This window comes from Vicia villosa, linkage group LG5 (assembly GCF_029867415.1).
Source record: "Vicia villosa cultivar HV-30 ecotype Madison, WI linkage group LG5, Vvil1.0, whole genome shotgun sequence".
In the NCBI taxonomy this organism is placed as follows: domain Eukaryota; kingdom Viridiplantae; phylum Streptophyta; class Magnoliopsida; order Fabales; family Fabaceae; genus Vicia; species Vicia villosa.
This window is the reverse complement of record NC_081184.1, coordinates 131,046,813-131,118,901: the sequence shown is the minus strand read 5'-3', so window position 1 is coordinate 131,118,901 and position 72,089 is coordinate 131,046,813. Positions and strand designations below refer to the sequence as shown.

At 35.4% G+C, this 72,089-nt stretch overlaps 3 protein-coding genes across 5 annotated transcripts; 2 read left to right on the top strand and 1 right to left on the bottom strand.

Annotated features, from left to right (window-relative positions):
- Window positions 1-27,689: 27,689 nt before the first annotated feature.
- Window positions 27,690-29,592, top strand: LOC131607368 (fucosyltransferase 2-like). The gene is made up of 2 exons (XM_058879383.1): window positions 27,690-27,947; window positions 28,073-29,592. The coding sequence occupies exons 1-2, from the start codon at window positions 27,690-27,692 to the stop codon at window positions 29,525-29,527; spliced, it is 1,713 nt and encodes a 570-aa protein (XP_058735366.1). The 3' UTR covers window positions 29,528-29,592.
- Window positions 29,593-50,411: 20,819 nt separating this feature from the next.
- Window positions 50,412-54,585, top strand: LOC131602510 (LOB domain-containing protein 4-like). The gene is made up of 2 exons (XM_058874643.1): window positions 50,412-50,759; window positions 53,307-54,585. The coding sequence occupies exons 1-2, from the start codon at window positions 50,577-50,579 to the stop codon at window positions 53,643-53,645; spliced, it is 522 nt and encodes a 173-aa protein (XP_058730626.1). The 5' UTR covers window positions 50,412-50,576; the 3' UTR covers window positions 53,646-54,585.
- A 181-nt stretch (window positions 54,586-54,766) lies between these two features.
- Window positions 54,767-60,788, bottom strand: LOC131602509 (cyclin-T1-3-like). Of its 3 annotated transcripts, none has more exons than XM_058874641.1 (7): window positions 60,629-60,788; window positions 59,240-59,538; window positions 58,717-58,798; window positions 57,292-57,426; window positions 56,663-56,838; window positions 56,421-56,572; window positions 54,767-56,136 (listed from the first exon to the last, which is right to left on the bottom strand). In XM_058874641.1, the coding sequence occupies exons 2-7, from the start codon at window positions 59,467-59,469 to the stop codon at window positions 55,061-55,063; spliced, it is 1,851 nt and encodes a 616-aa protein (XP_058730624.1). In that variant the 5' UTR covers window positions 59,470-59,538; window positions 60,629-60,788; the 3' UTR covers window positions 54,767-55,060. The 3 variants fall into 3 exon arrangements, with proteins under 3 accessions (XP_058730624.1, XP_058730623.1, XP_058730625.1); XM_058874640.1 differs by having other exon boundaries at window positions 60,633-60,788; XM_058874642.1 differs by lacking the exons at window positions 58,717-58,798; window positions 60,629-60,788 and having other exon boundaries at window positions 59,240-59,375.
- Between the last annotated feature and the right edge of the window lie 11,301 nt (window positions 60,789-72,089).

The following is a 72,089-nucleotide window of genomic DNA, read 5'->3' as shown; positions in this document are numbered from 1 at the left end:
CTGAGGGTGCTCGACAGAAGTGAAGTGTTGCTTCGTGCCGAGCTTGGCTACAAACTCTTGGAATTTTCTGTCGGTGAACTGGGTGCCATTGTCGGTGATTATGGCCTGAGGGACCCCGAACCGGGCGAGTATATTTCGTTTGTAGAAACGGAGCACGTTTTGAGACGTGATCTTGGCGAGTGCCTCGGCTTCAATCCACTTCGTGAAGTAATCGACGGCAACCACGAGATATTTGTTTTGGTATGAGCCGACCGGGAATGGTCCGAGGAGGTCCATTCCCCAGGTGGAGAAAGGCCAAGGTGACGATAGGGACTTGAGCTCGTTTGGGGGAGCCAAGTGCATGTCGGCGTGACGCTGGCACTTGTCGCATTTACGGACATGTTCTTTGGCATCTTGTTGCATGGTCGGCCAGTAGTAGCCAGCTCTGAGGGCTTTCCTTGCTAGTGATCGGCCGCCGAGGTGATGGCCGTTGATCCCCTCGTGGAGCTCATGGAGTATCTCGGACGCCTGTGATGTGTCAACGCATTTAAGGAGAGGGATGGAGAAACCCCGTCGGTACAGTTTGTTCTCGATGACTGTGTACGAACAGGCTCGTCTTCTGATGATTGAAGCTTCCTTGGCGTCGGCCGGTAATTCGTCCTTGGTGAGGTAGTTGTACACCGGGGTCATCCAGCAATGGTCGTCCCCGATGGCGAGTACCTGTAGGGCTTGGGAATTCTCGCTTATGCTCGGTTTGGGCAAGATTTCTTGGATCACCGACTTGTTTCCGCCCTTCTTTCTCGTACTCGCAAGTTTGGACAGTATGTCGGCACGCGAGTTGTTCTCCCGGGGAATATGCTCGACGTTGACCTTAGAGAATTTTTTCATCTTCTCTCTGACGAGAGTGAGATACTCGGCCAGTGTGTCGTTTTTTGCTTGGTAATCGCCGCTGACTTGGGAGGCGACGAGCTGGGAGTCGGTGTAAATCATGACCTCTCGGGCTCCAACATCCTCGGCCAGACGTAGGCCTGCTAAGAGAGCTTCGTATTCGGCCTGGTTGTTCGACGTGGTAAAAGATAAGACCAAGGATACTTCGATGGTGAGTCCCTCGTCATTTTCCAGGATAATGCCGGCTCCACTTCCTGAGGAGCTCGAAGCGCCGTCCACGTAGATGGTCCATTTGTTTCCAGTTGGGGTTTGGGAGCTGGAAATAGCGGTCATCTCGGCCACGAAATCAGCGAGTGCTTGGGCTTTTAGTGCCTTCCTGCCCTCGTATTGTATGTCGAATTCGGACAGCTCGAGGGACCATCTCAGCATTCTTCCGGCCATGTCTGGTCGGCTGAGTAGTTGCTTGATGGGTTGGTCGGTCCGGACGACGATGGTGTGGGCGAGGAAGTAGTATCTGAGCCTCCTAGCAGCTGTTATTAGGGCCAGGGCGACTTTCTCTATTTGCTGATACCGCACCTCAGGCCCTTGTAGGGCTTTGCTCGTGAAGTACACTGGTTTCTGCCCGTCTTCAGATTCTCGGATCAAGGTCTCGGATCAAGGCCGCGCTGGCCGCTTCGTTCGAGACGGCCAGGTAGAGATACAGAATCTCGTTGGTATCTGGTCGGGAGAGGACGGGTGGCTTGGAGAGCACTTGTTTGAGGTGGGACAGCGCTTGCTCGCATTCCTCGGACCATTCAAAGGTCGCTTCTTTCCGAAGTAACTTAAAGAACGGGAGAGCATGTTGAGCGGATTTTGCGACGAAGCGGGATAGTGCTGTTAGCATTCCGTTTAGTACTTGGATGGATTTTTTATTGACGGGGGTAGGGAGTTCCGAGAATGCTCGGCACTTATCGGGGTTGGCTTCTATTCCTCGCTCGGTCAGGTAGAAGCCGAGGAACTTGCCCGCCCGTACCCCGAAGGTGCATTTCTCAGGGTTGAAATGCATCTTGCAGGATCGAGCTTGTTTGAATACTCGTTTCAGGTGTGCCGTGTGATCGACGTCTTCTCGAGATTTGACGATCATGTCGTCCATGTATACCTCGAGGGTGTCGCCGATTTCTTCTCGGAAAACCTTGTTCATCATTCGCTGGTACGTAGCCCCGGCGTTCTTGAGTCCGAACGGCATTACGTTATAGTAATAGTTGCCTGACTCGGTCATGAATGCCGTGCACTGCTTGTCGCATCTCGCCATGGGAATTTGGTTGTAACCTGAATAAGCATCCATGAACGATAACAATTTGTAACCGGCCGAGTTGTCGACCAGTCTATCGATATTAGGTAAAGGATACGCATCTTTGGGGCATGCCCGGTTAACATCAGTATAATCAACACACATTCTCCATTTTCCATTAGATTTTTTGACTAGTACAACGTTTGAGAGCCAAGTTGAATACTTGGCCTCGGAAATAAAATTTGCCTCTAGGAGGTCTTTTACAGCTTTCTCGGCAGCCTCCGCTTTTTCGGGAGACTGCCGACGCCTACGTTGAACTACTGCTTTTGCGGTCGGATTGATGGAGAGCGTGTGGCAGGCGACCTCGGGGTCGAGTCCGGGCATCTCTGCTGCGCTCCAGGCGAACAAGTCGGCGTTGTTCCTCAGGCAAGCTATGAGCTGCTTCCTCGGTGTATCCGGGATGTTCTTGCCGATCTTCACAGCCTTGTCGGGGTTGTCACCCAGAGGAATGAGCTCGAAATCCCCGTCTGGAATGGGCCGGATAGGGTGAGCTGTCTTCGGCTGTGGCTCTTCGCCACTCTTTAGCTCTTCTTCTGTGAACCGAGCGTCGAGGTCGACTGAGCTGACGTCTGTGGTCGTCTGCCGATCTTCAGGAGGGGATTTATCTTCAGCCCTTGGTTTTTTGTTGGAGCTGGAGGGTGGGGCGATTAGCTCCAGTCCCTTTACCGATGCGTCGAATATCCTCCTAGCAGCTTCGATGTCGGCATTGACAGTGACTACTCGTCCCCTCTTCGTATAGAACTTCATTTTCAGATGAACGGTTGAGGGAACGGCAGTGAGTTCGGCCAAAGTGGGGCGCCCGATGATGCAGTTGTAGAGGGTCTTACAGTTTATCACCAAGAACCGTGTCTTGACTTGCCTGGAAGCTACCCCCTCCCCGAAGGAGACGAGCAGTTCGACGTAACCCCACGGCTTTGTGGCCGTTCCGTTGAATCCTTGGAGGTCGGAACCCACGTAAGGAGTGAGATGCGAGTCGTCCAGCTGTAAGGTTTGGAAGAGGTGGGAATACATGATGTCGACCGAGCTTCCCTCGTCGACCAAGATCCGACGGACGTCGAAGTTCGCCATCCTTGCTCGCACGAGCAGCGGGATTGTGGCGTTCGGGGCTCCGCCGGGCAGTTCCTCCAGGTAGAAAGTGATCGGTTCTGACCTCCCTTTAAACCTCCTGAGGGTTGGGGCCAGGTCCGTGCTGGCGCTGATCAACTCGTCGAACTTCCTTTTCACTGAGCCGATTGTGAGGGAGCCAGGGTCCCCGCCGTTGGATATCAGCATTGCTGTCGGGAACCCTTCCCAGACGCTGAGGGCAGATGTCACTCCGACCGAGGGTATGAAGTCTTCTGGTCGGGTGACAGATAACGCCACCTGCAGCGGCCTGGCATTCGGGGAGTTGCCCTCGTCGGAGCTCCGACGGTCATTCCTTCTGGGAGGGTCTCCTCTCTTTGTGTACTTAGAAAGGTGACCCTCTTTGATCAGTGTCTCGATGGCGTCCTTCAGGTGTATGCACTCATCCGTCAGGTGCCCGTGGCTCTTGTGATACTTGCAGTATTTGGACTTGTCGGTCCCCGGCCGGGAGGGATTCGGCTTCGGGGGCCTGATGTTGGAGTTTCTGAATTCGGCGTTTATGCACTCGGCCAGGATCTTCTCCCGTGAAACTTTCAAGGGGGTATAGTCGTTGAAGCGCCCTGCTGGCCCTCTGCGCTCCTTTGTGTCGCGGGACCTGTCGTCCCTCTTTCTCTCGTTTGCTCGGGGCGCGGCGGACGGGTCTTGGCTCGAGCTTGTTAGAACAAGATTTGTTCTTATCAATTATCTTAGTTTTGATGATAACAATAATATGAATTTTGCTTAAGATAATATGGTACTCTAATCCAATGCAATTTCCCTTTCAGGAAATATATATAAAGAGTACGCATAATTCAGCGCTCAGAAGTTGTGTCTCAAATGGTTCAGCATGCAACATCAGAACATGGTCTGGCAAGACATCAGAAGATGGTCGAAGCAGAATCAGAAGATGGCATCAGAAGAACATGAGATCAGAAGCACTGAAGATCAGAAGATGGTATCACGCAACAGAAGCACTTCAAGATCAGAAGATCAGAAGATGCTATGCACCAAGCTGTTTGACTCTGATGATATTCAAACGTCGTATTCACAAACATCAGATCAGAAGGAAGTACAGGTGGCAGACTACGCTGACTGACAAAAGGAACGTTAAAGCTACTAAAGGCAACGTCAGTAGACACAGCGTGAACAAGGCTCGAGGTAGTTGACAAAAGCGTATAACATTAAATGCAATGCTGTACGGAACACGCAAAGCATTAAATGCACTCAACGGTCATCTTCTCAACGCCTATAAATATGAAGTTCTGATGAGAAGCAAGGTTACCAATTCTTAACAACTCTGAACGAAAATAAACTTGCTGAAACGCTATTCTATCAAAGCTCAGAATCTTCATCAACTCACTACATTGCTGTTGTAATATCTTAGTGAGATTAAGCTTAAACGTTAAGAGAAATATCACAGTTGTGATTATCGCTTTTAAGAAGCATTTGTAATACTCTTAGAATTACATTAAGTTGTAAGGAACTAGAGTGATCGTGTGATCAGTATACTCTAGGAAGTCTTAGCAGTTGGCTGAGCAGTGTGTAACTAGAGTGATCAGGTTGATCAGTAGACTCTAGAAAAGTCTTAGAAGTTGTCTAAGCAGTTGTTCCTGGAGTGATCAAGTTGTGATCAGAATACTCTAGAAGACTTAGTCGTGGACTAAGTGGAAAACCATTGTAATCCGTGCGATTAGTGGATTAAATCCTCAGGTTGAGGTAAATCATCTCTGCGGGGGTGGACTGGAGTAGCTTCGTTAACAGCGAACCAGGATAAAAATAATTGTGCAATTTATTTTTATCGTCCAAGATTTAAAGTCACACTTATTCAATCCCCCCCTTTCTAAGTGTTTTTCTATCCTTCAATTGGCATCAGAGCGCCGGTTCTAAGGTGCAAGCACTTAACCGTGTTTAGAAAAGATTCAGGAAGAGAAAAACGCTTCATTTAAAAGATGGCTGGTGAAACTCCGACAAATCCACCTGCATCTACATCTGGCTCTGCTGAGCAATACAACGGTAACAATGGTTATACAAGACCGCCGGTATTTGAGGGTGAAAACTTTGAATACTGGAAAGATAAACTGGAAAGTTACTTTCTTGGTCTAGATGGTGATCTATGGGATCTTCTGATGGATGGTTACAAACATCCAGTAAATGCCAGTGGCGTAAAGCTGACAAGGCAAGAAATGAATGATGATCAAAAGAAGCATTTCAGGAATCATCATAAATGCAGAACTGTTTTGCTGAATGCTATTTCTCATGTTGAGTATGAGAAAATATCAAACAGGGAAACAACCTATGATATATATGAGTCCTTGAAAATGACTCATGAAGGAAATGCTCAAGTCAAGGAGACAAAAGCTCTTGCCTTAATCCAGAAGTATGAAGCCTTCAAGATGGAGGATGATGAAGACATTGAAAAGATGTTTTCGAGATTTCAAACTCTGACAGCTGGATTGAGAGTTCTTGACAAAGGATACACCAAGGCTGATCATGTGAAGAAGATCATCAGAAGCTTACCCAGAAGATGGGGTCCTATGGTGACTGCATTCAAGATTGCAAAGAATCTGAATGAAGTTTCTCTGGAAGAGCTGATCAGTGCCTTGAGAAGCCATGAGATTGAGCTGGATGCAAATGAGCCTCAAAAGAAAGGTAAATCTATTGCATTAAAATCTAATATCAAGAAATGCACTAACGCTTTTCAGGCCAAAGAAGAAGATCCTGAAGAATCAGAATCTGAAGAAGAAGATGAACTGTCCATGATTTCCAGAAGGGTAAATCAACTCTGGAAGAGCAAGCAAAGGAAGTTCAGAGGCTTCAGAAGTTCAAAGAGATTTGAACATGGAGAATCTTCTGATGAAAGAAGATCTGACAAGAAGAAGGTCATGTGCTATGAATGCAATGAGCCAGGACACTTCAGGAATGAATGTCCAAATCTTCAGAAGGAGAATCCCAAGAAGAAGTTTCATAAGAAGAAAGGTCTTATGGCAACCTGGGATGAGTCAGAAGATGATTCAGAAGATGAGCAGGCTAACTGTGCGCTGATGGCGACAGAAGATGACGGATCAGAATCTACATCAGAATCAGATTCTGAAGAGGTATTTTCTGAACTTACTAGAGATGAGTTAGTTTCCGGATTAACTGAACTTCTGGAATCCAAGTCTCAGATTTGTATTAAATACAAAAAGCTGAAAAAGCTATTTGAATTTGAAACAAAGAGGCTTGAGTTGGAAAATTCTGAATTGAAAGATAAACTTTTAAAATTATCCAATGATGTTGGATCTCCTTCTAATTCAGAAAAATCCACTCCTAGCCTAAACCATATTCTGAAAGAATATGATTTAAGTTTCAGGAAGTTCTTATCTAGAAGTCTAGGCAGAAGTCAGCTAGCTTCTATGATATATGCTGTGTCTGGAAACAAAAGAGTTGGCATTGGTTATGAGGGTGAAACCCCATACAAACTTGAACCTGTTGATGAAATGAAACTCACATACAAGCCATTGTATGATCAGTTCAAGTATGGCCACTCTCATGATATTAGGCACACTTCACATGCACAAAGTTTTCACATAACACACACCAAGAAGCATGTGACACAACCAAGGAAATATCATGAAACTCATATTAAAAATTATCATGCTGTTCCTCCTATTGCTTATAATGTCAAACCCAAGTTCAATCAGAACTTGAGAAAATCTAACAAGAAAGGACCCAAGAAAATGTGGGTACCTAAGGATAAGATTATTCCTATTGCAGATATCCTTGGCTGCAAGAAGGACAAAGCACAACATGTCATGGTACCTGGACTCTGGATGCTCACGACACATGACAGGAAGAAGGTCTATGTTCCAAGACCTGGTGCTTAAGTCTGGAGGAGAAGTCAAGTTTGGAGGAGATCAGAAGGGCAAGATAATTGGCTCTGGAACTATAAAGTCTGGTAACTCTCCTTCCATTTCTAATGTACTTCTTGTAGAAGGATTAACTCATAACCTCTTATCTATCAGTCAATTAAGTGACAATGGTTATGATATAATCTTCAATCAAAAGTCTTGCAAGGCTGTAAATCAGAAGGATGGCTCAATCCTATTTACAGGCAAGAGGAAGAACAACATTTATAAGACAGATCTGCAAGATCTTATGAGTCAGAAGGTGACTTGTCTTATGTCTGTTTCTGAAGAGCAGTGGGTCTGGCACAGGAGATTAGGTCATGCTAGTTTGAGAAAGATCTCTCAGATTAACAAACTGAATCTTGTCAGAGGACTCCCTAATCTGAAATTCAAATCAGATGCTCTTTGTGAAGCATGTCAGAAGGGCAAGTTCTCCAAACCTGCATTCAAGTCTAAGAATGTTGTTTCTACCTCAAGGCCATTAGAACTCTTGCACATTGATCTGTTTGGACCAGTCAAAACAGCATCTGTCAGAGGAAAGAAATATGGATTAGTCATCGTAGATGATTATAGTCGCTGGACGTGGGTAAACTTCTTGAAACACAAGGATGAGACTCATTCAGTGTTCTTTGATTTCTGCATTCAGATTCAATCTGAAAAAGAGTGTAAAATCATAAAGGTCAGAAGTGATCATGGTGGTGAATTTGAGAACGGATCCTTTGAAGAATTCTTCAAAGAGAATGGTATTGCCCATGATTTCTCTTGTCCTAGAACTCCACAACAAAATGGAGTTGTAGAGCGAAAGAATAGGACTCTGCAAGAAATGGCCAGAACCATGATCAATGAAACCAATATGGCTAAGCATTTCTGGGCAGAAGCAATAAACACTGCATGCTATATTCAGAATAGAATCTCTATCAGACCTATTCTAAATAAGACTCCCTATGAATTGTGGAAGAATAAAAGGCCCAACATTTCATATTTCCATCCTTTTGGATGTGTATGTTTTATTCTGAACACTAAAGATCGTCTTGGTAAGTTTGATTCCAAAGCTCAAAAATGTTTTCTTCTTGGATATTCTGAACGCTCAAAAGGCTACAGAGTATACAATACTGAAACATTGATTGTGGAAGAATCAATCAATATCAGGTTTGATGATAAGCTTGGTTCTGAAAAACCAAAGCAGGTTGATAATTTTGCAGGTTATGATATTGACATATCAGAAGTTGTTGAGTCAAGAAGCAATGCATCAGAAGCAGAGCTTCTCAGAAGCAAAGAATCTGAAGATCAAGTATCAGCTTCTCTGGAGGATCTAAGTATTTCTGAAGAACCGTCTGTCAGAAGATCATCCAGACTCATCTCTGGTCATTCAGAAGATGTCATTCTTGGAAAGAAGGATGATCCAATCAGAACAAGAACATTCCTTAGGAACAATGCAGACTGTCAATTAGGTCTTGTATCTTTGATCGAGCCAACTTCTGTTGATCATGCTCTAGAAGATCCAGACTGGATAATTGCTATGCAAGAAGAACTGAATCAGTTCACAAGGAATGATGTTTGGGACCTTGTTCCTAGACCAGATGGATTCAATATAATTGGTACAAAATGGGTCTTCAGAAACAAGCTCAGTGAGAAAGGTGAGGTGGTAAGGAACAAAGCCAGATTGGTGGCTCAGGGTTATAGTCAGCAAGAAGGGATTGACTATACAGAAACCTTTGCACCAGTGGCCAGGTTAGAGTCTATTCGTCTATTAATTTCTTTTGCCACTCAACATAACATCACTCTCTATCAGATGGATGTTAAGAGTGCCTTCTTAAATGGTTATATAGATGAAGAAGTTTATGTCCATCAACCTCCTGGTTTTGAAGACTCTATGTCTCCGAATCATGTGTTTAAACTAAAGAAATCATTATATGGATTGAAGCAAGCTCCCAGAGCTTGGTATGAACGCTTAAGTTCTTTCCTTCTAGATAATGGTTTCACTAGAGGAAAAGTGGACACTACTCTCTTTTGTAAAACCTTTGAAAAGGATATTTTAATCTGTCAAATATATGTAGATGATATTATTTTTGGAACATCTAATGCTACACTTGGAAAGGAGTTTGCTAAGTCTATGCAGGCTGAGTTTGAAATGAGCATGATGGGAGAACTCAAGTATTTCCTTGGAATACAAATAAATCAAACATCAGAAGGAACATATGTTCACCAAACCAAGTATGTGAAGGAACTTCTGAAGAAGTTTAATCTTCTGGACTGCAAAGAAGCCAAAACTCCTATGCATCCAACATGCATCCTAGGTAAGGATGAGGTAAGTAAGAAGGTAGATCAGAAGTTATACAGAGGTATGATTGGATTGTTAGAACAAGATTTGTTCTTATCAATTATCTTAGTTTTGATGATAACAATAATATGAATTTTGCTTAAGATAATATGGTACTCTAATCCAATGCAATTTCCCTTTCAGGAAATATATATAAAGAGTACGCATAATTCAGCGCTCAGAAGATGTGTCTCAAATGGTTCAGCATGCAACATCAGAACATGGTCTGGCAAGACATCAGAAGATGGTCGAAGCAGAATCAGAACATGGGTCTATGGAAGCATCAGAAGAACATGAGATCAGAAGCACTGAAGATCAGAAGATGGTATCACGCTCAGAAGCACTTCAAGGTCAGAAGATCAGAAGATGCTGTGCACCAAGCTGTTTGACTCTGATGATATTCAAACGTCGTATTCACAAACATCAGATCAGAAGGAAGTACACGTGGCAGACTACGCTGACTGACAAAAGGAACGTTAAAGCTACTAAAGGCTACGTCAGTAGACACAGCGTGAACAAGGCTCGAGGTAGTTGACAAAAGCGTATAACATTAAATGCAAAGCTGTACGGAACACGCAAAGCATTAAATGCATTCAACGGTCATCTTCTCAACGCCTATAAATATGAAGTTCTGATGAGAAGCAAGGTTAACGATTTTCGCACCAATACAATTCAAATTCACTTGCTGAAACTCTGTTCAAATCTAAACTCAGAATCTTCATCTTCATCAAAGCTCACTACATTGCTGTTGTAATATCTTAGTGAGATTAAGCTTAAATTGTAAGAGAAATATCACAGTTGTGATTATCGCTTTTAAGAAGCATTTGTAAACTCTTGAATAGATTACATTAAGTTGTAAGGAACTAGAGTGATCAGTTGATCAGTATACTCTAGGAAGTCTTAGCAGTTAGCTGAGCAGGAAGTCTTGGCAGTTGGCTGAGCAGAAAGTCTTAGGAGTGAACTAAGCCTAGAGTGATCGTGTTGATCAGTAGACTCTAGAAAAGTCTTAGGAGTGAACTAAGCAGTTGTTCCTGGAGTGATCAGGTTGTGATCAGAAGACTCTGGAAGACTTAGTTGCGGCTAAGTGGAAAACCATTGTAATCCGTGCGATTAGTGGATTAAATCCTCAGTTGAGGTAAATCATCTCTGCGGGGGTGGACTGGAGTAGCTTCGTTAACAGCGAACCAGGATAAAAATAATTGTGCATTTTATTTTTATCGCTCAAGATTTTAAGTCACACTTATTCAATCCCCCCCTTTCTAAGTGTTTTTCTATCCTTCAATTGGTATCAGAGCGCCGGTTCTAAGGTGCAAGCACTTAACCGTGTTTAGAAAAGATTCAGGAAGAGAAAAACGCTTCATTTAAAAGATGGTTGATGAAAGTGAAAGGACTATACCTACACCTGCATCTACATCTGGCTCTGCTGAGCAATACAACGGTAACAATGGTTATACTAGACCGCCGGTATTTGATGGTGAAAACTTTGAATACTGGAAAGATAAACTGGAGAGTTACTTTCTGGGTCTAGATGGTGATCTATGGGATCTTCTGATGGATGGTTACAAACATCCAGTAAATGCCAGAGGCGTGAAGCTGTCAAGGCAAGAAATGAATGATGACCAAAAGAAGCTTTTCAGGAATCATCATAAATGTAGAACTGTTTTGCTGAATGCTATCTCTCATGCTGAGTATGAGAAGATATCTAACAGGGAAACGGCCTATGACATATATGAGTCCTTGAAAATGACTCATGAAGGAAATGCTCAAGTCAAGGAGACAAAAGCTCTTGCCTTAATCCAGAAGTATGAAGCCTTCAAGATGGAGGATGATGAAGACATTGAAAAGATGTTTTCGAGATTTCAAACTCTGACTGCTGGATTGAGAGTTCTTGACAAAGGATACACCAAGGCTGATCATGTAAAGAAGATCATCAGAAGCTTACCCAGAAGATGGGGTCCGATGGTGACTGCATTCAAGATTGCGAAGAATCTGAATGAAGTTTCTCTGGAAGAGCTTATCAGTGCCTTGAGAAGCCATGAGATTGAGCTGGACGCAAATGAGCCTCAAAAGAAAGGTAAGTCTATTGCATTAAAATCTAATATCAAGAAATGCACTAACGCTTTTCAGGCTAGAGAAGAAGATCCTGAAGAATCAGAATCTGAAGAAGAAGATGAACTGTCCATGATTTCCAGAAGGCTAAATCAACTCTGGAAGACCAAGCAAAGGAAGTTCAGAGGCTTCAGAAGTTCAAGGAAATTTGAACGTGGAGAATCTTCTGATGAAAGAAGATTTGACAAGAAGAAGGTCATGTGCTATGAATGCAATGAGCCTGGACACTACAAGAATGAATGTCCAAATCTTCAGAAGGAAAGTCCCAAGAAAAAGTTTCATAAGAAGAAAGGTCTTATGGCAACCTGGGATGAGTCAGAAGATGATTCAGAAGATGAGCAGGCCAACTGTGCGCTGATGGCGACAGAAGATGACGGATCAGAATCTACATCAGAATCAGATTCTGACGAGGTATTTTCTGAACTTACTAGAGATGAGTTAGTTTCCGGTCTAACTGAACTTCTGGAACTCAAGTCTCAGATCAGTCTCAAATACAAAAAGCTGAAAAAGCAATTTGAATTTGAAACAAAGAAGCTTGAGTTGGAGAATTCTGAATTAAAGGAAAAACTTTTAAAATTATCCAATAATGTTGGATCTCCTTCTGATTCAGAAAAATCCACTCCCAGTCTGAACCATATTCTGAAAGAATATGATTTAAGTTTCAGGAAGTTCCTATCTAGAAGTATTGGCAGAAGTCAGCTAGCCTCTATGATATATGCTGTGTCTGGAAACAAAAGAGTTGGCATTGGTTATGAGGGTGAAACCCCATACAAACTTGAACCTGTTGATGAAATGAAAATTACATACAAGCCATTGTATGATCAGTTCAAGTATGGCCACTCACATGATATTAGGCACACTTCACATGCACAAAGTTTTCACAGTACACACACTAAGAAGCATGTGACACAACCTAGGAAATATCATGAAACTCTCATTAAAAATTATCATGCTGTTCCTCCTATTGCTTACAATGTTAAACCCAAGTTCAATCAGAACTTGAGAAAATCTAACAAGAAAGGACCCAAAAAGATGTGGGTACCTAAGGATAAGATTATTCCTATTGCAGATATCCTTGGCTGCAAGAAGGACAAAGCACAACATGTCATGGTACCTGGACTCTGGATGCTCGCGACACATGACAGGAAGAAGGTCTATGTTCCAAGACCTGGTGCTTAAGTCTGGAGGAGAAGTCAAGTTCGGAGGAGATCAGAAGGGCAAGATAATTGGCTCTGGAACTATAAAATCTGGTAACTCTCCTTCCATCTCTAATGTACTTCTTGTAGAAGGATTATCACATAACCTTTTATCTATCAGTCAATTAAGTGACAATGGTTATGATATAATCTTTAATCAAGAGTCTTGCAAGGCTGTAAATCAGAAGGATGGCTCAATCCTATTTACAGGCAAGAGGAAGAACAACATTTATAAGACAGATCTGCAAGATCTTATGAGTCAGAAGGTGACTTGTCTTATGTCTGTTTCTGAAGAGCAGTGGGTCTGGCACAGGAGATTAGGCCATGCTAGTTTGAGAAAGATCTCTCAAATTAACAAACTGAATCTTGTCAGAGGACTCCCTAATCTGAAATTCCAATCAGATGCTCTTTGTGAAGCATGTCAGAAGGGCAAGTTCTCCAAACCTGCATTCAAGTCTAAGAATGTTGTTTCTACCTCAAGGCCATTAGAACTCTTGCACATTGATCTGTTTGGACCAGTCAAAACAGCATCTGTCAGAGGAAAGAAATATGGATTAGTCATCGTAGATGATTATAGCCGCTGGACATGGGTAAAATTCTTAAAACACAAGGATGAGACTCATTCAGTGTTCTTTGATTTCTGCATTCAGATTCAATCTGAAAAAGAGTGTAAAATCATAAAGGTCAGAAGTGATCATGGTGGTGAATTTGAGAACAAATCCTTTGAAGAATTCTTCAAAGAAAATGGTATTGCCCATGATTTCTCTTGTCCTAGAACTCCACAGCAAAATGGGGTTGTAGAACGAAAGAATAGGACTCTTCAAGAAATGGCCAGAACCATGATCAATGAAACCAATATGGCTAAGCATTTCTGGGCAGAAGCAATAAACACTGCATGTTATATTCAGAATAGAATCTCTATCAGACCTATTCTAAATAAGACTCCCTATGAATTGTGGAAGAATAGAAAGCCCAACATTTCATATTTCCATCCTTTTGGATGTGTATGCTTTATTCTGAACACTAAAGATCATCTTGGTAAGTTTGATTCCAAAGCTCAAAAGTGTTTCCTTCTTGGATATTCTGAACGCTCAAAAGGCTACAGGGTATACAATACTGAAACATTGGTTGTAGAAGAATCAATCAATATCAGGTTTGATGATAAGCTTGGTTCTGAAAAACCAAAGCAGGTTGATAATTTTGCAGGTTATGATATTGACATCTCAGAAGTTGTTGAGCCAAGAAGCAACGCATCAGAAGCAGAGCTCCTCAGAAGCAAGGAATCTGAAGATCAAGTAACAGCTTCTCTGGAGGATCTAAGTATTTCTGAAGAACCATCTGTCAGAAGATCATCCAGACTCATCTCTGGTCATTCAGAAGATGTCATTCTTGGAAAGAAGGATGATCCAATCAGAACAAGAGCATTCCTTAGGAACAATGCAGACTGTCAATTAGGTCTTGTATCTTTGATCGAGCCAACTTCTGTTGATCATGCTCTAGAAGATCCAGACTGGATAATTGCTATGCAAGAAGAACTAAATCAGTTTACAAGGAATGATGTTTGGGATCTTGTTCCCAGACCAGATGGATTCAATATAATCGGTACAAAATGGGTCTTCAGAAACAAGCTTAGTGAGAAAGGTGAAGTGGTAAGGAACAAAGCCAGACTGGTGGCTCAGGGTTATAGTCAGCAAGAAGGGATTGACTACACAGAAACCTTTGCACCAGTGGCCAGGTTAGAGTCTATTCGTCTATTAATTTCTTTTGCCACTCAACATAACATCACTCTCTATCAGATGGATGTTAAGAGTGCCTTCTTAAATGGTTATATAGATGAAGAAGTTTATGTCCATCAACCTCCTGGTTTTGAAGACTCTATGTCTCCTAATCATGTTTTTAAACTTAAGAAATCATTGTATGGATTGAAACAGGCTCCCAGAGCTTGGTATGAACGCTTAAGTTCTTTCCTTCTAGATAATGGTTTCACTAGAGGAAAAGTGGACACTACTCTCTTTTGTAAAACCTTTGAAAAGGATATTTTAATTTGTCAAATATATGTAGATGATATTATTTTTGGAACATCTAATGCTACACTTGGAAAGGAGTTTGCTAAGTCTATGCAGGCTGAGTTTGAAATGAGCATGATGGGAGAACTCAAGTATTTCCTTGGAATACAAATAAACCAAACATCAGAAGGAACGTATGTTCACCAAACCAAGTATGTGAAGGAACTTCTGAAGAAGTTCAACCTTCTAGACTGCAAAGAAGCCAAAACTCCTATGCATCCAACATGCATCCTAGGTAAGGATGAGGTAAGTAAGAAGGTAGATCAGAAGCTATACAGAGGTATGATTGGATCTCTTCTATATCTGACTGCTTCTAGACCTGACATTCTGTTCAGTGTTTGTTTGTGTGCTAGATTCCAATCGGATCCTAGAGAATCTCATTTAACTGCTGTTAAGAGGATTCTAAGGTATCTGAAAGGTACTACTAATGTTGGTTTAGTTTACAGAAAATCTAAAGAATACAACTTAGTAGGATTCTGCGATGCTGATTATGCTGGAGACAGAATTGAAAGAAAAAGTACTTCAGGAAGTTGCCAATTTCTTGGAAGTCACTTAATCTCCTGGTACAGCAAGAAGCAAGCAACCATTGCTCTATCAACCACAGAAGCAGAATATGTTGCAGCTGCTGGTTGTAGTACACAGATGCTCTGGATGAAAAGTCAGTTAGAAGATTATCAGATATTTGAGAGTAACATTCCTATATTCTGTGATAATACTTCTGCTATATGTTTATCTAAGAATCCTATTCTTCATTCAAAAGCTAAACATATTGAGATAAAACATCATTTCATAAGGGACTATGTTCAGAAGGGTGTTATATCTTTAAACTTTGTTGATACAGACCATCAATGGGCTGATATCTTTACAAAACCCCTGGCTGAAGATAGGTTTAAGTTCATTCTGAAGAACATCAGTATGGATTTATGCCCAGAATGAGAAGATGAGAATTTCTCATGTATGAGTATCTTCTGAAATGAATGTGGAATATTTTTTTTAATCAGAAGTTCTGATTGAATTCGTTTAGAAATTATGATTCGGTTATTACTAACGTTTCATTGTCTAAGTTGATTCAGAACATCTTGTAAAGCAAAACAGCTGTTACGCTTTATCTCGGGATGGTAAACCTGTCGTTACTATTCATGGATAAGCGCGCGTGCAGTTGAAGGGACGCCGACCATAGGTAACTGTGCCAATCACTTCATTTGTCTTTATTATCTCTCCTCACGTCACGTAACATTAAATGTTTTTCATCATTCGTTTCATTTTATTTTCTTTTAAATACTCTTCAAAATGGTTTTCGGTTTCCTATCTCTTTGTTTTCCTCTTAAAATTTTTTTTTCTCTCTCTCTCTCGTTTTTCTTTTCTTCTCTCAAAACCTAGCATTCACCTCAAGCCTGTTGAAGCTCCATGACTCAAAGGCGACAGATCTCTGTGCATCTCGGGATGGCTCTTCTAATACCGCTCAAGTCAGATCCTTCTTTGATGTTGTTATCAACTTTCATCCAAAGACAGAAGACTTTCTTGAGTTGTGGGAAGATAGGCTCAACGTCTATGTTGAGGGAAAGCCCCGTTTGCAACATTAGCTCTCTGTCTGTGAACTGTCCCTCACTTCCTCCTTGGTTCTGGGATCTCTCCTACAGTGGAGGTTTCAGTCTGGAAGACAAGAAGTCCTTCGGGATTCTTGATGGGTTGACACAGAGCGTGTCCTGCTAGGGCTCTGTTTTTAATTTTTGTAGTGATTTCCTTTTTGGAAATCCTTTTTTTTGTATTTGCTAGGAATGTTTTTCATCTTGTTAAACATAGGAACCTTTTGTAATATCTTTGATTTATCAATGAAAAAGTTTCCTTGTGTTTTACATTCCAGTAAATGTTTTCTTTTGTCGTTTTATACATCTGAATCTTTTTATATATACTTTTTGATGTTATGACAAAAAGGGGGAGAAAGATAAATGATAAATGATTTGATTAAATCTATCAGTTGCTGGGTAAAGGCTCCCACACATTCACTAACAAGAACTGCAAGTTCTATATGGTTTAAGTGTTTTGCAGGTACAAAGAAGTGAAGTGAATCTTCAAAGCAAACACTAGAAGCAAAACCATTGAAACTGAAGCAAGCTGAGTGCTGTCAAGCTTCAGAGATCAGAAGCAAGAAAGAAGAATGAATCAGAAGCACTGATAATAGAATTTGAATATCATTGTCTATCCTGTTCTGACAAAATTCTATTTGCCCTGATACACATAATGTTATGGCTTTGATACATTATTTGCTCTGATACATGTTTTTAGCCTAAAATGCTCTGATACATTTGGCTCTGATACATATCATGTATTTGAATATACATTTTATGTTCTAACTCGTTCATGCTGACTTTTGTCGTTTAGTTTTTGTTCTGTAACATTTCAGGATGTAGAGATGCTCAGATAATGCTCTGGTACATTCAACAATGTTCTGATACAAATCTAGCATGAAGTGATGTTAGTAGACATTCAAAGTTCTGAAGCTATCCGAGGGAAGCAGAAATCAGAAGATGTGAATGTTCTAAAAGATCCAGAAATTCAAGTTCTGAAGCTGTCCTGAATGGAAGCAGAAGTCAGAAGCTGTGAATGTTCTGAAGATCAAAGAAATTCAAGTTCTGAAGCTGTCCAATGGAAGCAGAAGTCAGAAGCTATGGATTCTCTGAAGACAGAAGCTCATATGATCGTCTCTACCGAAATAATCAGGGAAGTCTTTTATTAAAGTTCTTCGAGTATTTATTTCAGGGGGAGATTATTTATCTCAGGGGGAGATTGGTAATCTCAGGGGGAGACATATTCATATGCTTATGCTATAGCTGTGTAATTTGTCTTTTGCCGTCTACTCTTTCTGATCGCAAATTCATATCATTTATATATGTTTTTGTCATCATCAAAAAGGGGGAGATTGTTAGAACAAGATTTGTTCTTATCAATTATCTTAGTTTTGATGATAACAATAATATGAATTTTGCTTAAGATAATATGGTACTCTAATCCAATGCAATTTCCCTTTCAGGAAATATATATAAAGAGTACGCATAATTCAGCGCTCAGAAGATGTGTCTCAAATGGTTCAGCATGCAACATCAGAACATGGTCTGGCAAGACATCAGAAGATGGTCGAAGCAGAATCAGAACATGGGTCTATGGAAGCATCAGAAGAACATGAGATCAGAAGCACTGAAGATCAGAAGATGGTATCACGCTCAGAAGCACTTCAAGGTCAGAAGATCAGAAGATGCTGTGCACCAAGCTGTTTGACTCTGATGATATTCAAACGTCGTATTCACAAACATCAGATCAGAAGGAAGTACACGTGGCAGACTACGCTGACTGACAAAAGGAACGTTAAAGCTACTAAAGGCTACGTCAGTAGACACAGCGTGAACAAGGCTCGAGGTATTTGACAAAAGCGTATAACATTAAATGCAAAGCTGTACGGAACACGCAAAGCATTAAATGCATTCAACGGTCATCTTCTCAACGCCTATAAATATGAAGTTCTGATGAGAAGCAAGGTTAACGATTTTCGCACCAATACAATTCAAATTCACTTGCTGAAACTCTGTTCAAATCTAAACTCAGAATCTTCATCTTCATCAAAGCTCACTACATTGCTGTTGTAATATCTTAGTGAGATTAAGCTTAAATTGTAAGAGAAATATCACAGTTGTGATTATCGCTTTTAAGAAGCATTTGTAAACTCTTGAATAGATTACATTAAGTTGTAAGGAACTAGAGTGATCAGTTGATCAGTATACTCTAGGAAGTCTTAGCAGTTAGCTGAGCAGGAAGTCTTGGCAGTTGGCTGAGCAGAAAGTCTTAGGAGTGAACTAAGCCTAGAGTGATCGTGTTGATCAGTAGACTCTAGAAAAGTCTTAGGAGTGAACTAAGCAGTTGTTCCTGGAGTGATCAGGTTGTGATCAGAAGACTCTGGAAGACTTAGTTGCGGCTAAGTGGAAAACCATTGTAATCCGTGCGATTAGTGGATTAAATCCTCAGTTGAGGTAAATCATCTCTGCGGGGGTGGACTGGAGTAGCTTCGTTAACAGCGAACCAGGATAAAAATAATTGTGCATTTTATTTTTATCGCTCAAGATTTTAAGTCACACTTATTCAATCCCCCCCTTTCTAAGTGTTTTTCTATCCTTCATGGATCTCTTCTATATTTGACTGCTTCTAGACCTGACATTCTGTTCAGTGTTTGTTTGTGTGCTAGATTCCAATCAGATCCTAGAGAATCTCATTTAACTGCTGTTAAGAGAATTCTAAGGTATCTGAAAGGTACTACTAATGTTGGTTTAGTTTACAGAAAATCTAAAGAATACAACTTAGTAGGATTCTGTGATGCTGATTATGCTGGAGACAGAATTGAAAGAAAAAGTACTTCAGGAAGTTGCCAATTTCTTGGAAGTCATTTGATCTCTTGGTATAGCAAGAAGCAAGCAACTATTGCTCTATCAACAACAGAAGCAGAATATGTCGCTGCTGCTGGCTGTAGTACACAGATGCTCTGGATGAAGAGTCAGTTGGAAGATTATCAGATATTTGAGAGTAACATTCCTATATTCTGTGATAATACTTCTGCTATATGTTTATCTAAGAATCCTATTCTTCATTCAAAAGCTAAACATATTGAGATTAAACATCATTTCACAAGGGACTATGTTCAGAAGGGTGTTATTTCTTTAAACTTTGTGGATACAGACCATCAATGGGCTGATATCTTTACAAAACCCCTGGCTGAAGATAGGTTTAAATTCATTCTGAAGAACATCAGTATGGATCTATGCCCAGAATGAGAAGATGAGAAGTTCTTATATATGAGTATCTTCTGAAATGAAATGTGATTTTCCAATCAGAAGTTCTGATTGAAATCTTTTAGAAATTATGATTCGGTTATTACTAACGTTTCATTGTCTAAGTTGATTCAGAACCTCTTTTAAAGCAAAACAGCTGTTACGTTTTATCTCGGGATGGTAAACCTGTCGTTACTATTCATGGATAAACGCGCGTGCAGTTGAAGGGACGCCGACCATAGGTAACTGTGCTAGTCACCTCATTTGTCTTTATTATCTCTCCTCACGTCACGTAACATTAAATGCTAGTCATCATTCGTTTCATTTTATTTCCTTTTAAATACTCTTCAAAATGGTTTTTGGTTTCCTATCTCTCTGTTTTCCTCTTAAAGTTTTTTCTCTATCTCCTTTTTCTCTCTCTCTCTTCCATATCAAACCCTACTTGTTCATTTTTCTGCAAACCCATCATGAACTCTTCATCAAGCCCAGGAAATAATGAAAATGATCAAAACAACAAAAGAAAAGCTGTTGAAACATCACCTTCCAAACCCAAAAAGATCAAAATCACCTATGATCCTCTCAAGGTGAATCCATTCGAAGCAATGTTGTCTGGAAATTATTCTAGACGAGTGTTTCATCCTCCTGGTGAAAGCCCTCCATCATCTCCATCTTCTTCCTCATCTTTCGACCTTCAAGACTCAGCTTCCTCTTCATCTAACCTTTCCTCTCCCTTAGTCTCTTCTGAAGAAATCTCTTCATCTTCACCTGCTGGGAATGCTGTCTCTGGTAAAGATGGTGGAAGATCTGCATCAGAACCAAGTCTCCCTGACTCCTCGCCTGAAAGCCCGAGAAGCAGTCAATGAAGCGTTTCACTCCTTCATGGCATGCGGGCACAGACGTTGTCTTAGCTAGGGTCCTAGGATTTGGTCTTTGTAGTTTTCTTTTCCTTGTTGCTTCTGCTTGTTAAACATAGGAACCTTTTGTAATATCTTTTGATTATCAATGAAAAGTTTCTTTGTGTTTTACATTCCAGTAAATGTTTTCTTTTGTCGTTTTTTGCATCTGAATCTTTTTAAATATTCTTTTTGATGTTATGACAAAAAGGGGGAGAAGATAAATGATAAATGATTTGATTAAATCTATCAGTTGCTGGGTAAAGGCTCCCACACATTCACTAACAAGAACTGCAAGTTCTATATGGTTTAAGTGTTTTGCAGGTACAGAGAAGTGAAGTGAATCTTCAGAAGCAAAACCATAAGAAGCGTTATTCTGTAAAAGGAATAAGCTCTTGGAAACTGAAGCAAGCTGAGTGCTGTCAAGCTTCAGAGATCAGAAGCAAGAAAGAAGAATGAATCAGAAGCACTGATAATAGAATTTGAATGTCATTGTCTATCCTGTTCTGACAAAATTCTATTTGCTCTGATACATATAATGTTATGGCTCTGATACATTATTTGCTCTGATACATTATTTCAGCCTATATGGCTCTGATACATATAATGTGTTCAAACATACATTTTATGTTCTAACTCGTTCATGCTGACTTTTGTCGTTTAGTTTTTGTTCTGTAACATTTCAGGATGTAGAGATGCTCTGATGATGCTCTGGTACATTCAACAATGTTCTGATACAAATCTAGCATGAAGTGATGTTGGTAGACATTCAAAGTTCTGAAGCTATCCGAGGGAAGCAGAAATCAGAAGATGTGAATGTTCTAAAAGATCCAGAAAACTCAAGTTCTGAAGCTGTCCTGAATGGAAGCAGAAGTCAGAAGCTGTGAATGTTCTGAAGATCAAAGAAATTCAAGTTCTGAAGCTGTCCACGATGGAAGCAGGAATCAGAAGCTGTGAGTGTTCTAAGGATCTAAAGAAATTCAAGTTCTGAAGCTGTCCAATGGAAGCAGAAGTCAGAAGCTATGAATTCTCTGAAGGCAGAAGCTTATATGATCGTCTCTACCGAAATAATCAGGGAAGTCTTTTATTAAAGTTCTTCGAGTATTTATTTCAGGGGGAGATTATTTATCTCAGGGGGAGATTGTTAATCTCAGGGGGAGACATATTCATATGCTTATGCTATAGCTGTGTAATTTGTCTTTTGCCGTCTACTCTTTCTGATCGCAAATTCATATCATTTATATATGTTTTTGTCATCATCAAAAAGGGGGAGATTGTTAGAACAAGATTTGTTCTTATCAATTATCTTAGTTTTGATGATAACAATAATATGAATTTTGCTTAAGATAATATGGTACTCTAATCCAATGCAATTTCCCTTTCAGGAAATATATATAAAGAGTACGCATAATTCAGCGCTCAGAAGTTGTGTCTCAAATGGTTCAGCATGCAACATCAGAACATGGTCTGGCAAGACATCAGAAGATGGTCGAAGCAGAATCAGAAGATGGCATCAGAAGAACATGAGATCAGAAGCACTGAAGATCAGAAGATGGTATCACGCAACAGAAGCACTTCAAGATCAGAAGATCAGAAGATGCTATGCACCAAGCTGTTTGACTCTGATGATATTCAAACGTCGTATTCACAAACATCAGATCAGAAGGAAGTACAGGTGGCAGACTACGCTGACTGACAAAAGGAACGTTAAAGCTACTAAAGGCAACGTCAGTAGACACAGCGTGAACAAGGCTCGAGGTAGTTGACAAAAGCGTATAACATTAAATGCAATGCTGTACGGAACACGCAAAGCATTAAATGCACTCAACGGTCATCTTCTCAACGCCTATAAATATGAAGTTCTGATGAGAAGCAAGGTTACCAATTCTTAACAACTCTGAACGAAAATAAACTTGCTGAAACGCTATTCTATCAAAGCTCAGAATCTTCATCAACTCACTACATTGCTGTTGTAATATCTTAGTGAGATTAAGCTTAAACGTTAAGAGAAATATCACAGTTGTGATTATCGCTTTTAAGAAGCATTTGTAATACTCTTAGAATTACATTAAGTTGTAAGGAACTAGAGTGATCGTGTGATCAGTATACTCTAGGAAGTCTTAGCAGTTGGCTGAGCAGTGTGTAACTAGAGTGATCAGGTTGATCAGTAGACTCTAGAAAAGTCTTAGAAGTTGTCTAAGCAGTTGTTCCTGGAGTGATCAAGTTGTGATCAGAATACTCTAGAAGACTTAGTCGTGGACTAAGTGGAAAACCATTGTAATCCGTGCGATTAGTGGATTAAATCCTCAGGTTGAGGTAAATCATCTCTGCGGGGGTGGACTGGAGTAGCTTCGTTAACAGCGAACCAGGATAAAAATAATTGTGCAATTTATTTTTATCGTCCAAGATTTAAAGTCACACTTATTCAATCCCCCCCTTTCTAAGTGTTTTTCTATCCTTCAGAGCTCCGAGTAACGCCATTTCCCCTTGATGCTTTGACTGCGGCCGCTTCGCCCTCCTCGAAGGAGATGAAAGCCTGCGCCCTTTTCAAGATGGCGTTCATAGATCGCATTTTTTCGATCTTTATCGCTTTCCTGAATTCGCTGCCGGGGAGGAGCCCTCGCTCGAGGAGATACCTTTTCATGTAGTCGGTCGTCTCCACTTGGACGGCCTCCTTGTTGAATTTGTCGAGGTAGTCTCGGAGAGGCTCGTTGGTCCCTTGGACCACAGCTTCGAGGTTTGCCTCTGATTTCGGTTGACGGCGGGAAGCAGTGAAGTGACTCAGAAAGAGTTCCTTGAGCTCGGCCCAAGACGTGATGGAGTTAGGAGGGAGATTCCTGTACCAGGTCATTGCCCCCTTCCGGAGCGTGGTCGGGAAGATCCGGCATTTGATGGAGCCGTGGACGACGTGATACTCCATGACGGCCTCCAGGTTTCTGATGTGATCGTCGGGATCTGTAGTCCCGTCGTACGCATCCAAAGTCGGGGGTTTTTCCATTCCTCGGGGAAGGCGGGCCCTTCTAATGCTTTCGGACAAGGGGCTGCGGAATTCCTCCTCGTCGCTGGCACTCGGAGAGATCGAGCGTGTGTTGCGCCGGGCGGGTTCCTCCTTGCGAGGTTTCCTCCCTTTCCTGGCGAGCCTTCTTTCCTCTCTATCGGGAGAAGGGCTCTCCTCGTCTGCGGGCTCAGGCCTCCGATTTTTCCTGCTCTTTCGCAGAGGGGGGCGCGAGTAGGACCTCTGGCGGCGGGATCTTTTCGGTGGAGATCGAGAGGAGGACGGCGAGCGTCGGCGAGTCCTCCTAGGCGGGGAGCGCGAAGAGGAGGAACGCGATCGACGGTGCCTCCGTGGGGGAGAGCGGTGACGATGCCTCTTCTCCAGTTTCTCAATCCGTTCGCCCTGGAGTCGGATGAGGCGGTTGGTCCGCTGCAGCTCTTTGAGGATGATGAGGGCTGAGGGGTCGGTTTCCCCATGGGCATCTGTAGCATCCCGAGTTTGCCGATGGTGAGTTCTCGGTCTCTCACGGGAACGGGTGGAGGAGGAGGCAGTCTGCCCGTCCCTGTGGTCAGTCTCGTGTTGGACGCGAGTCAGCGGTTGTTCAGGCTGGGTTTGGATCAACTCGGCGTTCCGATCGTTCCGAGCTGTGTCCTCTCCGTTGTTCTGAGGCTGGAGCTGCTCGGCCTCATCATTCTGAGCCTGCTCGACGTGTTGAGGTGGTGGTCTTCTGACGGATTGGGGGGTCTCATGACCTGTCCTCCCGTTCCTTTCAGCAGAGTGTCGTCGACCTCCCCGTCGATGCAGAGCCTGGCTGGATTCCTCGATCATGTCCGTAAGACGGAAAGGATCGGGGGTCGGGACGAGGACAGTGTTGTTGTTGTTACCGGCCATGACGATCGAAGGATGGATTAGCTTTGATCTTCGTTTCTTTAAAGATGGGGAAGCTTGTTTCCCACAGACGGCGCCACTGATCGTACCTGATCAGAAGAATCGTCAAGGCCTGCTCGGATGCTGGTCTTCGTAAAGTGAGAGGGGGGTGTACCTGCAAGGTACTCCGATGCCAAAGTGAGTAGATGAGCAAAGGAGAGCAAGTACTAGCTAAGGTTAGAAGAGAATTGAATACCTGACCCTCTAGTCAAAGAGGGTATATATAGCCCCCAGCGCTGGGCCATGATCTCGTTATTGGGTTGGATTCCCAAGCCCAACTAGGAGACTGCCAGGTTTCCTGAGCGGAAATATCGGAGGTGCGTGTACGCCCTCTGTCCTGGTTAACCGCTCCGAAGTCCAAGGGAAGACGCGGTCTTTTAGGAGCCACGTGGGATCCGAGTTGTTCGGAGGGTTGGATATGAAGGAGCCCCGCGCGGAGCAGGGTCCTCGGCAAGGATGACGTCCCGGGGGAGAGTTAACGCCGAGCAAGGTCGTCCGCTCCGGGTAGGGTGTTAGTGTCGAGCAAGGCGTGTCGGGGAGGCAATGAACTATTCATGGGCCATGGGCCTCTGAGGCTTATTGGGCCGAAAGCGGTGTTGGGCCTAGCCTTGGCCCAGTCCAGAACAGAATATATTGGCTTTACTTTTGTTTTTATTTAAAAAAAGAGGTACATATTCTTTTGTATAAAAAAGGGGTCTTAAGGCTCAAAGAAGACAACAACAAAAAAGAAGACTAACAAAAACATCTAACAAGTCTAGAAATTGAGCGATTTTATCAACTAACATAACTTTCAAATCATTCGTTACGAGATTTGAAAGAGTGAAGAGTTCATTGTTGTTTGATGCAAGACTGTAACTAAATAGCCAATTAACATACCAATTTTCTTTACGTAAAGAATGAACGAACTTGATCTGCCAATTCTTTTAAGTGTATGTTTGATTATGTAGTGACGAGAATTAATTATGAGTGAAATGATTTTGTAGACTTGATATTGATTAAAAGTGAGATGGATGTAAAATAATTTATATAAATGTAAGTTAAACAAGCAAATTTTTATATAAAAATCACATTTAATCTCAAAAGCTATAAATTCTAATTCAAGGATAATCAATTCAGGAAGTAGAATAAATTCTACTATAAAATAAATAAACACCTCAAAAATATTTTAATATCAATTCTACATTTTTAAAATTAATTTTGCCTCTTTCAAAAGTTATACTAACATACACCGAGTCATCTTTCTTATTTTATATACTAGTTGAAAAGTTGCGGTCATAAACTTATGATTGATCATATCTATATTACGATTTGCAATTCTCTCCTATGATTAATATTTATTTATAAGAAATGAAATAGTACTATACTACTAGTTGAAGCAAATTATGAATGAGATTATAATTAATTATTTTCGTTCGGATTAACAATATTTTGTATTTCCTGTCAGCAACGTTGGGGTAAGGTTGATCCAGAACAACGTTTAAGCAACGACATCTAAAGAATAGTTTTCGAGGCAACGAATCTTTAGCTAGTGTAAAAATTTTAATTCAGCTAGTCTTCAAAGTTATACTAATATCTAAGAATTTTATTTTATTATAATTTAACTGTAATACATATTTATCTGAGACTTACTAAATCACAATTTAACTATGATCAAATTTTGAATTTTGTGCAACAGTATTCATCGCTTTAATTTTCAAATGAATATCATATTTAAAATATTTTAAAATGAATTAAATAAATAATAAATTTGTCAAAAACTAAAAAATTTATTATCATTTTCATCAATTTGATTTTTTTCTTCTAAAAATTAGTTAATTTATAAATGTCAACAATTTATTTATAGAAATTGGATTTAGATTAACAACTTACAAATAGACAATATCTCAATGCATCCTATAGATTCTTACACACCGTGTGAAATTCTATTTTTGATCTCTCTTATCGTAGATGCACTTTCAGAAACACTCAATTTTTTTGAAAAATTTAGTTTTTTTTCCGTAGATGCATCTATGGAAGCATTAAAACATAGTAAAATTTGGGATTTTCTCAATTAATTGGAAAAATCCGAATGTTCCGTAGATACACTCTCTTTTCAAACCTTCGTAGATGTAGCTAGAGAAAGTTTTATGAGCTTAATAAATTTGAAATTTTCCCAATTAATTTAGAAATTAATTTGGAATTTTTTCAATTAATTTGTAATTGAATTTGAGATTTTTCCAATTAATTGGGAAAATCCAAATTTCAAACATAGTGAAACTTGGGATTTTTCCAATTCATTAGGAAAATCCCAAAATTAATTAAGTTGATAAAATCTTCCGCTACATTTATGGAAGGGTTTGAAAAGACCGCTACATCTATGGAAGGGTTTGAAAAGAGAGTGTTACGTAGATGTAACTACGGAACAATCTGATTTTCCTAATTAATTGGAAAAATCTCAAATTTCACTATGTTTTAATGTCCGTAAAAAACTAATTTTTTTTGAAAAAATATGTGCTTTCGGAAGTGCATCTACGGAAGCACGAAGACATTTTGGTCAATTCGGTGGTGCATAAGAGACTCATGGGGTGGATTGAGAAATTTTCTAAAAATATCACCAAAACAAATTTTAATATATTAAATTCAAAATAATTTATACAAAAATTGTCTTAAAAAACATTTTATGCAAAAATTACTTTTTTTAGTTACATAAATAATACTACATCACTTTCAAAAAATATATTTCTTTATTTGAGTACTGCACAAATAAAAAATTAATTAGATTGATTTTAATAATAAAATTAAGATAAACACTTAGATATTTTAGAGTTATTTAGATATACTCATAATTCCAGTGTATGTATGGTGTCATATCATCTTTAATATTAATTCGTTTAAAAAATAAATAAAATTTATTTTGAAGTATCAGTATTCAACAAACATTCAAAATAGCTAAAAAATTTCAATAAATAAAAAAATTGTAATGAAAGATAATACTAATAAACTTGTACTAGTATGAAATTGTCCTTTTCTCATAATAAGAAAGAATTGTAGATTAAGTTTACCAAGTAAAATAGTATTGTAGATTAAGAAACAGAACAAAAAACTCTAGTTCACAACTTCCCATGGTTTTTGTTTCATCTATTTCTTAACTTGTAAACTCTCTTCTCTTACATCTTTCCCAATAATTCTTCAAGTCATTAAGGTTAGGATGCTGCAGATTTCCAAGAAATTCACACCATTCTTTATTGTATTCTTCATAGCATTTTCTGTTGTTCTCATCATGCACTCAAAATCAAGTTTCTTTCTCTTTGAGGTGTTTACAAGTGACAAGATGCAATTTGTTGGAGAAAATAAAAATGCTCACAACATTAAAAATGTTACAACCAATGGAGGAACAGTTCAGAACATATCTGTTCACAACTTCAAAGGAGCCTATAACAATGTCGAAAATAACACCGCGTCAAAGGTAAGTAACAATTTTTTAAATCAAGTCACTCAGTTTTATATACTCAACTTTTTTTCTTATGTTTTTTGTGTTAGGCTATGGTCTAAAACTTACTCTATTTCCTTTATGGACTTGGCAAATTTAAGGTGGAAGAAAAGTTTGAAAATGGCTCATTGATAAGTTCCACAAATAACATAGAGAAATTTCTTGATGGACTTCTAGATTCTAGATTTGATGAACCATCATGCATGAGTAGGTATCATTCTCACTTATACCGCAAAGCTTCGTCTCATAAACCTTCTTCATATTTAATATCGAAACTACGAAACTATGAAGAAATTCATAGAAGGTGTGGACCTAATAGTAAAGCTTACCACAGAAGCATGACAAAGATTTTACATTCCAAGAGCATTAAAGATGATGCTGCTATGTGCAAATATCTTATTTGGAAACCAGCTAATGGTTTAGGGAACCAAATGGTTAGCATGGTTGCGACATTTCTATATGCTCTCCTCACAAATCGAGTGATGCTCGTAAGTTTCGGGAAAGACAAACAAGGTCTATTTTGCGAACCGTTTCTGAATTCCACTTGGCTATTACCAGAAAACTCTCCATTTTGGAATGAAAATCATGTTGAAACATATCAAAGCATGATAGAGAAGGAAAAAGCTAACAATAATTCAAATCTGGATTTGCCTTCAGCACTTTTTCTCAATCTACAATACCAAAAAAAAATTCATGAGAAGTTTTTTCATTGTGATGATAGTCAAGCTCTTCTCGTTAGGGTTCCTTTGTTGATTTTGCGATCAGATCAATACTTTGCACCTTCTCTTTTCATAACGCCTTTTTTCAACAACGAACTTGAGAAAATGTTCGTTGAAAAAGACACAGTTTTTCACCATTTGGGACGCTACCTCTTCCACCCTTCAAATTCAGCATGGAGACTAATCACAAATATCTATCAAAAACACTTGGCTAAAGCAGATGAGAAAATAGGCCTTCAGATAAGAGTTTATAAGCCTACCGCAACTCCACAGCAAGTAATTATGAATCTAGTTTTAAATTGCACACTAGAAAATAAGCTTCTTCCAAAAGTACTTGATATAAAAAGTTCATTCTCTTCTATTGGCAAAGACAGAGTGATTAAGAAGGTAGTTCTTGTGGCGTCTTTAAATCCACAATACGGTGAGAATTTAAAGACGATGTATATGAATAAATCAACAACGGTTACAGGTCAAGTAATAGAATTTTTTCAACCAAGTCATGAAGAGCAGCAAAAATTTTATGATAATGAGCATAATATGAAGGCTTGGGTTGATATGTACTTGCTAAGTTTATCTGATATATTGGTTACTACTTCTTTGTCTACTTTTGGATATGTTGCTCAAGGTTTGGGAAACTTGAGGCCTTGGATTCTTTATAAGGTAGTAACCAATAAAACTCATTATCCAGCTTGTGAAAGAGAGTTCTCAATGGAACCTTGTTATCATTCTCCTCCTAAGCATTTTTGTAGTGGTAAGCCTATAATTGAATTTTCTTCTTCTTTTCTCTATATGAGGGAATGTAAGGATTATGGTTTTGGTGTAAAGCTTGTTAATTAATGGTTTTAAATAGTTAGAGATGTTTCATGGCTATGTACTACTCTTTTAGATTTATTATGCAAAATTGAAAGTGCAAAATCCCTTACTGATATTGCAACTATGTGCTTCTTTTTTAGTTAGAATTAGAAACAGAACACAAATCTCTTGTTGACCGTTTTCTAAAAGCCTGGGTAATAGAGCCCATAAAAATATTGAATACTTGAAATTAAAAAAGTGATAATAAAATCCCTAAATTCACTATACACATTATCCAAAGAGAAATTGAAATCATCAAAAATGAAAGAAGAAAAAAACTTACACATGAACGAAGCAATGCTGATAGAATGGAAGAGAGGAGGCGATGATTCAATGCAGTGGCGGTGGTCGGTATGAAGAAGGAAAGCCGCCGGTCGCGAGCCTACAGCGGCAGTGGGCGACGAGCTTTCGTTCGTCGTTCTTGTTTCATCGTTGTTCGTATGCAATGGTGGACGGTGGTACTGGAACGAGAGACAGATAGTGATGAATCTGAGTTTTTAAAAATGGTGTGAAAGTGAAAACGCGAGAAGAATAAAAATGGTGCAAGGTATTGTTATCATAATGATATAGTGTTTTTTACTTATAAAAAAATACAAAAGGGTGTGTTTGGTAAAAAAATAGGAATTTTTCTTCACCCACCTCCTAACCTTCTTGCCAACCCCTGGTGAATTTACCACAATACCCTTTGTTTCGGAAGTTCATTTCCGAAACTGTACTTTTTTTCTTAAAAAAGGTGTTTTCGGAAATGTATCTCCGAAAACGTGTTTTTTTTAATATAAAATATTGATTTCGGAGATGCATCTCCGAAATAAAGTTACTTTTCAGAAAATGTGGTGTTTCGGAAGTTCATCTCCGAACGCACCCCCCTTGGAGAATTCGGAAATGAACCTCCGAAAATATGTCTGGACAGAATAAAATGAAAAACAACAACAATTCGCTTTATTTAATCGGGTGAATATTACAACGATAATATTACATAAAATTAAAGTTACATATATATTGTTGAACACGGGTAGGTGGGGATGAGAGAGTGGTGGGGAGAAAAAAAGGCTTCCAAATTTCAAAAGGTGTACTACAAGTAACAAATGACGGAGGAGGTGTAACCGGGGCCGGAACATATGACGGAGAAGGTGGATGTCCGGAGGAAGAAGAACCGGAGGTACGTCCACCGCGAGACAAAGGAGCCAATCAATGTAAGCTATAATTTATCATTAACATCAGGGGACGTCATTACAAAAAATTGAGAAAAAAATCTTATTATTTATAATCTTGATTTTTTAGAAATGACGTCCCCAGATGATAATGATAAACTATAGCTTACAATGATTGGCTCCTTTGTCTCGCGGTGGACGTACCTCCGGTTCTTCTTCCTCCGAACATCCACCTCCTCCGTCATATGTTCCGACCCCGGTTACACCTCCTCCGTCATTTGTTACTTACAGTAGTACGTATTTTTATTAACATGATAAATCCAATACAAAAACATTGTGCGATACAATCCGAAATCCGAACAAAACAAAACAAAACACGTCAAACAAAACAAAAACATGTTATTCTGCCCGACGAGCGTTACAAAATACACATCAAACAAAATAAAAACACGTTATTCTTCTCGACGAGCGAACTCCTCCGAATGAAGATAATTATACCAATCTTCATCCCATTCAGTATCAGAACCATCAGCGTTGATCACGCCTGAAGGCTGAGCCTGCGCGTCCGAGCCATGGACTCCCAGGGGACGAGAAGCAGAACCAGTCAAAAGCTTCTTCTTCTCCTTCACCTCCTTCACCTCCTTCACCTCCTTCACCTCTTTCACCTCCTTCTTTCCCTTAGCGCCCTCTTTAGAAGACGCAGTCCTGCGTGCTTGTTGGTTGTCTGACATGTTCCTGTAAACAGTTGAAATCGATTAATATGCGAGACAAAATAAAAAACAAAAAAATTTGAACTTCTGATACAATTCGGAAGTTCATTTCCGAAAACTGGGAAGGAGGTGTTTTCGGAAATGAACTTCCGAAACACCCCTGCGATGCACTTTTCTGCAACTTCCATGGCAGACCCCTAAACCAAACTTCAAACCAAATCAAAATGCTTCTAAACAACCTAAATACTACTAACAACCTAACCATATATCATTTATGCAATTAAAACCCTAAATAACATGCATTTCAATAATAGATCTAAAAATTTCAAAACTTACAAAGTGTTAGGATTGAGGGCTTTTGAATGTTGTTTAGCAGTGTGATTGGAGCCTTGATGCAGCTTTGGAATTCTATTTGCACAAATTTTCGTCTTTGCCACTTTTTGTTTTGATTTAGGGTAAATGATTGGGGGAGGGGGAGTGTTTTGATAAATCTGCAGAAATCGCAGTATTTCGGAAGTTCACTTCCAAAATAATGTTTTCGGAAATGAACTTCCGAAATAAGTCAATTTTTTCAAAAAAAAAACGCTTTCGGAAATGAACTTCCGAAGCAGGGGTATTTTGGTATTTTCGCTGGGGGTGACCCCCATAGGGAGGTGGCCAAAGAAATTTTCAAAAATAGTTGTTTAGTTTATAGTTTATGGTTGATGATTGATAGTTTATAGTTAATGGTTGAGATTGATAGCGGATAAATTAATTGAAATGTTTGATAAAATTCACTTTTCAACTAACTTAATCAAGTGGTTGCATGTGGAATTGGAGAGGGAATCAAGGTTAATCAATATCATCTTCATCAAGTTCTTACATGTGTGTGAAGCTTTGAAAACACTGGATTTGAGGAACCATGGTCAAGAATAAAGAACAAAGTTGTAATCATCTCTATTCTCATCAGCAAGTCGGAATTTTCTTTATTTTGAGGTGAGTTTCTAAGTAGAATTCGGGATAGGACTTGGGGCTGTTATCATGACAAAAGGGGTTAGGGTTGAGGGATCATTGTTGAAAATGTATCGTGCTTAAATTATTATTACTAAATATGTTTAAATTGTCATATAAGTTTATAAGCCATAAATTATAAGCTATAAGCTCAAAAATGTATCTAACCAAACACAGACTTTGAGTAAGTTTAGATCGGTGTGGTACGTAGGGGTGGGAATAGGTTAGACCGACTAACAAGAGCCTACGACCTAATCTACACAGGCTCAGGCTAGGTCAGGTTTTTTTAGTAGAAAAGGTCTAGGCTTTTTTATAAGTCTATTTAGTTAAAAATGTTAGGCTACAAGCCATAAAAAAAAAAGCATTTTATGTCTATCAGGCCGGTCTATTTAATTAAATAAGTATAAATTTATTATTATTATTATTATTATTATATTTTATTTGTACTTTGAAATAAAATACAAAAATAAATCTTAGTTATTTTGAAGAACGTATGAAGATAAGATGAAAAAAGCTTATGAGCAATGTCATTAGTTGTTTTCATAAGTTCTCTTAAACAAATAGTATCTCAAAATTTATGTTAATAGATAAACTTAAATAAATAAGTGCAAATAAGCATTTACTCTCATCGATATTTTACTTTGTTATTCGATTTAAGCATTAGTTGAATTGTTCATTTCAAAATGTTCAAATAAAATAGGTTTTTAAGTAAGCTAATAGGCCAAACAAGTCTTTGAAAAGGACAGACTCAAACCTAAAAATAAGTCTATGATAGGCCACAAGTCAGGCTTAGACTTTGTAATTTTTAACAGGTCAGACTCAGACTTGACAAAGCCTAACTCGACTCAGCCTATTTTCACCCCTAGTGGTATAGAATCTAATAGAATGGAATAGAGAGGTAACCAATGAGATTTTATTAAGATTTGTAAAATAATGGATGAAATGGAATATCATGGGATCTATTCCATTTCATTTCATTCAATTCAATTTTGTATTTTTTTTTCATCTAATTTGATGTGTATGTGATTAAATGAGATGTTTTTAATAAAATAACCAATAGAATTAGATATATATATATATATTATGTTTTGTTCCCTTATGTTCGATTCTACTCTGATTATATTCTATCAATCGAAAAATAACCTTAGTTTATTGGTATGCTTGCATAATTTCGACAACATATGTCAAAAGAATTTTAATATAGAGTTTAAAGGTAGTACTGCACGAGTAGTGTAAATTAATATTACAAATGCAACCAATCAAAATCTTTATACTTGTAATGTCATATCAATATTTTAAAATTAAAATGTGTTTTAATTGAATATATATTTTTTTTATTGATTGACAGTGTAAAAATATTTTACAGAGTTTGTACATATTTTTTTTCTCTTTAATATATCATATATATATAAGTATATTTTTAATGATATAGATTATGATTTTGTTTAAATGAATTATAATTATTCTATTTTTTAAATTTAGAATACATAAATTTTTTATGAAAACTTTAGTACTAGATAGAATAAGGATTTTTTTTGGCTTAATACCCTTTTTGGTCTCGTACCTATGTCTGTGCGTCCATTTTAGTCCTCTTCTGTTTAAAAGTTTCAAGTTGGTCACTTACGTTATTAAAATGGTACCACATTTGTCCTGATTGTTAAAAACGTTAAATTATTATTTTATTATTTATAATGTAATTTGTTTTTTTAAATATAAATATGGTGGCGGAGCAGGATACCCAAACCCAATTTAAATTCGTTTTACACGAATTTAGGTTTTAATTAGCCATCTCCATTATGAATCGAGGCGGAAAACAAAAATTATTTAAAAATTGGAGTTTGAATTTGAATTCGGGAGATAAAAATTGTTCCCGATCCACTCCAATACCATGCCTACTAAGGCGTGCAAATAAAATCCACCTTTTATTCTATTAAGGTGTGTTTGGTAAAGAGAAGAAAGTGTAAAGAGAGAAATAAATGAGAAAAAATGTGAAAAGAGAGAAATAGATGAGAAATAGAGTAGATTTAATATATTAATTAGAATCAGAGAAAAGAGAAAGAAATAGAAGAGAAAGAAGTATGTTTAATATTTGAAAAGACTTAAATGTCCTTGTACTAAAAATATGCAATTTTATTATTGTAGTAATTTAATTTGATATATAAATTAGTTTAATTTTTTATTATTTCAATTCATAAATAAAAATATTTCTTTTTACATAAAAAATAAGTTTATGTTTAATAATTGTTAAAATGTTTTAATTTAGCCAAATTAATTCATTATTTAACATAAAACTAATTATATAAGCTTAATTTTATTAATTATATTAATTTTATATAACTAAATTATGACACTGTTTTTAGAAAGCTAATAAATTAATTTAATTAAATTTATAAAACACAGTTATATGTAAGAAAAAGCTTTATATAAAAAAAATGACTTTATATTAATCATTTATTTAAAAGGCTAAATTTGAAAGAAAAAAAAAAACCTAAAATTACATGATCTAGCTCTCCATTTCTTCGCTCACGAGGAGAGAAAGAGTTTTTATGTGGGGATCAACATATTTTAGTCTCTCTATCTATTTCTTTGCTCACCAACATGTTCGATATGACACTTCTCTCTATTTTCTTCCCTCCTAACTTCTCTCCTCTCTTTTTCTTGCCAAACAAATAGACCCTTAAAGCAGTATAAATTTGTGACTTATGTGTTTCTATGACAAAAATAAAAAGAAAAATATAATAAAGATAAATAGAAATAGAAAGTAGCTAAAATGTATATATACATGAGGAGGAATCAAATTACACCTGAAAAATTATATTACAAGTTACACTTGCTACATATATATAATTTAAGAGAAAAAGGAATATGCACTGACAGTGTACAATATTTTTACACTGTCAACAAATCACAACCATGCATCCAATTAAAACACAATTTTAATTTAAAAAAATTAATATGACATGGCAAGTGTAGGGATTTTGATTGGATGTATGTGTAAAGTTTGTTTATATTGTCAGTGCACTACCTTTAAACTCATAATTTAATATGATATTTCATATTTATATAAATAAATTGAAGATTTATAAAAATTTAAATTAAATCGATAGTAATATAAATAAATCAAAAAAAAAATATTAGTGAGCAGAACTCATCTTAATTTATATGAGTATGTGACTAAAGGGTTCAAGAATTTTTACACTTTTGCAATTTCACTTGGTGTATAGCATTCAAATATAATAACTTTATTTAAAACTTTTTCGGACCATACATAGGGTATAAAGGAGAAAATAAACTTAAAATATTTATATATTATTGAGATGCTGGATTTGATCTGTTGACTATTTGATTTAAGAGTTTAATGATAGTGTAAAATTATTTTACATTGTTATCTAATAGAAAATTATTAAAATATGTCATGTCATTAATTTTTTTTCAAAATAAACGAGTGATTTAATTGAATAAATGATTGTGATTGTTTAATAGTATAAAATATTTTACACTTGCATCACCTCTTTTCTTTTGATTTAATAGTTAGTGCAAAAATATATACTGTGATTAAAATCTTCTACTAAAGAGACTTTCAAGATTTATTATCCTTTACCTATTACGTTTCAAATAATTAACTCACCTAAAACTTTTAAATTAGTGCAGTAACCAAATGATTCACTAAATCTATTGAAGTTGGATTCAAAAAGAAGAGATGTTCCACTAAAAAAGAAAAAGAGAAGAAGCACATGCAAATGTTATGTCGTCTCAAAATATGCTCCATTATTTAGTGTAACATAACATTATGAAATATGTGATTGAGATTAAGTGACTGAAAATCTTTAATTAGTCCCACTTTATCAAACTCTATATTTCTAAAACCTTTTTCGAAAACAAGAGAATTAAGACAGAAAATATTATAGTGATCTGCAAATCGTAGCTAAACTGTCAAAAATAATTAATATTGTTAAATTAAACATTAACATTAAAATTCGAACGTTAATCATACAGTTGTATATCTGAGTTTCTAATGATTATCACCTCTTTATCTGCCCATAAAATAACATATAGTGACATGGCCCAAGAATGGATTGCATGGGATCCTTGGGGGACAAGATATATAGATGATGTATAAAGGCAAATGCATGGCTTATGATTGTTTGAGGATATGTTGAGTCACTTCAGTACAGTTTCTTTTTTAGTGACAAAAACACGATAATCTGGTTGGCCATGCTTTGTTTATCCATGAATAGAGCAACATGTCAATAAGGATCATGGGGACCCTCTCATCTAGTGAGGATGTCACTTAGTAATAGTATTACTTTGTAACGTGGGAAGAAATCTATTGGCTAGTGGCCTTGAGCATTTGAGATGTCCCTCTGCTGCCTTTCTAATAAAACATACAATTGTGGTGGTGTTTTTTATTATTATTGGAATCTAGTGAAAGTAACCTTCTACACTTTGCTTCAACAAGTTGAAGATTCTATAGAAGAGAGGACAACAGGGACCTCTTTAGATTAGTAGGCCTACAAACAAATTATTTTTGAAAGAAAAGGACCTCTAGCTAAAAAGCAATAGAAATTTCTCAAAAGTCAAATCCATTATCATGCTATTATATAATTTATATCAAAACCAAATAAATCCTTCATGCCTTGCAACATCTCTAAGATATACCAAATAAATATATTTGGAAAAGTATATAGAGAAAAGTCATGGTTATATGTTTGATACTCAAAATAGTCAATATGCATTTTAAATTTTCTTATCTCATGACAATTGGTGTGAATAATTCGTGTTGGCGATTAATTATTTTCAAGGAATTGAGTTTATATATTATAGTTTTATTAACTCAAACCAAAAAAAAATTATGGATGGCGGGTGTCTCCTCTAACTTGTGGGAGAGTTTGTTAGAGTTGGTCTCTCATTTGTTTGTCACTCGCGACTTAGCTTCGATTGTGTGGTATAGGATTTTTAAGTAACTGGTGGTTCTCCTCATTAAGATTATTTGAGTCTTAATTTTTTCCTCTTTAGGCGATAGGTCTTAATTTTTCTCTCTCTTTAGGCGATAGGACTAAATTTAGAGGCGAGTTTGCTATAATTGGCATTCATCTGTTTGGACTATTTGGACTGTGTGCAATAATATATTTTCTTTGGAAGAAAAGAGAGCCAAAGTGCAAAGAGAAAAGACTACGTAGAAATCAATCTAGGAGTAGAGACTTCAATTCAATCAGCTAATAAAAGAAGAGAAATTTAAGTAGAAACTCACTCATAAGTTATCATTAGGACCTAGATCACACTCCAGTTGGCAAGTACATTTGCACAAATATTCAACTCATTGTAAATTTGACAAACCCACATCTTCCTTTCTATTTTGAGCCATTGTTAAATTTGTTGTACCAATCGCATTCCAATTATATTACCCTATCCAGGATTCAAAATGTTTTAACAACAAAATTCACACATAATGGATGTTATATCCCTTCAACTGACACAATTTTAAAACTAATTTGTATCATTGGATGATAAAATTTTGATTTATGATTTAGGGAATGTACCAGTTTATAAATTTGAATTCGAAAATATTACTAGATTGTCACACGCATCATAACATGACCAAGATTCATCGTCCAACTCAAGAATTAGTTTTAAGTAAAATTTATAAAATGATTCATTTAAAACTAAATAACATAAAATTATAGAAAATGATCAGAGTTGAGAAAGTGTGCTAGAATTAAATTTCATTAATTAATCATCTAAAGTATTATGATCGATTTTATGATTTCAATTTTTCTAAGCATATCTCCATGTATCACTTGACATACATTTTTTTTCTTGACAAACGACGTGAGTATTGTGATACAAGTGTGAGTTAGAAGTTTCACATTGTTTCGAAAAGTGAAGGTTGATTAATATATAAGTGAAAAAGATTTGTAAACTCGATACCTTAAGATTCAGGTGAAGATGTGATGTCTCTCTCACTTATGTGGTTTCTCTTGACCCAATGTGGATATCCCCTCATGACTCATCTAAATAGTGTTCACCCCCCTGCCAAATAAGCGAGATTCGGTTTTCCCCCTTATTAAAAAAAAATTTAGCCTTGGCCCCTTAGAAAACAAGATTCTGTTTCCAGGAACCCCCTATCACCTGTTTGGCTGACTGGGTGTGGTGAGTTGGCGCTGAATCTGTTGAGGTGGCACAGAATCTTCATTGTTTGCTTAGGTGGCGTGGATAGGTTGCAAAAATCCCAATTAATTGATTTGCAAAACCTGGGATTCGAACCCAGGTCTTAAAGCATATGGGGTGAACCTCCAACCATTGAGCCATTCACGTTTTTCATACTTTTACTTACAATTAAAACCTTAAAATTTAGACTTTTTTTATAAACTAACATATTAATGTTTATTAACATTTTAATGTTATATATATATATATATATAAAAAAAATAAAAACGCTTATAATATAATAAAATAAAAATGTTAAAAAACGTTAAAATATTAATAAAAATATATAGATTTAATAAAAAAAGCTGTACATACAAAAACTTTTTAACATTTTATAAATATTTAAAAACGTTAATAAAAATAAATTTATAAAAACGTTAATAAATATTTTTAACATTTTATAAATATTAACTTTTTAACATTTTACAAATATTAATATTATTTTATAATAACTTTAAAAAGCTGTACATATTATTTTAATATTATTTTAAAATAAAAATGTAAATAAAAACGTTAATAAAAATGTTTTATAATTTTTTTAACATTTTAAAAAAACTGGGCAATTAAAATAGATATTAAAATATTTAAATAGTTATTAAAATATTTAAATGTATTTTATATAATTATATTTTTTAAATAATTTTAATTAACATTTTGTTTTTATAATTATATAATTATTAAAAAAAACATTAAAATATTTAAAATACATTTATATAATTATATAAAAAAACGTTAAAATATTTTAAATACATTTAAACATAATTATAAAAAAAGTTAATTAAAAACGTTAATTAAATATTTTATAAAAAAATTTTATTAACGTTTTTATTTACAGCTTTTTTATAATAAAATTTTATAATTATATAATTATTAAATATATTATATAACATTTTATATTATATAATTATTTACAGCTTTTTATAATTATTAAATATATTATATAATTATTAAATATATTATAATAAAAAATTTTATTAACGTTTTTATTTACAGCTTTTTATAATAACATTTTATAATTATATAATTATTAAATATATTATATAACATTTTATATTATATAATTATTTACAGCTTTTTATAATTATTAAATAAATTATACAATTATTTACAGCTTTTTATAATAACATTTTATAAAAACGTTAATATATTATATAATTATTAAATAATACAGTTTTTTTAATAACAGCTTTTTATAATTATATAATTATTAAATAATACAGCTTTTTTAAAAACGTTATTAAATGTATTATTTAATAATTATATTTAAAAAAACGTTTTAATTTACATAAATTTAAATATTTTATAATAATTAAATAATACATTTATATAATTATTTAAATAATACGTTAATTACCTATTTTATAAAAAAAACGTAAATTAAAATACTTTTAAACATTTTATAATTATTTAATTATTAAATAATACAGCTTTTTTAATTTATATATTATTGAAAAAGTTAATCAAAAAACTAATTAATATGTACATCTTTTTTAATTTACATATTGAAAAAGAATGGTGTATTATTATATAGAACTGTTTTGCCATTATAAACAACAAAGTATGCATGGTTTGGTGGTAAGCTTGCAAGTTTGTAACTTTAGTGACCTGGGTTCGAAACCCAGGTTTTGCAAGTTTTATTATTTGTAATTTTGCAAGCTTTCCAAAACCATGCACAGTCAGCAAGATTCCAAGCCCAGTCAGCAAGATTCCCTTCGCCCAGTCAGCCAAACAGGTGATAGGGGGTTCCTGGAAACAGAATCTTGTTTTCTAAGGGGCCAAGGCTAAATTTTTTTTTAATAAGGGGGAAAACCGAATCTCGCTTATTTGGCAGGGGGGTGAACACTATTTAACCCATTAATTAATTCAATAAAATTACGATTTGATAGTGAACGTATGGATTTTATAAATCAAAAGATTAATTTCAAAATTTATTTTTAAAAAAATATTAAGTACGAAAAATAATAATATCTATATACCAAAAATAAATTTTCATCTAAACCAAAAACATTTACAATAAAATCATAATGACTACATCTAATTAAAAACAAAAATTAACTACTCATGATAGTAGCTTTACACAATATTAAAATATTAAAATAAGGTAAGTAGCATCTAAGCTTGAATTTTTAAAGATAATAGACTCCACCTTTATTCCCTCCCTAGTTTTTCTACGTGTTCCCAGATTTGGATTATCGGTTGTTTTTGTCGTCTTATGCTATTAACATGAATGTTGAAAGTTATTTGCAGATTCATCCTTTTTATTTTTAGCGATTTTTAATTTGTATTGCCACAATATACTATATATCAATTAAAATGAATGAATTTTTAATATATATATATATATATATATATATATATATATATATATATATATATATATATATATATATCATAATTAGTAAATAATAATTCACTTTAATTTTAATACAAAGGTAAAAAATTCTAATAGATATATTTTTCATAATTCTACTATAAATATGTATAAATTGTGTTAGTGTAATACCAATGTTTTTTACACAATATTAAATTGTAATTTTATGTAGTTTTACTGTATGTTTTTGTATCATTTTATTTTTATAATATTAAATTTTGTATCATTTTATTTTTATAATATTAAAAATTTTATTGAAATAATTCTTGTGCAACTTTAATAATAAATATTTTTATATATTTAAATTAAATTAAATTAAAGTTATATATATATATATATATATATATATATATATATATATATATATATATATATATATATATATATGATGAATACTTTTGTATCATTTTTATCGTTGGATTATTTATAACCAACTATTATTGAAGTAAAAATAAATTAGATTAATTAAATATTTTTTAAATTCTACATGATAATTTGATCCTACAAAAATAATTTAGAGTCTCTTTGGTAAGACAGATTTTTTAGTTTATTGTTTATAAGCTCAAATGATAATTTAGACTCGTTTAGTAACTTTTTTTCATCGTTAGTTTATTTTTCATATGTTATTTCAAATAGCATTTTAGTTTATAGTTTATAGCTTATTATTTTTTCTTTCTATTTTATCCTTATTATTTTAACAAAACCCCGTTGTTATCCTTTATAATTTATTTTAATTAAAAATGAAATTATTGTTTTAAATATCTTTTTACCTTTACAAGTTATTGAATCGTTAATTTTATTAAACATTTCAATTAGTTTATCAGCTATCAGTTTCAACCATCAGCTGTAAGCTGTAAGTTATTAGTCTTCAGTCATCAACTATAAACTAACTTATCAGTCAACTGTTATTTTTACCAAACTAACCCTTAGTCGATCGAATTTAATTTGTTATAATTCAACCATTAAAGATCTTCTAAGCACTATAGATTTAGTTTTGAGACCATAAAGACGTGCTCTTTTCTTAACAAAGAAATAGGGAGGGTGTACCACTATTCCCACGTAACTTATCTTTGGATTTTTTTTTTTTGTGTGTATTGATTCTATATTATTTATTATTAATAAATTAATCTTTGAATAAAATAGGAGGGTGTATGTATAGTAATAAGTGCTGGTGTAAATAACATTTCACTAATTATGATCAATTGTTAAAAATCATTGGGCGTGTGAGTGAGTGGCTTGATGTTTAAGGAATTCTTTCCCGTAATCCACTAAATAAAAGTGATTAAGGATGTTTTTGTTTATTTTATATATTAACCGACACTAATTATGTGTAATATTTTAGCAATTTTATGATACGATAAGATTTCCCAACATTTTCATGTAGGATAACACATACTTTTCACACGTCACTTCACTGTCTTTTTACATAAAAAAACCAAATCAGTTATTTATTTAAATTCCAATTAAATTTCTATGCATTTACATATTTTGTGGTAAAAGTGATTTTTTTTTCTATTCTTAAAAGTGGGGGATTTGTACGATAGTTAAAAGAAAAACATTTCAATTTGAAAAAACCACATTTGATATCCGTAAATATGTAATATTTGTCGATATTAATTTTTTTTCTTCAATCAATAGGTTCAATACGATGTTGTCTCTCTTAAAATAATATATGTCGTTGTTTTTAAGAGAATTGATTATGTTATCAAAAATCTAATTGGATGTTTCGCTGAAAATTTTGGCAAAATTTTTGCTTTAAATGCAGAGCTCATCGGTGTCATGAGGGCAATTGAAGAAGCTTCTAATAAGAATTGGAACAATTTGTAGGTAGAGACTGACTCTTCACTTGTTATGCAGGACTACAACAATCTAAACATTGTTCCTTCATCCTTAAGGAATAGGTGACTCAATTGTATATATAACACCAATACTATGTCATTTGTTATTTCTCACATATATAGAGAAGGAAACTACTGTGTAGACAAATTAACTTCATTAGGTCTTTCCATTTAAAGTTTTGTTTGGTGGAATAAAGCTCTTGTGTCTATTTTTGACGATTTAGTTCGTAATAAACTTGGTTTTCTTTATTTCCGTTTAGCCTAAACCCTGAGGGTTCCGGTCCATGTCCCCCTCTTTTTTGTAACTTTCTTTCTTCTTTAATATATATTTTGCTTTTTATCAAAAATAAAAATATAGTGATACAGTTTATTATTTGTTTATCTTTTATTTATGTATAATTTGTATTATATTAAAAAAATAAAAAAAGTAATTCAAAAAATTTAAATTGAAAAAATACCTTTATTTTAATGGCTATGTTATGAAATACGAAGAAAGAGAAAAATATTAAAGAAAAAGATATAAAATTTTGTGTTGTCTTATTCTCAAGTATTACCACTTTACAATATAGGATAGATACTATTTATAAGACACGACTAATTTTTAAAGCCGAAGCGGTTAGTGTTTCCGACATTGTTGAGAAGGTTAAGTTGATTTCTTGGCAGTGAAATATGATGGACAACAAATCTATTGCACCTTATAGTTTTTTCTTCTGGAATCAACATCCTTTGGACTTCTTATGACGTTCGGGGATGATTTTAATATAATTCGGGTGAGTATCGCTTATACTCTTTTTTAATGAAAATCTCATGGCCTATCAAAACAAACTAATTTATTTTATTTTGGTGTAGTCCAACAAGAAATTAGGAAATGAAAAAGCATTTGGCATAGAGGTTGGGTTTGGGGGAAGTGGGTCCTTCCTTATGTGCATTGGAGATTTGATATGATATTAAATTGAATCGTGTTTCCAATTCAAGTTTGAAATGTTTGGTTTGCTTTTGTCAAATCTCAATTATCAATCAAATCAACCAACCGAAATAGAGAGTGGCAGTTTTTTCCTCTAACGGTCGATGGACTTATCCAATAAACTGTTTCCATTTTGCTTTGACCATGAAATGAAATGCATCACTTTCTCCTAGACGGCTCGTTTAATCTTTCATTGATTTTGTCCAACCACCTAACTACCTTGAATTCTTTTTTATGGCCTGCAATCATTCTATACTTTCAACCGCACTCTTCAACACTCATGCAACTAGTACTAATTTGTAACTAATAAAAATTCTTGTTATACAAGAAGTAACTAACTACTTATCATATTCCTAGCAAATTCTCTCCTAACATGTAAGTATATTATACAAAGAACACTTAAGTTTATCACAACAAACAAGCAAATCAATCTAATCTAGACAAATTACTTATGTTACACTTCTACATTAGCTTCAAAGGCTTTGTAAAAGTTAATCTTGTGAATTGCAATTAATTAACTCAACAATTTCTTCTCTATCTATGAGGAGGTGATATCTCACATATATGTTTGCACATATAATGCATAATTATTTTTTTTAACAATTCGATGGAGGAGATATTGTCTGAAAAGATCATATAGATCACATGAGTCGTGAATTACTATTCAAGTCGGTCCTAGATGGACTTCGAGTTATCCGGGTCTAAACGAGATTTTTTATTTAAAAAAACTAAAATAAAAACTTCAAAAAATATTTATTACAAAAATTAAATAATTTTAAACATAATACGTTTTTAAATACTATATCATCTCTTATAAATATTATAATATGTTTCTAAATTAAAATATGTCTAAATTGTATAAAATAATATTTCAATATTTAACATAAGAGAAAAACTAGTATAATACGATGAAATAATGTTGATTATATTAATATTTAAAAGAGAAAGATTGAATAGAATAGAGATAAAATTTATTAAGGTGAGAAAAATCAATGTGCTATTTTGGATTAAGACAATATAAATATTAATATTTTTTTAAAATTTTATAATTATGCAGGCCTAATGGGCAGTGGCGGAGCCAGTGTCCGGCCAAGTAGGGCAGCTGCCCAGGCTTCGCTCGGCCACGCTTCATCATCCCGTGTCGGAGATCTGCCATGGCCATCCTCCACCACACCATACCGCAAAAAGACGCACGTCGCGGCTCCATTTTTGTCGTTCAGGTTTCCGTTCTTCTTTTTATTCTATTTCAGTTCAATTCTCGCTAAAACATTGTTGTTGTGTTGTTATTTGTTGTCATTAAAGGTTTTGGATGACGAATTGATGGAGAACGGGTGCCAAATATGTCATTTTACGCTATGCACACAAAGTGTTTAGTAAAAATTCTGAACCGAGATTCTTCTTCCTTTATCTTGCTTTTGCTTTGTTGGATTCTTCTTCCTTCATTTATATGACCTTGCATAAAGCCTATTGCATAATTTTCAAACTGAGTGTCCCACGCAGGTTATGAGGAAACGTGCAAAGATAGATGCAGTCAAATGTTGAGAGAATAGAGACTTAATATTAGCTCTGTATATTTAATCCTATAGCAATGACAATAATTTTGCTCTTTTAAAAATGTTAACAATACTTAATTATTACTACATTGTTGAATCTAGTGTAGCAGTACCAGAGGGTGGAGTGATACATTGTATGGTTAAAAACAACAACCTTTATAATTTTACTTAATCAAGCTGCATAAATTTAGAACCAAGAACAACATAGCTTCTTCAATTTGTTCCATTTATTTATGTTGCATATTGTACATACTAACAAAGTAGTGGATGTGGAACACAAGATTTCAAGCTACAATCAAAACAATAAGAAAACATTACAAAGCTTACTGCATTGTACTTTGTCAAACTTCTTATGTATCTTATGAAGAATACACAAAGATGCAATCAAATTATGATCAAATCCTTTTAATATTTGCTTCTCTAAAGATTATTTTGGTACTCAATAAGTAGATTTTGTGAAGACTTAGCTTTACCTAAATGTATGCATTTTGATATATTTACAAATTGAAGAAGCTGTGTTGTTCTTGGTTCTAAATTTATGCAGCTTGATTGAGTAAAATAATATGTGATATATGTGGAATTGAGTATATGTATGCATCATATACCTCAAATGAAAGAAGTATTTGTTTCACTCTCAAATGGAAAAGTAAGTTTATAAGATAAACATGTTGTTACGATTCATCAAAAAAATTATGTCAAATATTGTCTCGGTAGAAAATTATGAAGTTAGTGAAAACTTGCCCAAGCTTAATAATTTTTCTGGCTGTGCCACTGCTAATGGGCTACCCACGGTCCATATGGGCTAGCCCTAATGGGTAGTGGGATTTTTCAGGGCTGGACTAAAAAAGCCTTGAAAATATGGGCTCTATATTTAAGGCCCAAGCCCAATGATTTTTCGGGCCGAGCCATATGGGCTAGCCCATTTTTACAGCTCAAATCTTAACCCTAAATTTACGCGCTCCTCTTAAATAAGTGAGACAAATGGACTATTCATATTAGGAATTTTCTCTACTTAGGAAGGGAGCCCAAACCTAACGAATCTCCCCCCACAACTATGTGGAGGAAATCATCAAACTGGCGATATCACAACAAGCTTCAAATTTTCCTCTTGGTAACGTTTTAGTCATCATATCATAACCATTATCATTTGTATGAAATTTAGCTAAATCTAACAACTTAGCATCCAAAACAACATGTATCCAATGATATCACACATCCATGTGTTTGTTCCTATTATGAAAAGTCGGATTCTTATCAAGATGAATAGCGTTTTGACTATCAACAAATAACACATATTTGTTTTGAATAAAACCAAGCTCCTGCAAAAAAATTCTTCAACCCTAATAACTTTTTGCATGCGATTTGAATTATTGTGGATAGATTGACGAAATCAGCTCACTTTATTCCGAAAATAATGGATTATCCGGTGGAGAGGCTTGCAAAGCTTTATGTTGAGAGAATTGTTTGTTTGTATGGTATTCATTCTAGTATTATTTCATATAGAGATCCGAGATTTACCTCTAGATTTTGGGAAGGTTTGCAAAGTGCTTTGGGTACTAAGTTGCGTTTGAGTTCAGCTTATCATCCACAAACTGATGGTCAGACAGAGAAGACGATTCAGTCTCTTGAGGGTATTTTGAGAGCTTGTTTTTGAACAAGGTCATATTTGGGAAAATTATTTTTCTTTGATTGAGTTCACTTATAATAACAATTTCTATTCGAGTATTGGGATGGCACCTTTTGAGGTTTTGTATGGTAGGAGGTGTAGGACGCCTTTATGTTGGTACGAGTCAGGAGAGAGTGATGTGGTTGGACTTAAGATAATTCAAGAGACTGCGGATAAGATTAAGATGATTTTGGAGAAGATGAAGGCTTCTCCAAGTCGTCGGAAGAGTTATCATGATAAGAGGAGGAAAGCGCTAAAATTTTAGGTTGGAGACGATATGTTTCTTAGAGTTACTTCGGTAACGGGTGTTGGAAGAGCATTGAAGTTGCATAATTTGACGCCGCGTTTTATTAGACCTTATGAGATCTTGAAGAGAGTATGAGAGGTAGCTTATCAGATCGATATGACGCCGTCACTTGCTAACCTGCACGATGTGTTTCATGTGTCTCAGTTGAGGAGGTACATTGTGGATCTTTCGCATGTAGTCCAAGTAGCTGATGTGCAAGTGAGGGATAACCTTACTTTGGAGAAATTACCTATGAGGATTGAAGAATGAGAGTTGAAACAACTTTGTGGCAAAGAGATTTGTTTGGTGGAGGTGGCTTGGGGAGGACCGGGCAGGTGGGAACGTGACTTGGGAACTCGAGAGTAAGATGAGATATTCTTATTCTGAGTTACTCATTCAAGGTATATTTTTGAGGACGCAAATCTTTTAAGTGGGGGAGAGTTGTAACTTCCTGTTTTTTAATAGTTATTATTTTAATTATTATTTTGTTAACTGTTTAGTTTATTAATTATTATGAAGTATAATGATTAATTATATTTATGTTTTGTGAATTATTTGGGTTATGTGTGGTTTTGGTTAGAAGTGAGAAAATGACTAATTGGACCTATGTTGGATTAGTATTAGAAATAACAGGGTGTTATTGTTAAGCCCATTAGAGAACTAAAAAGTTAGTGAGTTTTTCACAAAATAAGGAAAAGAGAAAAGATAGTGAGAGAAGTGATGAAAAGAAGAAAAAGAAGAGAGAGAGAGGAGAAAGAAAAGGAAGCTAACTTAGAAAGGGAAATCATCAAGGTAAGGGTGGGATTTCTTGATTATGGGTTTATATAATAGTAAATAATGATTAGAAACATGTTAGGATTGGGAATTTTGAGTTTCTAGTTTAACATGTTACAGTTTGATTGAAATATCATGAAATTGGTGATTGAGACATATTTTTGGTGTTGATACGTGTTTTTATATGATGTATGTATGCTAGAATGTTGTTATTCCATGAGATTGGGAATTGTTCATCATTTTCATAAGTTTTGATTCTTAGGGTTTGAAAATAGGTGATGAAATCAATGTCAAAAATTTATGTTTTTATGATACTAAATGGTTCTATATGATATGTACATGTTATAATAACTTGTTTCCATAATTAAATCGATGTTTCGGATGGTTTTTAATCGAAAAAACGTGTTGGACAAAATGTTGTCTGAAACTGATTTTTCTTGTTTTTCGCACGTTAGCTTAGTACGGTCTGGGAGAAAATGTTTTATATTTTCTGAAATTGAATGGGATCATGTATGCTTATGATTTATCATGGATTTTAGTAAACGTGTGTTACAAACATGACCAGGGATTATATGATGTTTTCTTTTATTGAATTTTGAAATACATGTGACGCCCTCTTTGATATTCATGTTTTACTCTAATTTATGTAATATAATTTATATGGATTTAGAGGAGTTACATAGGGTCACCTCCCAAATAAGCCGATATCATATCCACTGCATTGGCCCTGCTGATCTTAGAATGATCAAGCAACCTTCCTCTGATGGGAAGGTATAGGAGGTAAGCTACATCATTTAATGTAATACTCGTTTCACCAATAGGGAGGTGGAAAGATGGTGTTTTGCTATGTCATCTCTCAGCAAATACAGCCTGCATTCCATGAATGATGGTGGTGTACCTAAAAGCGCAAAGACCTGCAAGCCCGGAGTTCTGGAGTGCATTTTAGAACCACTCTTCCTTAGGCTGATAAAGATTGTGAATATTTCTTGCATGGTTCACAGACTTCAAACATTCACGTTCCTGTTGAAAATAAAATATAACAGTCTCAGTTGAATTGAATTTGATTACAAAATAAAAAATAGCATCGTTCAAAAATATACCTCTTCGTTTTTGACATGCGAAGCCAAATGCTCTCCAAAGTATATCAATAAAGAAGTGTTTGTGGGCCTTCTTGAAAAAAGTCGGCAATTGGGACATCCTCAGCAACTGGAACCTGCTCTGCAATTGGGGCATCCTCATCATGGTACGCACGACTCTGGGATCTTGACCCCCGTGATAGTCAACTCCTAGAGGTCGACGCCTCCCTATCGTGAGGCAGAGGAGGGACGGCTTTAACCTGTTCATGCTGACGAGCCCTCTCGCGACGAGCAAACGCGATTAGGGTGGGTCACTAGAGTCTCATCTTTTTGTTGTTTTCAGCCATAACGCTTAGAAAAATATAACAAACATGATTAATATATGAGCAAGAAAAAGGTTCAGAGATGTATCTCCGAAAACCTGTAAGGGAACACTTCGGAGATACATCTTCGAAAATAACTTCGTTCAGCTTCAATGGCAGAAACTTTTCTGCAACTGCCCTAGCCATCCAAGTATCATCGAAACTCATATCATATTCATAAAAACAGAGTCTACACATAATCTATTTCAAATGCTAATGCTATCTAATACATTAAAACTAACCTATTTGAGCTAATATGTTAATAAAAAATCAAAATAAGCTAAATGAGAAACGTACTAAAAAATGTCTTGATGAGAGTGTAGAGTGATCTGATGTTGAATGCAGTAGGTAAAGGGAGTTAGGAATTGCAAGATACAAGTAAATGTTGCTTCAAAACTTGACATTGAGTGGGAACTGGAAATAGGTAGAGTGTGGTAGAGAGAAAGTTGAGTTTTTGAAAAATGAAGAAGAAAAAAATGAAGACTCTGGCACGAGCTTTAAATATGTTCACCTAATTCAGAGATGCATATCTAAATCTTGATTTTTTAAATAAAAAAAAGTGTATTCGAAGATGTATCTCCGACCACACCCTACAAAACTCTTCGAAAATGTCTTCAAATTAACTTATAAATAAAATGAAGATTTAGTGCGTTCAAAGATACATCTCTCTTAGAGGATATTTTAAAAATTTCATATCTAACTAAAAAAAGAGTAAGGGTGCGATGAGATGAGAAGTTGCCTTTAGAAATTAACAAAATAGAAGCGTCTACAAAGTTCTTTTTCATTTTGGACTCGGTATGTCTCACAAGAAGGAAGAGGATTTGAGTAGGGATAGGGACCCACATGGAATAGTGGTACCATGCCGTTTTGCTCTTTTTGATCCAAAATTATTATATAATGCAGCAGGCCACTCTTCCTAGTCCCTACATTGCTCTCCATTTTCCCCACACGCCCTTTCAACTCTTAATTACCTTTCACTTTTCTTTTTTCTTTCTTTCCATATATATATAAATACCTCCCTCTTCCACTAACATCTTTCATATGTCTTATTAGATACTGATAGTTAGATAGTTATAGTTTGAAAGAATGAAAGAAAGTGGTGGAGGTAGAAAACAAGGAGCAGCTTCACCCTGTGCTGCATGCAAACTTCTAAGAAGAAGATGTGCTCAAGATTGTGTCTTTGCTCCTTATTTCCCTGCCGACGAACCTCACAAGTTTGCTAATGTTCATAAAGTCTTTGGTGCTAGCAATGTCAACAAAATGCTTCAGGTATATATTTTACATTATATATTTCACATATAAACTAATTTTGACATTTTTAGGTGATGTTGACCAAAATTAATTTGTCTCTAAAATTAATAAGAATGATGTGATAAAACTACCATTTTCAGAAAATACTTTTTTTCAATATATATTATAATTTTAAAAAATATAAACTAGTGTAGAATAGATTAATGTTATTTGAGATACACAAAGTTCACCGACACTTTTATTAGATGAAGTGTGAAACGGTATATTTGAAAGAAAACAAACTTATTTATAAAAAGAAATATTAAAGATATTATAGTTATATAAAATAATTTTATACTATTATTTAATAGAGATACGTCATTCAGCTATGTCATATAATTAATTTAAAAATATTAAAAATATAATTAATTTTAAAATATTAAAGTAATTTGGTAGAATACATAATGATAATTGATTGATAATGTAAAATTATTTTACAATGTGTATTTTTTTTTCTAAAATAAAAAAATCAAAATATTATATAGTTGATTTAATTGAAGAAGAGATGAGACACATTAAAGAAGTGGTAAGATACGGGTGATTAGACTAACGGACCGTTATTTGTTAGTTGATATTTATTTGTCCGTTTGTTAGTTGATATTTGTTAGTTGAACTAAATAAATGTGAATTATTGATTTAGAGTTCAACTCATAATAATAAATTAAATAAATTGTTAATAATTATGAACTAATAATTTTTTAACCATGAATATAAAATGTTTTGTATTTGATTCAAAATAAATACAAATTTTGTTAATTGGTTAGTTCTTGCACATGTTGAAGCCTCTAAATAATCGAATTTTATTTATAGGAATTTGGCATAAAATAGAAAACAAAAATTTAATGGCCTTGCATAGACGAGTGGCCCTTTCCTCTTTCTATTTTGTCTTCTTTTATTTTATTGACTACTAGTGGCGCTTTCCCTTCTTTGACCATACTTGAATTGAATCCCCACATCCACATCCATATTCTTCTAACTTCTTTTTAGAAATAAAGGTTTAACATCATTGATTTTTAATTTTGTACTTTATTATATTATATCTCAACTTTAAATTTGTTTTTGAAATACTACAAAAAAAAAGTAATTAATCACATAACTATGTTATTCTTCTTGTTTATTACATGTTTTCATATTTCTTAAGCTCTTGCATGCATCTCAAATTATATATACTCAAAATTTTGTGGTCTACACCAAAAAAACTTAGATGAGATGACGGTGGTAGTGTTTTCCAATTTAATCAGAGGTCGTATATACGATCTCTGACCTGAGCACTCTTTAGTGTTGAGGTCTGCAACAATTTTTTTCAACATTAAATTAACTTAGTCTTTATATAACTATTTTTTTCTCATTTGTGAGTACACTTTTTTCATTTGAGAAAAATGCAACCTACATGAAGATACTTTTCTCAAAAATATACTAAACTAGTTTGAATGAAATTGAAGGATGCATCACAGATCATACATATTCACATTGCAATCTTTTTCTGAATTTTATTGTTTTCTTTAGCTAATATAGTAAAACTAGTTTTGGAGGTAACCAAAAGCCATGTCCACACACACTACACTAGCATGGCTTTTTCCAAGTAATATATAATTTTTTTACTATATAATAAATAATAGCAAGCCTTTGAAAAATTAGAAAAGGTAGAAAAGGTTAAACATTCGGCGCGTTCAAACCTCACATCGTACGTCCTAATCTCTTTGTCTCTTTTCAATTTTTTTCATATTCCAACATTAGGTCTGTCTCATCTTTTGGTCTGCCATGTGATCCATAAAATAATCAATAAGACAAACCAATAACAATAGCATTACATTTTTAAAAGTTAATATGTTTCTTATTATTATTGAAAATATGACTGATTTTAATTCAATCCTACAAAAAATATTGAATATCTCTAGCTTAGAACTAAAAATTGAGTGACCAAATAACAGAAAATGAATAGTAAGTTGGTAAAACGGGTCTGGCTCGCATTTTTTTATAGGACGAGTCAAAATTTTAAATCCGCACCTCAAATTAAATGTGTCCACTCGTGCTTTCTTACATAAGTTATTATATTTTAAAAAAAGATCAAAGTTTTAGTCTCGCACCTTCAACTATATCTGCTCCGTCAAGTGATATATTTTGCGGGTTTTTAATATAATTGGACGTAACTCAACCTTATAAAAATATTTTTTAAAATGAAAATAAAATTCATATATTATCATAGACTCTTAATATATATTTATTTTGTTTTTACTTTCATCATGTATTGGGCCAACCAATAGTAGCTTCTAAACGTGGTGTTGCCCCCCAAAAGTCAGAGTCAAGCACAAACACAAGATCTTCACTTTCTATTTGGCACCATTAGGAAATTACATTACAAAATATTCAAGTAACATTATCCTTCTACACATACACCACGTGAAGTTGTCTCATATAAAGTCAATTTCATATCCAACTATTGAAAAAAAAATTCTCATTTCATTGTCAAACTCATGTCACAATTTCTAACACATTACAAATATTAATAAATTTTTTAATTTGCAGGACTTACCTGAACATCAAAGAGGAGATGCAGTGAGTAGCATGGTGTATGAAGCAAATGCAAGGGTTAGAGACCCTGTGTATGGTTGTGTAGGGGCAATTTCGTCACTTCAGCAACAAATTGATGTTCTTCAAACCCAATTGGCTGTGGCTCAAGCTGAGGCTGTGCACCTAAGGGTGCGCCAAACTGCATCATCTTTTTGGAACAGTGCAGGACATAGCCCAACTAGCCCAACCTATAGTGGCTCTCCATCATCTAAGATCAATGAATCACAAGCCAAACATATCTTTGATATGGACATGGTGGTGGACCAAGGTGGTTATGCTGATTCAATGTGGTGATGCAATACAACTACTATGGTTAAAAAATATATAATTTTATATACTACTAGTATCTATTTAGACTATACAAAAACAAAGGAGGGACACATTATTTTTTTGAAGTAATGTCTTCTACCAGTTTCACTTTTAAACCTAGAGACACGTTAGACCTACTTTGGTTCTGACGAGTCTCTGAAATTCAACTCATCTAAAAAATTTATAATTTAGTAGAATAGAGCTAGGACTCTAGAAGCAGTGGTGGCGGAGGCCGTTCGCCCGCTTGATTTAGTTTGGTTATAGATTTCTCATTGATGATTGATGAGATTTAGTTTGGTAGTGTAAATATATATTACCATTTGACATTGTGTTAAGGGCAAGGTTATATGGTTGGATTGTGGATTTTTCATGGTTAAAAGAAAGGATTGAGTTTTGTATTGTTGTTCTTTCTAGTGATGTTTGACTTTATGTTTTGGATTTTACAAGGAAGATGCACTTGTTGGCATTTACTTAGTTTTTCACAAGTATTGCTACTTCTTTGTAATGTTGGGGTATTGCTATACAATTATGAGTTATCATGTTGTCTTGTTTTCTTTACCTTTTGTTCTTTTTGGTTTATGTCTTCTTCTATGTATACTTTTGTTTTTTACATCATTGAAAGGTCATTTGAGCATTAAAAAAGAAAACCACTACATAATGTGCTACACACGCTTCTTGATTAGTTCAACTAACGACATCAATAATACCCTTTTTAACGACAAATATTAACACTAAAGTTAGTAGTGGTATTTTCTTAGCAGTGAGGATATTATACTCTCCCTAGTCCCTACTTATCGGTAATGTTTCTTTAAGCTTGAATTATGTTTAAGTAATTAAATTAGTTAATGCAACTTTATATAAAACATCCGTATTAAAGAACTTCGCAAAATAAGAATATTATTCATATAAACGCAGATATGATTAAGTTGAACATTTTAAAAATCATGACTTTGATAGTTAGTATATAAATTAGTGTAAAAATGTGATGAATTATTATTTACAGAGCTTGTTTAGTATATTTCTTAGATATGCTAAACTATAGGAATTTAATACTTAACGCAATTTAATTTTGTTTGTTAAAACTTTTATAGAAAAAGGCTACTAGATTAGTACCAATCCCATTCTAATTCCGAGTGAAAATTCATTAACAAGGTAAGCTATGAAATTGCATTACTACCAAAATTGAGGCACACCCTGGACAACAGCGTGAAATTCTCAAAACATCCCCCCAAAGAAAGCATGAGCTATTAATTGCACTACCAAAATTGAGGCATCCCAATCCATAATTAAGAAATGTCTGAGGTAAACAAGAGCATCCAGAGTTATCAATTCCTTATCACAATAAGCAAATAGACGGTAGAATATTCACCTTCCCTGCCTGTATAACCCTTCACATTTCCTTATTCAGAAAGATCGTTGTAATAACTAGAATCAAGACGTTTCTTCAACTCTGGTTGACTGGCTGGAGGGCTACTCATCTTTCTCTTGCGATTGTTCAACATGGATGAAGCATCGTCTATCATCTCCCCTTCTTCTGCATTGCATCCATTCCTGTCTTTCTGTGATTTCCCTTTCAAGCCCATCTGACTCTCATCTCTAGTTTCCTCAAGGTCCTCACTGTGACTTTCATCGTCAGGCTTAGACCAGCTCTGACTTCTCTCTCGCTTATTTTTCTCATTCTCGACTGCTAGCTCAACTCCATCTTCAAGCTCTTTCTCAATGAGATCATCCTCATCCATTACATCTTTCTTTATTGTCATTTCACCGCGTACCTTTTTCATTTTTTCTAACGCAGCCTTTACCTTGTCTTTGTCAATCACCTTCTTTGTCATTTCAACTCCATTTTCAAGCTCCCTCTCAATAAGAGCATCCTCATCCATTACATCTTCCTTTATTGTCATTTCACCTCGTTCCTTTCTCCTTTTTTCTAGAGCGGCCTTTACCTTGTCTTTGTCAATCATCTTGATTGCTTCTTTGGGTGAAAGTGGGCCTTCCCGAAGCTCCAGATTTCGACCAACATTAAAGCTAAACTTGTATGATGTATCATCACTCCTTCCTAATTCTGCAGCCTCCTCTGTACCAACCATTTTATCTTGGTCTCCAGAAACTACTCGTTCAGCTCCAGAGATAGATCTATTTGCCACTTCTCTCTGGTTATCTTTATCGGGCAACTTTTCTGAGGTCTGAGAATCCCTGGTTTCCAAGTCTATCTTGTGATCAGTAATGTCACTACCCATTTCTGCACTACCATCATTGCTTTGGTTTTCTGTTCCTGCAAGTGGCGCTGCATTATTTTCCACAGATGTGCGTTGAGGAGCTGAATGAGATGCAATTTGTTTTGAGGCCGGCTCCTCACTCGTCGCAGGAGCCTTTGAGGAAGCTCTCACCCCTCCTGCAGTAGCCCCTTCTGTTTCATTTCCTTGTGATTGTGGAATTCTATTCTGCTCATAGAGTTCCAACATTTGATTGCTAACTTCTGCAAGAGAAAAACAACAACGACTCAGAAGGATATACAAAAGCATTGAGAGAAAAACAAAAGGATAGCCCCTTGGTTAAATAACAGCAGCAAACTACCCACGGCATAACAGTGAGCCTGTACTATAATGAAAATGCTTAACTTATCTAAAAACAGGGATAAAACATTATATAACAAGACAGTACAAGAGATTATTATATTGCATTAAGCCACAAGAACATGCAAGACCATCCAATTGGATCAACTTTCTTAATATGCAAATGAATTGAGGGGATGACACCCACCCTCCAATTGGCGTGGGGTGACATCAAACTCCTGCCACCAAACCTTCTCACCATCTGACGGAAGCTTCACTTTCAGGAACTTGGCAGCAAGGAAAATGGCACCTGCCGCAATATGATGTGGCTTAAATTGCAGGCAGAGTGATGTCCTCAGCCTGAAAGCCACTTTCCAGTGTGTGAACAAAAAAACTATTAAAATGTATTCAACAAAGTTAAATTAGAACGAGTAGAAATTGGATCCATACCCATCATTAACAAAATTCCACGCAACTTGTGCAAGGGCATTCTTTGCAACATTGAACTTCTTTATGGCCTCGACAAGGGGCTTGTATGGATGTTGGACATTCAAGTCAAAACCTAAAGTGGCAAGTACAACCCTCTCTCCAAGTAAAATTAATTCTTTCTGCTGCTCATATACTTCCTGCATCATTTACAAATTCTATTTAACAAACAAATATAATAGGGTCGTGGAACCAGGAACGAAACACAGAGCGGGGTTAATAAACGAGCGTCCAAAATCTAACAAGGAGATACTTTTAATATACGGCAGTTTGAGTTCATCGGATCGAATCAGAGCAACTATCCAATAAAATAGTGTCCCAAGAAAAATGTTTGCTAAATGACAAAATTCCATGCAACCAATTCTATTTATTAATACTATAGTACTCTCTATGATTTCAAATATAATCTGACCAAAATTTCAAATTTGGCGGTCTAAATTACAAACAAATTGCAACTAGTTCTACTCTAATGATACCATAGAAAAGAAATGCTGAAGGCAATAGTGGTAGCAATAAGATCTAAGATAAATCAAGAAATTGGGATGTCTATACATAGAAAAGAATTGATGAAAACACCATCAGTAATAAAACACCTTCTGTTTTATCCTGTGTGCAGCTTCCGGGTCCTTCTTGTGAATCATCTCATAAGAAATGATAATAACATCCTTAAGAGGACGAGGAGTCTCCTCAACCTTTCCAGCCAAAAACATGCAAACTGTGGCAATTGTCTGCAAAAAGATATGCATCAATCGGAGTATGAGATTTCAAGTAAGTACACTTTAAGTTTATACAGGTTTTAAATCTATCAATGTCATTATCTTAATATAAACTTGGAACATAACCACAATCAACTTCCACAAATACTTGAACCAAGCCTTCGCAATTAGTAGGGTTGGTGCATGGATCAGGCTACACCATAATGTTCTATCAAAAACCATGCTTCTATCCAACTTATTAATCTCGAGATCTTTCTTAATAATCTCTCTTATAGTTATTTTAGGTATTCCTCTGGTTTGATTACACTTCATCTGATCTACTCTTCTTACAACAGAATTCATAAATCTTCTCCCTACATGACTAAACCACCAAAGCCTAGTTTCCATTCCACCATCTTTTCTACTATAGGTGCTACCCCAACTCTCTTTCTCTAATGTTGTCATTTCTAATTTTATCCTATCTAGTCTTGCCACACATCCAATGCAACATTCTCATCTCTGCTACGCTACACTTCGTTAAGAAAAAGGAACAAACTCAACATAAAAACATTATTCAAAAGAAACGAGAAATCTATGATTACAAATCCCTATTGAAGAACAACAAATGTCAGTCAGTATAACGGTTTTTCAGAATACAAATGCAAACAAAAAAATCAATATTGAGAAAGCATAATACATAAATGCAAGAAATACCAACTAGAGCTTTGCAAGAATAAGCAGCATTAATGCTTTGCCATATTTTAAACAACTGAAACTGTAATTAGCATATCCGTTTTCACAAATTTCTGATATCTTTAGGATATAACTTTACTCATCAACCAAAAGCTAGCTTAAGGTATAATTTGACATTAGCCCAGGGCTCATAAAGACTACTTTGGCCATGTCTCCAGTTGATGTGGGATTTCACACATAGTCTCATAACAACTTTGACCATCTCTAGAAATCAAGACACAATTTCTAGGTGATCATATCACAAGTCAATTGAAAGACTAATGTGTTGAACTTTCATTTGCTAGAAAAACTCCAAAACCAAACAGGCATTTTACAGTTGAAAATGCCAATATTGAAAAACAAAAAACATCCACCATATATCCCCAACACAGCATTACCAAGCATTGAAAATCAAATTATAAACAACTCACATAAAATTATTATGATAATTATTTTGTTTGTTGTACTCATTGTATGTGGTTCTCCACAATGGTAATCGAACAAACATGCTATACTAAATCAAAATGCAACTCATAAAAAATCAGTGGTAAAATGCCTATAAAATATCTATTTAAAAGCATAACAACCCACCCTTCTGTCGTTCTTTGCATGAGATTGTCTAAGAAAGAAACGATGACAGAATATTACGGCCGTTGCTATAGTTACTTGAGGCCTGCAGGGGATGAAGTTACCGTCAATATGCAAACCTCCAATTGACTTTCAAGATTAGGAAATAAATATTTAAGGCATAATGACAAAGCCCAAGTACATATAAAAGGAAATTGGCATTCATCTTGCAAAGACTAACTATATTTTTGGTAAGTCAAAGACCATAAATATAAACATAATACTAGATCAGAAGTACAATGCACAATAGGAAAAATGGCAATCAAATTGCAAAAAAATAAGCTATCATAAAACTCAGTGCTATAAAATTGCATAGTTGGTGTACCATTAAGACACATAGTTGTATGGACATGAGACGAAATTTAAAAACATTAAGATGAAATGAAACATACAACCCCTCAAAGCAATTCTAAACACATAATAAGTATCTAACTCTGGATAAATATTAATAAAATATTTTTAGTAATAACAATCACATAAAACTTACACTTTAAGTCGCATGCCTAAATCTTGTAAGAATGTGCAATATGACTTGCGCAGATATGTCTCTTTCTTCAGGTCGATTCCATCCTTTCTTGATGGGGCATTTTCTTCCATGTCTTTTCGAGACATATACCAGTGACCCAGGGCTTCCTGTTGCTTGTCTAAAGAACCTTTACAAGGGTTTTCATCAGATGCCCCATGATTTGGCAACTCTCCAGACACGTGTGCTGCCATGTGTGTAAGTTACACTGTTGACTCAGTTAATTCTGTATCACTTGCTCAGCATCAACTAGCAGAAAGATTCTGGAGGATATTTATAAAATAACAATGAATATCATTGACCAAGAATTTAAAGTATTATAACAGAGATGCTGAAACTGTATGCTCGTGAGAAAAATAAACATCATCAAAAAATATCATGATAAAGAAAGTGAAACAAACATACAAAATTAATTAAAAAGGTTTAGAGATTTGAGTTGGTATTGAGAGAGAATGTTTCCCCGCATCATTATATATATGCACTCCCTCTTGAAAAAGTATTACCATGAGTATTATTTCAGAACTAATTAGGTTACAATCTCTGAACAGTTTAAATAGACTATGTTATACCTAACAGGCCAAATTTATTTTAAACAAAATATTACACAATACAAAACTGTATTATCAACACTAATTAAAGCTATAAGAACTCTTCTTAGACACGACTAGTATTTACAACACTAATTAAAGCTACAAGAACTCCTCTTAGACACGACTAGAATATACAGCGCTAATTAAAGCTACAAGAACTCCTCTTGGATTGTGATTGGATATCATAAAATGAACGGAGCGGAGTGGAATCAAACTATCGAACCCAATAATCTCGAAGTTTTTTATCTAATTAACAAAGAGGAAAAAGGAAACACTACCTTTAAACAAATTCCCACATGGAAAACGATAATGAGATCAGAGACATAAGGAAAAAGTTACAAAAACATAAATTTGCCTAATGTTCAAAACCGCCGCCTGTTCTTGATAGACCAAACCCTAATTTGCGTTTTACAACTTGAATAAAATTTGACAAAGGAAAAGAAAGAGGCAACATTCAATATACAAATTCCACCACCCAGATTAAATTTTATAAAAAAAAAAATCTTTTGGAAAGAAAACAAACGCATTCGATAAATAGCTCCGATAGGGTTTCAACAAACAAACAAATTGATTGAGAATAACAAAATTAAGCCCAAAAAAGATGAATTCATAGCGAACAAATTGAAATTGAAAATTGCAATGCATGTATATATGAATAAAGATAAAGCGATAGATGGATCGGAAAAACGCATCGATGAAACGAGAAAGAAAAACGCACCAAGATGAGATAAAAGAAAAACGAAATCGCAGGGAAATAACATACATACCAGAAAGAAACCTCGTCAATTGCAAGCTTTGTCGATAATTTGTGGGACTCGTCGCAAGATGCAGGAAAGTTGAAGGATCGATCGAATGCCCTCGCTATCGCTACCACGTTATTTGTGTTTCGTTTTTTGTTTTTCCTTTTTCACTGTCCACCCAGTTACTAGTATCCCAAATTAATATTGTTTTATATTAATATTTTTATATACCACCGCGTCCTCTATTATTTTATTATTATTTCTTACATTTTTCTTTTTAAAAGTAATAAATACATGAATCTATTATTATGAGGTAGTTAAATATATTAAATACAGTCACAGAAGCTAGGGGTGTTCATTGGTTCGGGTAAATCCGAACCAAACCAGAATCCGAACCAAACTATAGTGTTTGGGTTGGATATTTTTTCAGTTCGGGCAAGAACCGAACCAAACCAATGAAATCCAATGACAATCGGTTCGGGCATCGGATTTTCAGTTTTCTACCCGCAAGCGCAACCCAAACCAACCATAATCAATTATCATGAAAATTACTACCAAGCATTCAACTTCAATAAGAAAAAAAATAAAATGTTGTGTGTGGACAAGTTATGCTATTTTAATTCGTTATTAGAAAATTGATAGTGTAATGTGATAAATGAACATAAAATTATGAAACACATTCATTATCATATTAATTCAAATAACTAGTTATAGATTCATAACTCTTAATCTTAGATATTTTTCTTGTCAGGTATTTTTGAATCTATTAGAGAAAAATTTCTAGTATAATTAAATTTGAACACTATTAATATTATATTTTTTATAATATTATGAAAAATTAATTTTTGTAAATAAGTTATTTTTTTAAAATATTTTTGCATTTATTTTATCTACCCGATCAATCCAACCCAAACCAATCCGTTGTTTCTCGGATCGGTTTGGTTTGGGCTTTATCGCAATAATTTGTAAATTCAATCCAAACCAATCCATTTAATTTTAATCGGTTTGGGTATCGGATTCTCTCAAAACCGAACCAAACCGGCCCGCGAACACCCCTAACAGAAGCTATAGAATATAGATTAGATTTTGCATTATCCTTTAATCCTGAATCCTGATCAAGAAAAAGATTGCATATTTTTGGACGGAAAAAAATATTGAGAATATCTCAATACACCTTTTGAATATCATAGCTGAATATCTCATATATTTAGCGAAATATCAATAATGTTCTCAGCTTTTATAGATGCATTTTCGGAAGCACTTTTTTTAAAAAAAAAATTAATTTTTTTCGTAGGTACATCTACGAAAGCGTTAAAATTATAGTAAATGTTGGAAAAATTCAAATTATTTCAGTTTAGCAATTCTTCTATAGCTACATCTACGGAACATGTTAAAAACAGAGTGTTCCGTAGATGTATCTACGGAACATTCTGCTATATTTTCAAATCATATGTATTTCACTTCAAAACTCAAGTTTTATAACATCTAAGGAAAATCAAATTATAGTAAATTAAAGTAATACAATTTATAGACAATAGGAAATGGTACGCCAAAAAAAATACATCGTATAAATTGTCGGCCATAATGTCGAATATATAAATCGTCGAATACATAATCAAAGTAACATACATAAATGAAATCAAAATACAGATATCAAAAAAATCACATGCACCACTACTGTGTGTGTCAATCATCATCCTACGCATCTCCATTGCCTCTGGCCCCGCCTCCGTCTTTGCGTCCACTACGCCGTCTGCTGGCTACCCTGTCTCTACCGTCAAGTGCCCCACCTATCTTGACATAACTTATACGATACAAAAATGCCTCCTCTGCCACCCTTATGATACCCTCCACTACACGTCTGCCATCAGACCCCTCAGAGAAGAAACCATCGGCAATGCTTGTCCACGTCATGTCAACTATCTCACGACACCGAGGAAGAGCATCGTCAGTGCGGTCTATTTGAGACTGATGAGTCTGCAAAATCTCCATGTGAGCTGGTCTGGGTGGTGATCTCGCTATAGAGGGGATCATGTATGGGTTTGAAACTCTGTAATATAAGGTGATGTACTCGTCAACGCAGCTCTAGTCTTTCTCTGATGTGGTCGCCCAAGCCTCGGCAAGAACCATGTGATGCTCCCAATCTGCAAAGACCTCCTCTATCTGTCGACGGGTCATCAAGATAGGAGTGGAGACAATATGGTCGCGAGGTATCATTGACAGTACCCGAACTGCCGCATGACGCGCTCCGGAAGAAAACAAACAGTGATAGTCAAACTTGCAGTCAACCATCTAGAATATAGGGCAACGTCATCCCACGGAACAGTCTCATAGTGAGCAGCATAGCATCTACGGAAGTACATACTTTTCAAAATACTAGATTTCTTTCGTAGGTGCATCTACAGAATGACCTAACGTTTCACTTCTTCATAGATGCCTCTACGGAAGGTTCTGAAATATCTCAAACGCAATAATGATGCCTGTCACTGTTCTAGAGGGTTAAAAACCCCATTTCGGTGGCTTGATCGTCCGTTTTACACATCCAAAAATACCTACATTGTCTCTAAACTACATTTCTAAAACAATGAAATGATTTCTACACCTAAAAATTGAATTCTAACTCTATTACGGGAAAACTCGAAAATAACTCGAAAACTCGAAAACTTACCGATTAAATTGAGTTTTGAAGATGTTGGAATGTGTTGATAGTTGATGTTGATGTCCAAAGCCGAACTCAAGAGAAAACAACGGATTTTGGTGGAAGTTTGATTTTTGATATTGAGAGAGATTGAGAGGTTGAAATGAAAAGTGAAGAATGAGGGAGGAGAAGAGTTTGGCGCGAATATAACATGAAATGCTTCCGTAGATTCATCTCAGAAAGTCTTTTGTAGGTGCATCTACAGAACAAAACAACGTTAAACAAAAAAAAAAGTGCTTTCGGATGTACATCTACGGAAGCAGGGGACATTTTAGCCAACTCAAATGGTGCATAAGAGACACATGGGGTGGGGGAAGAGATTCTGAAAATATTACTCCCATATATTCTCCAATTTCTTTTGTTGTTTAATAAAAAATTACGTAAGTCTAGCGACTGAAATGACAAATATTGATATTATTAATTAGATTTTTTTATGGATATCTTTATTTTTTGTTTTTTATTTTATTAATTATTTTTTATTAATAAATTTTATTTTGTTTTTGGTCGTGTATTTAGTTCAATGACTAAAATTCCAACTTTTTAAAGGTGAATAAATAAAATGTAATCAATTCGAAGTCATATACTACTATGCTCCTCTCCCTTTTCATTATAAGTTATATTATATTTGATAATAAAAAAAAATTGGAAAAATGGAAAATATTGATTTATATATATATATATATATATATATTGTTTTGAGCATGTTATATCGACTCGGGCAAACCACCACGAAGAGATCACATTCCTACTAGAATTTTTTCAGCACACGAGCATTGTTATCTTGATGATTGCAAAGAATCTCAACTGCATTTACAACCAACGCCTTTTCACAATTCTCTCATAACAAATAGCGAGTTTATTATTTTCCTATCTATATATGGAGAATGCGTTAAACTGAAGTTAGTAGTTTTCAATCCAATTTCACTTCATTTTTCTTCTTCATATACTGACTTGAGCATTGGAGTGTTAACCTTGTATGTCCCTCCAGTCCACTACATTGAAAGCTTTGATCCACCGTCATCATCGATTCTCAGCTCATTTCTGGTTCCAAAATAGAATAATGGCGACGTCTATGGGAATCGTCTTCTAATTCCTACTTTTTTCACGATTTCATGTTTGCTCTTAGATTCATCAGCTTGTAACCTCGTTGTGTCACCGAATCAAGAGCATTTTGAATCGAATTCAAAAATCCATCGTGCTTTGATTCAATCAATCATCACCTCAATCCTGACTCTTCAAATTTCCAAATATCTAGTTTATAAGACTTCAAGTGATGGTTGGACCTAAAGCTTAAGGATGACAAAAGAAATCGTACCCGTAGATATCAGCGGATAAAATTCACCACGGGTACGAGGCGGGTAGTTTAATAGAATTTGCAAATAAAATAAATGAATATTTAAATACCTTTTTTAATGGATATGGATATGGGCTTAATGATACCCGTGTCCCCGTATATCCATATTTGTTAACTAATTATAAAGTTATCTAAACATCATTAGTTTATTTTACTTTGTTTTTTTTTGTCTTCTATAAATTAGTCTTCTAGTATTTTTTTAAAGTTTTATTTGAAAATAACCTTTTACATTTCATATAAATTGATTGGTTATTTCATATTTAAGCTTCTTCTGTACTCTAAACCTCACTTCAACAATGCCACCTTTCAACGAATCAGTCTCGCCCTTCCTATGTCAAACCAATGCCTCTCTTCCTACTCATATGTCGCCCACTCTTCTACCATAACTAACCCACAATAGTTTTAGAAAAAAATATTATCCATGGATATCTATAAATATTTGCGGATACCTAAAACTCGTGGATTACCCGTTTAGCGGATACTCGCACGGACATGGAATGGATACAGATAGAGATGTCAACAGGGTGGGGAATGTTCAGAAGATACTTCCACTACTACAAAAAATACTTTTCGTAGCGCCGCAGAATTTTACTTCACCTCATCCAAAGGATCCACCGAGGTAGAATCTATTCAATTAGGCATTTTTCTTTTATTTTCATTTTTAAGCTCACTTTTCACCACAGTTGGAACTTCCAACCATGGTGAAAAGTAGCACCTGGTCATGAGTTCAAATCCTGGCACCTACTATTTTATTTTTTATTTATTTTGAGCCACTTTTCACCACGCTTGGAAGTTCCAACCGTGGTAAAAAGTGGCGCATGGTCATGAGTTCGAATCTTGTTATTGTTGTTGTTTTACTGTTGAATTTTATATATTTTATCAAAAGACATACAACAACGATTGTTTAATACAACAATGTTGTATGTAGCGCATTGTCATGTGTTCGAATCTTGTTGTTGTTGTTCTACTGCTGCATTTTTTATATTTTAAAATACATACAACAACAGTTATTTAATACAATTTTCCCCCATCCCCTTGATCCCCATGGAGATCGAATCTTAAAAAAATTTCTATACTTGTCTATCAAAACTATGACACTAGTATTTTCTTTTTTTTTCCCTTTTTTTATTAAATTAACACAGATATTTTGCATTTTAAAAAAAATAAAAATACATCTTGCATCAATAACAAAAAGGAAAGCAAAAATACTTGTTGTTGCTAATTTTTTTTCTATAAAAATAACTTAGTATAACTTGTTGCTACCAAGCTTCCGCTAATTTACTACCACAATAGTGCTGTCATCTAGCGCAAGTGAGTGATTATGTGTGAGTGTGGCAAATCTATAGCTACTAGTTTATTAATTGACTGAAAAATATGTTACTAATAGACATAAAGTGAATTTGAAAAATAATTATCATAAGCACAGTGAACAAAGGAAAGTGGTTGTTCTGATGATGATGAGAACAGAGAAGATGATGAATGAAGGAGACATAGATAATTGAGAAAAGGAAAGGAGGAGATCGTGTGTATATTCTATGTATTGGATGCATTTTCTAGGGTTGGGTAGTTGGGTAGTGAAACAATATATTATACACTAAAACATAAAAATAAAATGATCCACTAATGACTCTTCATTTTCTAATACATTAATATTTTTATGTAAAACTATTTAATTATATATTGTATGATATATAAAATATAAAGTTAAATAATATGGTCGGATTAGGGGAATCCACAGGGCGGAGAATATTTTCCCAATCTCCGCCCTCAAAGTGTCATCGGGGGAACTTTTTCCTACATCCTCGGCCCCGCGGGGAAATAATCCTCAACTTCGGTGCTCCGAACAGTATTTCCTACAGGGATCCCCATTAACAAATGGAAATTGACATCCCTAGATATGGATATCATATTTATCCAACGGGACGGACACATGTATCATCCTAATCTCCCCATTGATATTCATTTACATCTCTACTAAAGCTAATCGTTCTACTACCGCATACAAAGTCGCTTATGCGCGTGAAATTGTCGTTGCTACTCTAGTAGCAATCGTTGAACCTCTTATACCTCCTGCACAAGGTATTGTGAATCTGGGAGAAGCGATTCTATTGCATCCAGATCTGGTTCAGGATTCACTGATAGCTAGATTTGTTTAAGTTACTCCGATTAATCCTCTTGTTCCACCTCAAGTATTGCAACGAGGAGTCTTGATTGGCCTCTAGGTGTTGCAAGCAAACCTCAAAGTGCAAGGTGCTAACAAACTGTTGAATAATGTGTACAATATCGCTCGACAAAAAAAATCAAATGTATTTAATGGAAGGCTACAAGGCCTTAAAGAAAGCCTCCACGACGCTCCACCTCGAGAAAACATCATCTGAGAAGTTGCGTCCATAAAGACTCATATTGTCGTCTTGGAATCGTCTGAAGCAAAGAGAGATGAAGCTCCTTAACTAAAACATTGGCTTCAGAGCAATAAGCATTTGATTCCTCCTTGGAGCCCCGAGAGGATCGGGGCATCCACTAGCTGTTAGGATTTTGGAAATCATGATACCAAAATCCATAAATAAGCTGCCAAAGTTGGGCGAATATGATGGAAAGGGAAATCCCGACGAACACGTGAAACTCGTCAATGACTGGATGAATTACTTTAGCATTGGCGACACCTCTAAGTGCGAACTATTTGCATTAACTTTTATTGGACCAGTCCGACTGTGGTTCAATGGCTCGTCGAACGAGAGAATTACATCCTGGACGAATTTTTATGAGAGATTATCTCCATGCTTCACATTCTGGAAGAGACAACTATTAAAGTTGTTTTTTTATTTAGCAATTGATTTTGAAAATGATTTAGTGATATTTCTGAAGATGCATCTCCAAATATGCCCAGTGCGAAGAATGATAAAACACCTTCTTGCATGAGCTTCCTCTTCAAGCTTAAGTAAGCTTCCATTGCAAAAACCCTTGAAAAAAACACTCTCATTCCCAACCATCTTTTCAACACCAAAACATTATTATTGTATTTCATCACTTCAAAAGGAGCAAAATAAGCTGAAATTGCAAGTAAAAATTATTCATTTCATCCCTTATTTCTTGCATTAATCTATTGTTGAAGCTGAAAAAAAGATCGTCGAGTACGGAGATACATCTCGGGAATAATTTATAGATGGTTTGGAAGTGCATCTCCGAATTTCTCCGATAGTCTAAATTTTCACATTATTTTTCTTATTTTTGTGGTAGTAGATATGGTGCACCCACATATGTTTCCTAAAGCTATTGTGAGTGTGGATGTTAAACCGGTCGAAGTGAAGCATGATATTAAACCAGATAAAGTGAATGATGCCGTTTAATTGGAAGAAGTGAATAATGATGTTAAACTGGATGCTCGACCGGTCGTTGTAGAGGTAGATGTTCGTGCATAATTTACAAATAAAGAAGTTTTTTTGTTCATGAAGATATGTTACAATAAGTCTGTATGGAGGCTAGAAAATTGGGGTTTGGCGTTGTAATTGGAAGGTCCAAGAATGGTTTGGATAGAAGAAAATCATTTGTAACAATGATATGTGAAAAAGTGGCACGTACCACTCAAAGATTAAGAATTTAAAATGAGATGACACGGAAACGAGGAAATATGAGTGTCTGTTTAAATTGCGCAGATATCATATGGAGGATGAGTCATGGAAAACTAATGTAACTTCTGGTATGTATAACCATGCTTTGACTGACAAGAGATGACGATGCATAGGAAATCATACACAAAACTATATGAGAATAAAGCAAATTACGATACAATTCTCAATGCTCTTATTCATTGTTTTAGTGGTTCGACTTTGTTTGATAAATGGACGTGTTTTCCGGAAATGGGACATCTTAAAGCAAGTGCTTATGATAGGGTGTGCATTGATTTAACATTATATGGTTTCTCAAAAACATTCTTTCCACTTCAGAGTAAGCCACCTCATAATCCATCTGAACGCATCATGTGTATTGGTTGATTATCAAAAATAAAATATTTTGTTCAGGTTTATTTAAAACTGTGATGTCATATACCAATGACATCACTGGAGTGAAAGATACATTTCAAACAAGATGCTGAAATATGGCCAAATCACTTTCTTGAAAGGATCGAAGAGTTCACCAAGTTGAACGACATTGAACGAAAGCAAATATGGAAAGATCGAAGATAGAGCCACTAGTTAATTTAGGTGGTGGCTCAACTTTTGATACATTTTAATTGTAATCTAACAATGTAACACATTTTTTGTAAGTAACAAACGGCTTAATGTTGTAAAATTGGGTGCTATTTTTTGGACAATTTTTGTTTTTTCAAATTCTGCTCTGCATAACTATGGTTATGTTTTTCTGCATAATTTTTTGGTAGATCTGAAAATGCATCTCTGTATACTCATTAATTGATTAAAAATCCAAAACAGGAAATCATTCGGAAATGCAACTCTGGAGCGACTCTTATTTTTGTTTAAAATAAAGCGGATCCCAAGATGTATTTTCGAAGTATTTCATTCACACTTGATCATGTATATGAGGTCCTTTATTTATTAAAAAATACAAAATAAGAAATCATCCATACATGCAACTCTGGAGTGACCCTTATTTTTTGAAAAAATAAGGCGGATCCGGAGATGTATCTTTGAAGTGTTTCATTAAAAATTGATCATGTATATGAGGTCCTTATTGCTCTACAAGTTCTATAAATAGGGTCTCCAGTCCATTTTCTTTACACGAACCAAAATGTATATCTATCTTCATCTTGCTTATGTGTATTTCAATGGCAGAACACCCCATTTGAATTTCAGATCTGCGGGAACATACTTCTGATCGATCAGAAAATCAAACTAAACACTCTCCTACAATATCTAGGAAATAAAAGAGTTGTTAAGATCAAGTACTATTCACCCTCGAGTGACAACGATAGGAAGACATAATTCACATTGCTTGAACTGAAGACATATGATGATTTAAAGGTGATGTGGAGTATCTTTTAGCGTTACTCAACAAATGGTCCGATTGAAATGTATGCATCAATTCAAAGATCAGTCGACGATATTATAAGAATGTTGCAACGTCCCGAACTAACTATTTTCAATAACATTTAATTTTAATTTTATGTAATGTTTATTTGTGTAATATTTATTTTGAAATTAATTTAAGTTTTGTGATTTTCATTATGCTATTGTTGTTTCAGCTTATTTCTTTTTTGATCTTCTAGAGCATTTTTCGGAGATGTATCTCCGAAAAATTCACTGACTAATTAACTATGGGGAATTTCGAAGATGCGTCTCCAAATCAACATTTCGTGCATACGAAGATGCATCTCCGGATTAATCTCTTACATAAGATTTCTCACCATTTTTACTTCAATTGTGTATAAAAAGGTGTGTTCGAAATTGGACGCTAGGGATATTTTAGTCTTTTTATGGTTGTGTTATAAGGGTGGAATGGACATTTCCCATAATTAATCCCTCAGTCCAAATTTATAATACTATTTAAAATTTTTATAAGTATTAAAAAAGTGAATTTCTTAATACACCCTTATAGGGTGAACCACACCTTTGAAAACTTCAAATTACCCTTTGGAGATGCATCTTCGAACACACCATAATGAATTTTAAAAAAAAGTGGTTTGAATATGCATCTCTAGAAAACATCCAAAGACGTTTCGGATATGCATCTCCAAAAACATGGTTGAATAGAATGATTGATATAAATAGAATTGTTTTTTTACTTTTTTTTAAAAGAATCAATGTCGGTTTGATCTGTAATTTGGTTAAACCGTTAATAAACCCGCAAACGAAAAACAATAAAAAAATCACAATGAAGGTAGGTAATATTGTTCTAATATAGCGAAAAGTACTACAAATGTTGTTCAAAAAGTACGAAATATAAAATTAATACATCGGGAAATTAAAAAAAAAGGTATAGTCTACTGCGTATGCCTAATCCTAATCCATTGACCCCTCCTCTGCCTCATGTATCCTACAACACTTGATGCCTCACTAACCATCATTTATACAAAGGCCATTGCTTCAGGACCGCCTCTCTCAATCCCCCCTAAGTCCAAAGTGTCTTACCCAATCAATTCTATACGTTGATAAATCGACAAGACATCAGTGGCATGGTCATCTTAGGCTTACTGGTTGTCCAAGATCTCCTCATGAGTTAGCCTAGGTGGATGTACAGGAGCGTGTAGTATCATGATAGGGTGTGACACCGTGTGTAGAATCATGTCATGTATCCCTCCACACAATGCCAATTTCTCTATGCTGGCATCATCTGATACTCCTCCGGCACCATACGATGCTCCCAGTCCTGAAAGATGTCATCGAGATCCTGGTAGACAATGGTGTCAGGAGCAGTCAAAAAGGGAGATCCGGAGATGGTCTGCACATAGCCAAATTGTCGCATGCATCGCTCAGGAAGATATTTGACCATAATGTTACTCCCATATGCCAACTACCTTGAGTATAATGAGATGGGTCGAAGGGGCCATCTCCTTATATCCTCGTAAGGCATCCAGTTTATGTCATCATGAACACTCCGGTCAAGTTACACACGAAACAACAACACAATGTTATTCCCTCTTTACAAGATATACAAGGCAACTCGCAATAGCTTTTCACGATACTCCTCATTAATGTAGAAACCATGAATGCGGTGGAAGTAAAAAATGATTCATCCTTGAAAAATGAATAAGAGCTATGTAAGAATAAAATAGTAATACCAAATTAAAATTAATACTTTGAATGAAAAGTACCGTCAGTAGTGTGCAAGAGCTTGTCAATTTCCTTGTCCTCCAGTTAGAAGCTTCATTCAACTTTTGGTATAGGTATACCAAACAGTCGGCCCTCCAATTCCACTTGCTAACTGTATTCAAATCAAAGAAGTACTAGAGGTATGCAACATCCATGTAGGTTGCACTTTTGTCCATAAAAATGGGCGTACCAACCAAGAACATGAAGTAACACCGCAAAGCACAAACACGGTAGTACTGAACAAAAAAACCATTGCCTCGCTCGTGGATGCTTCTTCCGCATTCATGTGCTCTTCAAATAGTGCCGCCTGGAAGGAGAATTTGGCATGAGCTCCATTAGTTAAGGAACACCGGTCAAAAGAATGTTTTGGTTGAGCTCCCTGATATTCGACCATCCATTCAATCGCTTCATTACGACTGATCCGGGTGTGGTTAAGTAACCTCCCTCTAATAGAAAGGTGTAGCATGCGTGCGACGTCATCAAATGTGATTGTCATCTCCCTAACAGGGAAGTGAAAAGATGACGTTTCCTTATGTCATCTCTCGAAAAATGCCCCCTGCATGTCGTGGCTGCTAGTCCCATAACCAGAACAACAAAATCCCACAAGTCTGGACCCGAGGATGGTCTCCCTGAACCAATCCTCCTGGGGCTGAACAAGATCAAAT

Bases quoted from the DNA above. Each gene is read 5' to 3' on its own strand.
- LOC131607368 (XM_058879383.1), top strand. From the start codon at position 27,690: ATGCTGCAGATTTCCAAGAAATTCACACCATTCTTTATTGTATTCTTC. The intron at 27,948-28,072 runs GTAAGTAACAAT...GGCAAATTTAAG, and splicing joins AAAATAACACCGCGTCAAAG to GTGGAAGAAAAGTTTGAAAA.
- LOC131602510 (XM_058874643.1), top strand. From the start codon at position 50,577: ATGAAAGAAAGTGGTGGAGGTAGAAAACAAGGAGCAGCTTCACCCTGT. The intron at 50,760-53,306 runs GTATATATTTTA...TTTAATTTGCAG, and splicing joins ATGTCAACAAAATGCTTCAG to GACTTACCTGAACATCAAAG.
- LOC131602509 (XM_058874641.1), bottom strand. From the start codon at position 59,469: ATGGCAGCACACGTGTCTGGAGAGTTGCCAAATCATGGGGCATCTGAT. The intron at 57,427-58,716 runs GTGGGTTGTTAT...ATCTTTTTGCAG, and splicing joins ATGCAAAGAACGACAGAAGG to ACAATTGCCACAGTTTGCAT. The intron at 56,573-56,662 runs GTATGGATCCAA...AGTGGCTTTCAG, and splicing joins TGGAATTTTGTTAATGATGG to GCTGAGGACATCACTCTGCC.